This window comes from Zea mays, chromosome 8 (assembly GCF_902167145.1).
Source record: "Zea mays cultivar B73 chromosome 8, Zm-B73-REFERENCE-NAM-5.0, whole genome shotgun sequence".
Classification (NCBI taxonomy): domain Eukaryota; kingdom Viridiplantae; phylum Streptophyta; class Magnoliopsida; order Poales; family Poaceae; genus Zea; species Zea mays.
Window position 1 is genome coordinate 62,512,148 of NC_050103.1, and position 60,948 is coordinate 62,573,095.

General features: G+C 43.8%; 1 protein-coding gene across 1 annotated transcript; it reads right to left on the minus strand.

Annotated features, from left to right (window-relative positions):
* Window positions 1-23,906: 23,906 nt before the first annotated feature.
* On the minus strand, window positions 23,907-57,060 carry LOC103636963 (uncharacterized). The gene is made up of 3 exons (XM_035961969.1): window positions 56,952-57,060; window positions 27,672-27,948; window positions 23,907-24,206 (listed from the first exon to the last, which is right to left on the minus strand). Exons 1-3 carry the CDS (start codon window positions 57,058-57,060, stop codon window positions 24,101-24,103), a joined length of 492 nt encoding a protein of 163 aa, XP_035817862.1. The 3' UTR covers window positions 23,907-24,100.
* Between the last annotated feature and the right edge of the window lie 3,888 nt (window positions 57,061-60,948).

Sequence of the window (60,948 nt, forward strand, 5' to 3'; positions counted from 1 at the left end):
AACTCAAGAGTAAAAAAATCTTTGTCTCTCCGTTACAGATTTTCTGCTCTAACTTTAACACACTGTTTGACAATTATAGCGACCTCAAACGTAAAAACTCACAGCACAAAAGTTGTAGATCTCGTTTTTCTTTCTTTTTGACATATGGATCGCCTGTTTTGGATAAAGGAAGTGGCGGATAATGACTGGAAAATAGACTGGTCTGAAATTACAAGATCTCAAAAAGATTTACTTCCAAAGCAAATAACGCTTTTATAATGACGTTTTATAGAAACCTCGTAAATACAAGAGTTGTAGATAATTTTCTAAGCTTTCCATAAAGTACAAGAACATAAAAGTCTGAGTTCATATGCGAGATTTATGCTCAAAATGCCGAACTGGACAGAAACTAATTTGACAAGGACGTGATGATGAGATAAAATAGGATTGGTTTTGTATATGGAATCTATTTTGAAGATATATTTTGTAGGATGGAAGCGGATGGACAGGATCAAACTGAACCAAAACAAATCTAAACCAGCAACAAGACCTTGACCTAGGACACAAACTCAATACGGCGGAATCTGAAACCAAATTGTGCAAAGGCTAAGGCGAAGGTTGTAGGTCAACACCGATATTTTTTTGGCTTTTTTGTGGGTTATGGGACGAACAAAATGAATCTGAAGGTAAGATTATATCTCATGGTCAACCTAAATCTTGATACCACTTGATAGAATGGCAAGGCACGATCTTCCGTGAGGTACGATAAGTTGATAGGGTGGAAATATCAACGTTGATGATCTAAGGCTCCAAACAAACGGATCCTCGCAATCAGTACACCACTGCTCCATTTGTTATCACTCGTTACACACGAGTGACCTTGCCACAAAGGCTTATCCCTGCAAGCGCAATCAAGAACACAAGCAAGAACATGTAGAACGCAACCAAAACTGTGTTGATTACGAGTTGGGTCACTCAAAATTGTTGCTTGTGTTCTTGATTGCGCTTACAGAGATAAGCCTTCGTGGTGAGGTCACTCGTGTGTCATGGGTGATAACAAATGGAGCAGTGTTGTAGTGATTGCAAGGAGCTGTTCGATTGGAGCCTTAGACCTTCAACGTCGAGATCTTCACCCAATCAAGTTATCCTACCTCACGGAAAATCACGCCTTTCCCTATATCAAGTGGTATCAAGATTTAGGTTGTCCGTGAGGTATAATCCTATCTCTAGATTCGTTTTTTCGTCCCACAACCCCAAAAAAGGCAACAATAAAAACCATTAGTGTATCTTGACCTACAACCATCATCTTAGACTTTGCATAATTTAGTTTAAGAGTCTATAGTTCTGAGTTCATGTCCTAGGTTGAGTTTGGTTGCTGGTTTAGATTTGTTTTGGTTTAGTTTGATCCTTTCTTATAACACCTCAGGTGTTAGCTAAAGGGATTATCGTCGAACTTGCGGATGTTGGTTGTGCTCTGCTCGTTGAGTCGAAGGAAGTGTGCGGTTTATTTAGTTCTGTGTACCATATGAATTAACTTGGGAAAATAATTTTAGAAACGTTAAATAACTCACTTTCGTCTATACGTAAGTTCTAGCGTCTGGTATTGACGAGTTGAGGTTGTGGTTCTCGAGTGTCATGTGGTAGCCACAAAAATATACATCTTCAACGTATGAAAAAGAATATTTGGTAGTCCTACTCACATTAACTCATTGGAGGCCATACTTACAATATGCTGAATTCACCATCATGACTGATCATTACAATTTATCTCACCTCATTGACCAACGGTTGCATACTCCTTGGCAACAAAAAGTATTTACTAAGCTTCTTGGGTTGTGTTTGGAACCAAAATGAGCGGCGGACGGTCCGGCCTTGAGGCCGGACGGTCCGCGCCTGTGGGCCGGACAGTCCGCGCAAGCGCAGAACAGATTAGGGTTCCGAGTTTCTTGCTATGTTTGTTGGCGAGAATCTCGGGATAAGCTCGAAAATTAGTTAGTAAAGGGTCCAGCCCCTCCTCTATAAATAGAGAGGTATACGACTGTTGGGGTATGCTTCGTCGCCGAAGATCCTGTAAGAAGAAACACCTTCGGCAGATCCTCTCAAAAACAGTGCCGAAGCTATCATCCATAAAGCTTCAGCATAGTGGCATGTCTCAAGACGAAGGACTACACCGACTTAAAGGTGAAATGACCGATTGATCCATGAGAGTCTGTGTCATAATTGTAATCTTTTGTAAAGGGCATGAATGTAATATCTCACAGGCTGTGCCCTGTGCCTATAAATAGATGAATAGTACCCCCATACTGTTCACGCTGGCTTGTATTCACTTGCACGTCATATTCAGATTCTCACCTTCTATCGAGCTGAATGTATAAATGTAATTCAATATTATCCATGTTTATTCATGATTATATAATAAAAATGTCTGAATGATATCATATGATTATTCATGTTTTTTATGTGTCATATGATCCTGCTTTCCATTGTATATTGAGATTATGAAGGTACGTCCTTCATGACCTTTGTCTGAAGATCATTATATCCTAAGGGAAATAATGCTTCGAAGGATGAAAGGTCTTTAATCATTAACTTTTGTGTTGCCTTGTTCTTAATTCATAGCATTTGAGAACAAGTCCCCAACATTGGCGCCCACCTCCGGTGAACTCACTTCCACTTTTGGAGCTGATGGCTTCGTTCAACAATCAAACCGAAGCTGCTTCGGCTACGAAGCTGGTGCTCTCGATAACAGGCGGTTCATGCTCAGAGCCGACCAACAAGAAGCAGAATAAGGAGGCACAGAGAAGGGTACAACATGTTGGGGTGCAGGGACCCTTCATCAAGTCAAAATGGTCCCACATCCCAATTACCTTCTCCCAAGAGGACCTTCAGCTCAAGGATTACCTTCACAATGATGCTATGGTCATATCTTGTGTCATCAAGGGATTTCTAGTCCACAATGTTCTGGTTGATACAGGCAGTGCAGCGGATATCATATTTGCTAAGGCCTTCAGACAAATGCAAGAGCCAGAGGATAAGATCCATGATGCCACACACCCTCTTTGTGGTTTCGGAGGAAGGCAGATTGTAGCACTTAGCAAGATCACGATGCCAGTGACATTCGGATTTGTCCACAATACAAGATCTGAACAAGTTGTGTTTGATATTGTTGACATGGAATACCCCTACAATGCAATCATTGGTCGTGGAACACTCAACGCATTCGAAGCAATTCTTCATCCAACATATCTATGCATGAAGATACCTTCGGATCAAGGGCCTATTTCTATTTATGGAAGTCAGGAAGCTGCCAGAAAGGCTGAAGGAAATTGGACAGACTCAAAAGCAATCCACAATATAGATGGAGTCGAAGCTTGTGAACAGTATAAGTACAGAAGAGAGCAGGCTGCTTCGGCTGATCAGCCGAAGCCCATGCTTCTATGTGAAGACATAGCAGAGAAGAAGGTATTGCTGGGGTCCCAATTATCTGAAGAGCAGGAGAAAACCTTGATAAGGTTTTTATTCAACAACAAAGATGTTTTTGCATGGTCAGCCAACGATCTCTGTGGTGTCAACAGGGACATCATTGAACATTCACTCAATGTCGATCCATCCTTCAGACCCAGGAAGCAAAAGCTTCGGAAAATGTCTGACGATAAAGCCGAAGGTGCTCGGAACAAAGTAAAAAGACTTCTCAGTGCTGGTGTCATTAGAGAAGTAAAATACCCAGAATGGCTAGCCAACACTGTTATGGTGAAGAAGGCCAATGGTAAATGGAGAATGTGCATTGATTTTACTGATCTGAACAAGGCTTGTCCAAAGGATGAGTTCCCATTACCAAGAATATATTTTCTAGTAGATGCAGCAGCTTCGTTAGAGCTCATGAGTCTACTAGATTGTTATTCAGGCTACCACCAAATCTGGATGAAGAAGGAAGATGAGCCAAAGACCAGCTTCATAACCCCCAATGGTACATATTGTTATCTTCGGATGCCTGAGGGGCTCAAGAATGCTGGAGGAAGCTTCAGCAGGATGACAACCAAGGTTCTTCATTCTCAGATAGGCAGAAATGTACTAACATATGTTGATGATATCATAGTGAAGAGCACGAAGCAAGAAAACCACATTACTGATTTGCAGGAAACATTTGCTAATTTTAGGCAAGCTGGCCTGAAATTAAATCCAGAAAAATGTGTCTTTGGAGTGAAGAAGGGCAAGTTCCTTGGCTGTCTAGTTTCAATGAAGGGGATCGAAGCCAACCCAAGCAAGATCGAAGCTATCCTTCGAATGGAGCCGCCAAGCACAAAGAAGGGGGCCCAACAGCTGACAGGAAGACTGGCATCTTTGAATCGATTTATATCTAGATCAACAGAAAGAAATTTACCATTCTTTGAAGTACTAAAGTCAGCTGAAGTTTTTCAATGGGGCCCAACTCAACAGAAAGCTTTCGAAGAGCTGAAGCAATACCTGATTGATTTAACAACATTAACTCCACCCGTGCTAGGGGCTCCATTGCTATTGTATGTGGCAGCTTCACACTCTACAGTGAGTGCGGCGCTTGTACAAGAAAATCTTGAAGGACAAGCTAAAAACCAAGTCCCAGTATACTTTGTCTCCGAAGTTTTGAGTTTATCAAATAAAAACTATACAGAATTGGAGAAGGTGTTGTATGCTATGTTAATGGCGTCCAGGAAGCTTCGACATTATTTTCAAGCATATCACATAATTGTTCCTTCATCACATCCTCTGAAGGATATCATGAGGAATAGAGAAGCTACTGGAAGAATTGGAAAGTGGGCCGCGAAGCTTAATGGATTCACTATTGACTACGTGCACAGGTCTTCAATTCAATCCCAAGCGCTAGCAGATTTCATCGCTGATTGGACACCAGGGGCTCACGAAGAGGGGACAAGCAAAGATGCCGAAGCTTGGACAGTGTTTTGCGATGGTTCTTGGGGAGCCTTCGGTGCAGGAGCGGCTGCGGTCCTAGTAGCACCTTCAAAAGTCAAAACATGTTATGCAGTCAAACTGGATTTCAGTTGCACAAATAATATTGCTGAGTACGAAGCACTTCTATTGGGGCTTCGGAAACTAAGGGCAATGGGAATAAGAAGGGCCATCCTAAAGACTGATTCTCAAGTTATTGTTGGCCATGTGGACAAAAGTAGCAAGGCACGAGATCCGAAGCTTGAAAGATATCTGGATACAGTTCGAAGGTTGGAAGCTTCCTTCGAAGGTTTTTCTGTCAAGAATATCCCAAGAGGTGAAAATGAGCATGCAGATTTGCTAGCCAAATCAGCGGCTCAGGGGCTCCCCTACGCTCGGAAGTATTTTTTGAAACAATAAAAGCACCTTCGGTTGAGCTCATGGAGAGAGCAGTGCTTACTATTTCTCCAGTACACAGTGAAGACTCGAGAACCGAAATAATATCTTTCCTCCAAGGCAATTGTCTTTCATGTGACGAAGCTTATAACAAGAGAATGGAGGCAAGAACAAGACCATATGTGATAATAGAAGAGGAATTGTATAAACATAGAGTTTGTTCACCACTCCTCAAGTGTTTATCAAGAACTGAAGGTATGGAATTAATGAAAGAGATACATGCAGGTCTGTGTGGATCTCACATTGGATCTAGGCCCTTGTTGGGAAAAGTTTTTCGGCAAGGATTTTACTGGCCGTAGGCAGCTTCGGATGCAGCAGAATTAGTCCAAAAATGTGAAGGCTGTCAAAAATGTGCAAGAGACCAGAAGCAACCTTCATCTCTCACTTAGTTAATACAACCCACTTGGCCGTTGCAAAGGTGGGGCCTCAATTTGCTAGGCCCACTTCCACCAGCACAAGGAAATCTAAAATATGTTGTGGTGGCGGTAGAGTATTTTTCCAAGTGGATTGAGGTGAAGCCTTTAGCCACAATAACTTCGGTTACCGTCCAGAAATTCTTCTGGCAAAACATTGTTTATCGCTTCGGAGTGCCGAAGGCTATTACTGTAGACAACAGAACACAGTTCGATGCTGAAGCTTTCAAGGAATTCTGTGAACAAATTGGCACGAAGATTCATTTTGCATCGGTCAGACATCCGGAGTCAAATGGACTTGTTGAAAGAGCTAATGGCATTATAATGACAGGAATAATGAAGTTGATTCAATCAGCCCAGAGGAAAGTGGCCAGATGAATTGATCAAAGTGGTGTGGAGCCACAACACAACAATATCAAGGTCAACAGGTTTTACACCGTTCAAACTATTGTTTGGTGACGAAGCAATAACCCTAGAAGAATCTAAGGCAGGATCAATAAGAACAGTGGCTTCGGCAGAGGACGAAGCTGATTATTCTGTGGCAAAAGATGCTATAGAAGGGATCAGGCTTCAGGCCGTGGAGAATATCAATAAATACCAAGCCAAAACAATAAAATGGCGTGACAGAAAAGTTCGGCTAAAGAACATTAAGCGAGGGCATTTGGTACTTCGGAGAGTGGCCAACCCAGATACAGTAGGCAAGCTACAGCTGAAGTGGGAATGACCTTTCTGGTAGTATCTTCGTCAAGACCCGGTTCTTACAGATTGAAGGATATGGACGGTAACGACATTCCTAGATCTTGGAATGCGGATGAGCTTCAGCGATATTATGTCTAGTTTGATGTAATCTTTTTATTTTTCCTATGGCACCCTTTTCCTTTCCAAAGGGGGACAAAGGTTTTTAATGGGGCCATAGCATGTAATTTCTCTTTTTCTTATTCAGCTCTACGAGAGCAAAATCCTTCAAATATGTAAATGTAAAAATTGAGCATGCACCATCGAGTGCAGGGAAAAAGGAAAAAACAGGGAGAAGCTCGAAAGACGTCCCTAAGGGGATGCAGAGCACGATGAAGCTACAAAAAGCCGTTCCTAAGGGAGCGCAGCCTAAGTTTTCTGCTCAAAAGTTGTTCCCAAGGGAATGCAGAGCTTACAGCGAAAAGTCAACGCTGATACCGCCGAAATATAAGGCGAAGCGCGAAAAGTCAACGTGAATACCGCCGAAATAGAAGGCGAAGAAGTTCAAAAGACGTTCCTTAGGGAATGCAGAACTTACACCGAAAAATAAACGGTGCAGCCGAAAAATAAACGGCAAAGAGATTTCAGTCATTCCTTAGGGAATGAAGGTTGTGGATGAAGCTTCGGATCTGTGTGTGTTTGGGCATTCATTCGCACAACACATTGCATCATACATTTGCATTCATAAACATTCATTTAGACATACATAAGATCATCATCATCATAACATACAGACACAGGCATATGCTTCGGCTATAAAGATAAGGCTTCGGCAAAAAGAAAAAGAAGCAGTTTCATCCTTCGTTGTGTACGAAAAGAAGGGAAGGTGTTTTTCGCCTTCGGCTCAAAAAATACTAGTTTCGTCCACATCAAAGCAGTTTATACATGGACGAAAAGGTAAAAATATATTACAAGGTATGTACAAATTTCCAGAATTAGTATTTGATTCTTAAATTACAAATATTTTTACAACGATATTACAAGATTTTCTCTAGAACTTTTTCAGCAAGGTCTTCAGCTTTGGCATCATTGAGCTTCAGATCATCTAAGCTTCAGATCACCTGTCAAGCTTCGGCTCATTGTTCCTCAGCATCGTCATCCTGTACATATTAAAATGGTATGAGAGAAGTGCAGAGTTCAAGAAGAAGGTAAAGTAACAGGCACAAATTTTTACCGGCTTAAGGTGGCTTCGAGCTTCGTTGCCAGCCATTTTTCACCCGCCTTTTACCCATATTTGAGTTATGAATCTATTTCCTATACTCTGAGCTAGGCTAGGGATATCAATTAAATCTGCCGGTGATAAGATAAAATTTGGTCTGTTGACAATGGTTCCATGTGTACATCCAGATTTCATGAAGGCAGCAGCTGTGCCCCGAGAAGCTAGCAGAGCGCAGAAATCGGCGTGTCCAGCTATAACTTCGTCGAGTGCATCAACTTCGCCCTCAATGTGTTCGAAGGTTTCCGGCAGGTTTTCAACCGAAGGACTAAATTTCTCAGCGCTGGCTCCAATCGAGTTGAAAACCTGCTTTAGCTGCTGCAGGCACTGGTTGCCGAAGTCTACACATTTTTTTTGAAGTTATTTCAGCGATTTTCGCAAATTTGAATTTTTCTCAGCTTCAGCTTCGAGTTTGGCTTCAAAATTTTTCTTCTCCATGAAGAGTTCACTATTCAATCTAGCAATTTCAGCCTAGGCCTCCGCCAGTGAACCTTCCATGGTTTGAAGTACGAAGTCTTTTTTCTCCAGGGTACCCTCATGGTCTTTAATCTTCTTCTCCAGGCCCTCAATTATATTTTTGTTCTTTTTGTCCTCGAGGTCTTGTTGCATCCTCAGGACTTTTCTCAGCAGTAAGCTCTGATAAAATAAGCTTCATCAGAAAACAATCTTCATATCAAAGCAATAAAAAGTTAAGAATTTTACCTTAAAGTTAGCATAAAATAGGCTACCGGCGATATGCTGTCGCCGGTACCTGTTGAGGTCTGCCTCAACCTTCGGGAAGCCAACACTCTTCGATAAAGTGCCGACAACCTTCGCCCCAGTGTGATCCTGAAGGCATCCTAGCTTTCTTCGTTGACTCCCCCGAAGAGTAACGCACCTGGTCTATACCCGCAAGATATAGCATACTCTTTCAGTTCTTCTTTTTCAGCCTTTGACAATTCTTGCCCAAGTATATCTTGGAAATTGAAGTCCTCTTCTTCCGAAGTATCCTCGGCTTTCTCCTTTCCTTTTCCAGCCACTGTGCTCGGGATCTCTTCAGCGGCTGCAGCAACTTCTTCCACGGCCGCATCCAGAAGCATGGTATCAATTGTAGAGAGTGTGGCCTCTAGATTTACATCTTCAGTGGTTTCACCTTCAACACTTTCGGCTTCGGTGGGTGCAGCTTCGGCAGCAGCAGTGCTCTCAATAGCTGGAGATTTTGACACCGATGCCAGTGGCGGTGTCTGCTCGATAACTTCAACTACATGAATAATTCTTCGTTTTTTCGGCTCATCTGGCTTCTTCGCCATCGAAGGCTCCTTTTCCTTCTGAAAAAGCTTCATCAGATGTGGCCCTAGTGGACTTAGCTTGACATGCAAAGATTTAGTCATTACCTTTAAAATTTCTTCCACATCGACAGCAGGAGGTGTTGAAGGAGCATCATCCTCAGTATCAGTCGTTTTTCGCTTCAAAGCCGCAGCTTTCTTTTTCTTCGAAGCAGCTATCTTCGGCTCAGGGCTTAATTTTCTTTTCTTCAAAGTTTCTTCATCCTTTTTCACCAATTTAGCAGCTTCTTTATCCAGGATGCTAGCAACTCTTTTTCTCTTTTGTCCTTCAGCACCTCTATCCAATCGCTCATAGTCAGGATACTCAAAATTCAGGGCATCCATCACCCGGTTCAACCTTCGCTTCGGTCATGTGCCGAAGGCTGCAGCCATTAATTGATCTTATTTTTTAGAATAGTTGCCAAGGATCTCGTTGCACATAACTTCAATCGTGTCTAACCATTCTTGGCAAGGTTCTTTGAAGTGTTTCTTGAATTTATAGTAATAGGGCAACCGAACAAGTTCCTTCTATTTCTTTTCCCCTTTGAGCTTCGGCATGTCCCATTCTTTCAAAGTTGGGAATACTCTAAAAGCTAAGAATTCTTGCACCAGATCCCTAGTACCAATGTGCTCCACAATAACTCGAAATTCGCCCAGTGCAACTTGGCATGGACTCTTCGGTTTCATGTCGCACCGGGGCCTAGTCTCTCCGAAGATTAATTCTAAGGGCTTTGAACCAATTTCTCCTTTTTCTCATCAACTTTGACATAAAACCATTCAGTCTTCTAGCCAGCTGGCCATTTGGTACGATAGCTGATAACTGGAGACTTAGCATCTTTGCGATAAGCAAAATTGTAGCAGCCGAAGTTCTCATGCAGCCCATCTTCTCTAGCTTTTGTCTGATAATGAAGCTCATGTGCCCGGCAGAAGCCTTCAGCAAGCGGTTCTGCCCCTGGCTTCGGAGAGCCTAGATGTAGACGCTAAGCCTAACGATGGCGTTAGGAGTTAGCTGATGAAGATAAATCCCAAATTTCTCCAAAACATCCGCAATCATCTCATTCAAAGGAAATCATAATCCTTCTTTAAAGAAGCTTTTAAAGACTACCAGCTCATCCTTTTCTGGCTTCGGAGTAATTTCATCTCCGCCAAAGTGAATCAGCTTCTTTTTGGCTTCACTGAAATAGCCTAACTTCATCAACTTAGGCATATCATCTTCGGTAACAGTGGACCTCCCAATCTCCAGGTGGCTGGGTTTAGATGGCAGGGCACTGTAATCATCTTCAGATTCACCTTCCTCAGCATCAACCTGCTCAGCTTCCGTGGCAGGTGCACCTTCGTCAGAAACATCCTCCGACACTACTAGCCCCAACCGTTTCATCACTTCAGAAATCAGAGCGATTTCAGCAGCTTCGGCTTCTTCTCCGGCACGTGTAACCCTGGCAGTGGAACGTACCCTTGCCATTTGATGATGAATTCCTCACAATTTTTGATGAAGTTGTTAACTTTTTTAATTTTCCCGAAGCTCTTCCTCTTGTGACGAAGCAAAACCAACAACGGTGCTTCTGTTGAGTGCGATGAACAAGCTTCGGCTATGGTCAAAATTTTGGCAGCAAAGCAGTGCAATAGCAATGAATGCTGTGGTAACTTCACACCTACCCGTCTGTTTATATAGTGATGCAGGTGGGAAGGTGAATTGTCAAGTCTTCCGCACTGGACGAACAGTCGCCCGCAACCACTGAATGGTGGGCCACAGAACCCGAGAAGGTGAATCGCCAGGACGCGTGTACCCGCCGCATGGTGGGGCCACCTCGCGCTCGGAATATTTTAATCGTTTCTCGGCAACGAGCTCAGGGAAGGTGTTTTTCGGACCGTCGGCATTCCAAAGCCTAGGAGATTTTTTCACGGATCAAGCTCGTTACAAAAAACGATCTAGCACCGCAAAGGGGCTACTGTTGGGGGTATGCTTCGTCGCCGAAGATCCTGTAAGAAGAAACACCTTCGGCAGATCCTCTCAAAAATAGTGCCGAAGCTATCATCCATAAAGCTTCGACATAGTGGCATGTCTCAAGACGAAGGACTGCACCGACTTAAAGATGAAATGACCGATTGATCCATGAGAGTCTGTGTCATAATTGTAATCTTTTTTAAAGGGCATGAATGTAATATCTCACAGGCTGTGCCCTGTGCCTATAAATAGATGAACAGTACCCCCATACTGTTCACGCTGGCTTGTATTCACTTGCACGTCATATTCATATTCTCACCTTCTGTCGAGCCGAAGGTATAAATGTAATTCAATATTATCCATGTTTATTCATGATTATATAATAAAAATGTTTGAATGATATCATATGATTATTCATGTTTTTTATGTGTCATATGATCATGCTTTCCATTGTATATTGAGATGATGAAGGTACGTCCTTCATGACCTTCGTCTGAAGATCATTATATCCTAAGGAAAATAATGCTTCGAAGGACGAAAGGTCTTTAATCATTAACTTTTGTGTTGCCTTGTTCTTAATTCATAGCATTTGAGAACAAGTCCCCAACAACGGCCGATTTGTAATCATCAATCGAATAAAAAACACTTCTATTTCGCATTTATTTCCTAGGAGTAGTTCTAGTCTAGTTCTAGTTTAGCCTTCCGATCCCCAAATTATTCGCTTCTCTTTGAATCTACGTCGATTAGAGGAGTCTAGGTCGGCCTGCTCAAGCCTAGGCAACTCCTAGGATCTCTCCTCCCTGACGGGGTCCCTCCCGGGAGCGGGATCCAGGCGCCGCCGGCGATCTTCCGCCGCCCCTGCGCACGCGCGGACCGTCCGACCCCAAGGCGCGGACCGTTCGGCCCCAAGACGCGGACCGTCCGGCCGTCATGCAGGAACCCTAGCCTCGCACCAGGCCGCGGACCATCCGGCCCCTGCGCGCGGACCGTCCGCCCCTGTGCAGAGAGCACCGCCGCCGGTTCATGTTGAGTGTTTGGCGCCCTAAAAAGGTGTCAATACACTTTTTGGCGACTCCGCTGGGGAAGATTTCATATAGACCTATCGAGATCGACCCTCAATGGCTGGTTCAAAAGATAGCTCTGAAGTTTCCACAAGCAATATCATCACATAGACATGGGAAACATTGTCGGCTGAAGAACAACTCCTATTCGAGGAGCGTCAGGAGCAGCTGATCTGAGAAGTAAAGGCGAAATTTCTGGCCGACTTCAAGGTGGACAAGAACAACAAAGTCGTTCGGCAACGGGCGACAGATCTGGCTTCGCTCCGACCTACTACGATTACCCCCAATGTAAGTAGCACCAATGAACTCCAATCTCTTAAAGCTTACATAGACGAACAGCGAGAGCAGATGCAATGTATCGTAGGGGATATACAAAAAGATCATAAAAGGCTAGTGCGTGCGTTTAATAAGTCTACTATTGCAAATCTTCCTTTGCACGAGGTTGAACTAAGGGAATACACACGTAATTCATCGGCTACAGGTTGTCACGACCAGTCACAACCCATTTATGGGATGCCGCATGTACCTTGGGCAACAACAGCCTCCCACGCACATCAGCGATAAATTTGCCGATCTACGCATGTCCGGACCGTCCGCACGTGAGCGCGGACCGTCCGGGCCAGCGACTGTTGGGGACTTGTTCTCAAATGCTTCGGTTAAGAACAAGGCAACATAAAAAAGTGTTAAATATTAAAGTCCTTCGTCCTTCAAGACATTATGTCCCTTCGGATATAATGAATTCCGGACGAAGGTAGTGAAGGAAAAAACCTTCGTAAGCATAATAAATGATAAGGAAGAATTCATATACGAAATACGAAAAATAATATAAACATTATCATCAACTTATTTTTATTTACATTACCATATCCAGAATAACAAATTATAAATGTACCTTTGGTTTGACGGAAAGTAAAGGTATATGCGTGATGCAAAAAGCGAATGCCAAGTCAGCGTGAACAGTACGAGAATACTGTTCATCTATTTATAGGAAAGGGACACAGGCCATGTACAATTACATCCATGCCCTTTACATTTGCTAATAACTCTATAGTAATTCTTCGAGGTCTAATTTGCCTTTTCATCTTTAAGTCGGTTCCCCTTTTCTGCTATCATGCCGAAGCTTTCCTGCGCACAACTTCGTGATCATCTAGACCTTCGTCATAATCATCTTTCATCTCGTTCAGGCTTCGTCCTGACTGAGCTCTTGTATACTCATGATCCGATTCCGAAGATACCTGCTCACATATTTCACTTGGAAAACATTGTCAAATCATGTTTTTGAGGACCTTCGGAAGCCGAAGGCCCCCAACAGTAGCCCCTTGCAATATTAATTTGCTAGAATGATAAATTCATATTGCGACATGGATGAAGGCCTTAAGCTGAAGGTCCGAAAAACACCTTCCCTTTGCTAGAATAGCAACAGTCATTGACAAGCGGGACCCTCCAGTTTTCAACTCACTAGGTGCATAAATAAGAGCTCACCACGAGTTTATTTGGCACGCTTTCTTGCCATCTGCTCTTGCTCACTCGACTTTTAGCCCTTGCGCAACAACACTTGCTTGGCTTTTTAAATTTTTAAGCTTCGGTTTCGAGAGCACTTTCTCAGCATTTTCGAAGATGTCTGAAGATAAGAAAGTTGTTGCTGAATCGAAGCTGAGCCTGTCTGAGGAGATGCATCTCAGCTTTCTTCAATCAATAGCAAAGACAAATACAGAGAAGATTACTAGGGAGATTTTAGAGGGTTTATCTGAAGACACTGGTGACAGTGACAGTTATGATGTGGATAGTGGTGGTGAAGATTCCGAGATTGACCTTGGCGTCCAAGCCATGCAGTTTTTGGGAAATCAAGTATTAAGCAAAGCCATCTTGTCAATATGAGGGGTAGATATTTTCGGGACTTGTCTATTGTGAGGGCTGACGAAGGAGAAAAAACTTGTCCGACTCCCGAGGAGAATGAAGTCGTGAAATTCCGAAGCTTCTTAAAGGCTGGACTGCGGTTTCCCTTGAGCAGTTTTGTCATGGAAGTACTGAAGATATTTGAAATCTGCCTTCATCAAATTACTCCCGAAGCAATCATAAGGATGAGCATCTTCGTCTGGGCCGTGAGGAGCCAAGGTTTAGAACCAAATGCAAAAAGTTTCTGCAACATACATGAGCTATTGTATGAGACAAAACCCTTGGGTAAAGAGCAGTATCACAACAATTTTGGCTGCTACAGCTTTGGTGCCCGATCTGGGTCAAGCTGTCCCGTGCCAACCTTTCGAAAGAGATGTCCCGGCGACTAGATGACGGAATGGTTTTATGTGAAGAATGATTTGAAAACACAGGAAGATATTAAAGATATTATTATGCGCCCTATCTGGCAACGCTTTGGCCTCCAGAGGCCGAAGGTGGAAATGGATGAAGCAGCCGAAGAATGCCAGAGAGCCTTCGGTGTGGTTTGTTCTTTTATTGGGACAAGGGATTTGATCCAAGAACACATTGCGTTCAGAGTATGGCCACTTGCAGAAAAGTGGGAAATGCCGAAGGAAACCGTCAGGGAACCTGACGAAGGTGGACTAGTTAGGCTAAAATACACATTCAAATACGAAGATAAGTTTGTCGAGCCAGATGATGACTGGCTGAAGAGTATTGAGGCCATAATTGATGAACTGCTTGGATCATACTCGAAGGCCGAAGACACCGCTCTATCAGCGGCCTTCGGAGGCCAAAAGAAGAAGAGACTCAACCGAGTATTTTATGCAATTGGGTTTGTCTACCCCGACTACCGTTATCCAACACGTGGTCAAAAAAGAAAGAATACATCTTCTGCGAAGGAAATTGCTTCAGCCGCTCCTAGCGAGCCGGCGCCGAAGAGGAAAAAGATGAAGGTTCTCACACACCGGCCACGCTATATTGAACCGGCCATAGTGCCTGAGTTTGTCGGTAAGACCTCTTTGGCCATCGAAGCCGAGGAGCCGACTCCCCTTCCGAATGTTGAAAAGTCAGCCAAAGTGCCAGCAACGGAAAAAATAGAAGAACTGAGGGCTGAAGAAACAAAGTCATCGGAAATTCTAAGTCCTTCAGCTAGAATGGAGGTGCCAATGCCAATGCCGATGACGACCCCCAAGAGGAGAAGAATGGTTAACGTACTGGATGTGTTGGAGACAATAAAGTCTTCAAGCACAACTCCGAAGAAAATTGTTGAAACTTCCGAAGTGCAAATCGAAGCCTCTGGTGCCGAAGCTTCAAAACACCAATCTGAGACTGAAGCTGGGCCTTTAGAGCCCACCAGGGTAAAATCCTTGGAAGCCGAAGAAACAGAAACATCAGAACAAATTTTGGCTGAAGAAACTGACACTGCCGCCCCCGAAGCATTTTCCGAAGCTTTCGATTATATTTTACGACATGCTTCGGGGAAAAAGTTGACTGAAAAAGAAAAGCAAGAGGCCTAGTTTTACACGCAAAAGCTGAAATATCCAAAGGGGGCGTTGATATTCAACGACAGCGGAGAAGAAGACTTCTTGTATTGTCTCCCTGACAGCAAGGAGATTTCTGTCTGTCGGGAGATGAGCAAGAGCTTCGGATTCCCAACATTAGAAGACGGGCTCTCGGTGTTATCAAAAGATGAGCTGGCCGACAGCTTGGCGTACAATAGCTTAAAGGTGCGAAACTGGGGTCTTTGTATTATTTCTTGAAATCAAAAATTTTCATTTGCTTAAACTTATTGACACACACATGATTTTTTGCAGGGCCTTATACTTAGCAACGCCCTTAGGGCTCAAAAAGATGCTGAAGACGAAGGGTGTGTTATGGCCCTGAGCAACCTTCGTTCCGAAGTAATTGAACTAAGGAATGAAGGTCTCGAAAAAGATAAAATATTACATTCATTGATAAATAGAATAAAAGAAGACGAAGCTACTTTTAAAGCTCAAGCTGAGGCTCAGAAGCGTGAAATTGAAGATCTTCGAAAACAACTAGCCAGAGTTAAAGAGGAACGCACACTTGAAGAAACAAAACGAGAAATCAGTGAACAATGGGCAAATCATTTGGAAAAAAACGTTGAAGAGCTTCGTGCATCTAAGAAAAGATGCTATGAAAAATCTATAGAATGTGTTAAGAAAGTAAGAACCAGCTTCGCCAGCGTTGGCGCTTTCTCAAGTGAAGAGAAATTCATAAGGGGTGACCCCGAAGGCCCAATTGAATAGATCAGCCACGAAGCTGAATCCTTTGAAGAAATTTTGAATAGTCGTGGAGACATATGTGACTTTTCGAGTGCCAGGGGGATTGCTACCATTTTGGAGAGGAAAGGCTGTGACCATGTGAAATTCTTGGCACAATCCGAAGCCGCCTTATCCTCTGAAGATATAAAAGACCCCTCGGCCGAAGCGATCCTGGTCGGTGGAAAATATTTCACTGACATTTGGGGCAATGGTGGCCGGGAAATGGCCCAAGAAATTATACGAAAAAGCGAAAAAGGCATTCATGACGCTAGAAAAGTAGCAGAGGCCGCTGAGAAAAGTGTGGAGCTCGAAGGGCAAATAGGTATTGACTAGTGGTCTTTGGCTCTTTGTTGTAATTTTTTGATTTTGAACTTGTTTACGGTTTGTAATAGTAATATAGTCGTATCTTCTCCTCCCTCAGAACCTGCCGAGCCATCTGTGGACCCCCACGCGAAGGGGGACGACGAAATTAGGAAAATGGCCGAAGCCATCATGGATAAAGTTGTTGATCAGCTACTAAACGAAGCTGCAAAAGTAGTTCTAAGGGAAGATTAAATGCTGTTGTAAAAACATTTAGAATGTAATGCTTGTTGAGAAACATGTGTAATATTTTGTAACTTTGAATGTAATATATTAGCTATTTATGGTTCTATTCTTTACGATGCATGAAACTTCATATACATACCGTTTTTGAGCCTTCGGCGAAAAAACACCTTCCCTTCTTTTCATGCTTCGTAAATAATATCCGTGTTCTCATAAAATCAGTAACCAATCCTCGTAAAATCAATAATCAATAGATCTTTTCATTTCAGAGTTTGACGAAGGTTTAATTCCTCAATAGCTATTTTTGTGCCCTGTCACTATTTCTTCGAAACAATCTTCGAATATCAATACTGACCCCCTTTTTGCATTGTTGATGCAATATGATGTATGATGTTATGCTATGCAAATGATGTAATGATGTGATGTTATGCAAAATGATATTTGCCGAAGATTGACGTTTTTTCACTGCAAGCCTCGCTTAGGAGCTTCTTCGCCTTTTACTTCAGCGGAATCAGCGTTTATTTTTCGCTGTAAGCCTCCCTTAGGAGCTTCTTCGCCTTTTACTTTCAGCGGAATCAACGTTTATTTTTCGCTGTAAGCGTCCCTTAGGAGCTTCTTCGCCTTTTACTTTCAGTGGAATCAGCGTTTATTTTTCGCTGTAAGCCTCCCTTAGGAGCTTCTTCGCCTTTTACTTTCAGCGGAATCAGCGTTTATTTTTCGCTGTAAGCTCTGCATTCCCTTCGGAACGACTTTTGAGCATAAAACTTACGCTGTGCTCCCTTAGGAACGACTTTTTGTTATTTCGAAGATTCACCCCATAACCATAGGTTCTTATGCTTCGACAACATTTTTGGACTCCGTTATACTGTGGAGAAGGTATACTTGTACTATAGCAAAGTCGAAGCTATTACAAGAAATTGAAAACGACAACGAAAACATTTAAACTTTCAAAAATTGTTCCTTATTAAAAAGAATGATATTGAATGCAAAAACTGTTGTGGAGGTAGGATATTTGTCAATAAATGTGCTTCGATTCTGGCACAGTACTATTGACTGTGCGAGCTTCGGACTCCTCTCTGAAGTCTCGTTGGTGTTGAGTATGCTGACTCCCTTCTGGCTGCTGGCCTCGTTGCATTGGTGGTGGAGGTGGAAGCTGTTGCCAAGATGCCTGAGATTGACTTGCCGAAGCAACAGAAGCTGCAGGGTGGTTACCCACATACTCTGGAATATAGGGCGAGTGGTACGAAGCAGTATGCATGACTTGCTTCGGCTGAGTCTGTTGGGCTGCAGCTTCTGCTATTTCTTTTTGTTTCTGGATGGTGACATGGCACATCCTGGTGGTGTGGCCCTTGTCTTCACCACAGAATAAGCAATAGATTTTCCTTGGCTAATCCCCAAATCTTCCTCCGAAGCCCCTGGCACCTCTGCCCCTTGGAGCTGGAGGCCGAGGATAACTCTACTGCTGCCCCGAAGCCTGGGAAGCCTAGGAGGAATATTGCGGCCTCTGCTACTGGCTTCCCCTGTCATCATTCTGGGTGGAATGAATCGATCTGACATGTCTAGGATGAAACCTCCCTCCGAAGCCCCTGACTATTTCGGAGAATCTGTAGGCTTCCTCCCTTCTCTGTCGAAAGTCATTGTCGGCGCGGATGTATTCATCCATCTTCTGAAGCAACTTCTCCAGAGTCTGAGGGGGTTTCCTGGCAAAGTACTGGGCTGAAGGTCCCGGCCAAAGCCCCATGATCATGGCCTCAATGACAATTTCATTGGGCACAGTTGGCGCTTGTGCCCTCAGGCGTAAGAATCTTCGAACATACGCCTGAAGATATTCCTCATGATCCTGGGTGCACTGGAATAAGGCTTGAGCAGTGACCGACTTCGTTTGAAATCCTTGAAAACTGGTGATCAGCATATCCTTCAGCTTCTGCCATGATGTGATTGTTCCTGGCCGAAGGGAGGAGTACCAGGTTTGTGCAACACTCCTGACTGCCATGACGAAAGATTTCGCCATGACTGCAGTATTGCCACCATATGAAGATATTGTTGCTTCGTAACTCATCAGAACTGCTTCGGATCTGAGTGGCCGTCGTACATGGGTAGTTGAGGTGGCTTGTAGGACGGAGGCCAGGGTGTAGCCTGCAGTTCAGCTGACAGAGGAGAAGCATCATCAAAAGCAAAATTTCCATGATGGAAATTCTCATACCAGTCATCTTCGTTGAAGAAGCCCTCCTGATGAAGCTCTCTGTGCGGAGGCCTTCGGTTCTGCTCATCTTGAGTAAGATGGAGAACTTTTTCAGAGGCTTCGTCTATCTGCCTTTGCAGGTCAGCTAGCCTAGCCATCTTTTCCTTCTTCCTTTGCACCTGTTGATGGAGCATTTCCATATCTCTGATTTCTTGATCTAATTCGTCCTCCTGAGGCGTTGGACTGGTGTCCTTCCTCTTCTGGCTTCGGGCCTCCCGAAGAGAGAGGGTCTCCTGGTTGGGGTCCAGCGCTTGCAGAGCTACAGCCCCTATTGCTGAAGCTTTCTTCGGCGGCATGACGAAGGTCTATGCTTGCTGAAGGTGTTCGAAACTCAAAAAGTGGAAGTGAGTTCACCGGAGGTGGGCGCCAATGTTGGGGACTTGTTCTCAAATGCTTCGGTTAAGAACAAGGCAATATAAAAAAGTGTTAAATATTAAAGTCCTTTGTCCTTCAAGACATTATGTCCCTTCGGATATAATGAATTCCGGACGAAGGTAGTGAAGGAAAAAACCTTCGTAAGCATAATAAATGATAAGGAAGAATTCATATACGAAATACGAAAAATAATATAAACATTATCATCAACTTATTTTTATTTGCATTACCATATCCAGAATAACAAATTATAAATGTACCTTCGGTTTGACGGAAAGTAAAGGTACAGGCGTGATGCAAAAAGCGAATGCCAAGTCAGCGTGAACAGTACGAGAATACTGTTCATCTATTTATAGGCAAGGGACACAGCCCATGTACAATTACATCCATGCCCTTTACATTTGCTAATAACTCTATAGTAATTCTTCGAGGTCTAATTTGCCTTTTCATCTTTAAGTCGGTTCCCCTTTTCTGCTATCATGCCGAAGCTTTCCTGCGCACAGCTTCGTGATCATCTAGACCTTCGTCATAATCATCTTTTGTCTCGTTCAGGCTTCGTCCTGACTGAGCTCTTGTATACTCATGATCCGATTCCGAAGATACCTGCTCACATATTTCACTTGGAAAACATTGTCAAATCATGTTTTTGAGGACCTTCGGAAGCCGAAGGCCCCCAACAACGGCGGTCGATCCCATTTTTAGAAGCGAATTACCGAGGTCTGCACCCAAGCCACCACATACCGTGCAAACCCTAGATAACCCATTCGGACCGTCCGCGTATGACGCAAGACAGTCTGAATATAATGTCGGACGGTCCGGCCACATAGCCGGACAGTCCGTGCACGGAGCCGGACGGTCCGCGTATTTAACCGGACGGTCCGGCACAAAGTTTTTTGAAGAGGATGGATATCCAACTCCGTATCCGTCCCAGCTAGACTCCCCATGTCACCATATGACACACCAGCACCATAATATAATCTACCAAACCCGTGAGAGTGAGTACTTTTCGACCCCTAGAAGGTCAGAAAAGAATGGCCAGTCCTATGATCCTCATAGGGCATGTATTAACGCGCCGCAAAACCCAAACCAATGGGGAGGAAAACAACACACCAACATCCAAACAAACTCACCCATATTGGACCAAAGAGTCGATGGTCTCCCACCGGCTGCCATCAATATAGTGAGAGGGGAAATAGCTGGGGCGTTCCGAGATAAGCTCGGAGTTAGTATAGTCCCCGGGGTGCAGTCATATCGGAGACCTTATGATAGCCAGTTTGACCGTCTCCCATACCCACAGGGGACCAAAATACCCGAATTCGCAAAGTTTTCGGGTGACCAAGGAAAGAGCACGCGTGAGCACATAGACCAGTTCTTAGCACAGTTAGGAGAATTGGCCGACACCGAAGCATTCCGTGTACGTTTATTTTCATTATCTTTAACAGGGACTGCATTCACATGGTATGCCACGCTCCCTCCTATTTCCATTTTGTCGTGGGGAGATTTAGAACAAAAATTTCATGAACATTTCTTCTCTGGCGATTATGAGCTAGATTTAGTAGACTTAGTAGCCCTACGACAAGAAAAGGATGAATCGGTTAGTTATTACATCCAGAGATTCCGAGATACGAGAAACCGATGCTTTCAAATTCATTTAACAGATAAACATCTAGCGGGAATAGCCTTTGATGGATTGCACTATTATTTAAAAGAGAAATTAGAAGGCATCCAGTTCTTTACGCTAGCATAATTACATCAGAAAGCTTCAGCTTGTGAAAGCCGAAGCAAAGAACTAGTCAAAACGGTTCATCATAATGTCCATATAGTAGAACACAATCAAAGTAGTTCGGACGGTGAACCAAAGGAAATTTACACTGCCGAAATAGTTTGGCCTGAGCAGGCCAAATCTTCGGCTTGCTCCTCCTTGCAGCCAGTTCAAAAGAAACGGCAGGAGGAGATTAAGTTTACATTTAATGTTGGCAAATGTGATAAGATATTCGATGAATTACTAAAAAATGGTAACATTAAAATTGATTATATCGTTCCACCTGCCGACGAACTAAAGCGTTGCGCATACTGCAAGTGGCACAACTCATTTTCCCATGCCACTAATGATTGTAATATGTTCCGACGACAAATCCAATCGGCCATTAACGAGGGACGATTGAAATTTCAGGAAGACACGGAGCCCTTTCCAATGAATATGATCGACTTCAAGGGCAAAAGGGTCCTAATTCGGCCTAGCACAGCCGATAAGGGCAAAGACAAAGAAGTCATCATCAGCAACTCACGGGAGGCCGATGGAAACAACAAAATCTCTTGCAGGAAAGTGGTGGCCAAGAAGACTCCTGATGGAGAAGAGACACTGAAAGTGACCATCAAAAACTCCGGCACTGGGGGGCAAGCGCAGACAAGGGGATATGCGCAAGAACCCATACTACGCATCGCGGACGGTCCGGTGCCCAAGCGAGGACGGTTCGTAACATCAGCGGACGGTCCGGAGCGTTCCAGCGGACGGTCCGGCAACGCCGAAGAGCCGCGGCGACCACATACCTTCAAACCACGACGTCTAGAAATAGGTACGTGGAAAACTAACACGTTCAAGGCAACTGGTCAGTTGGTAAAATATAGCCCGACTTTTGATCAATTATTGTCTAAATATGTGAAAAAGAAGGCTGGCTCCAGCGACCGGCCACCAAAGCGACCTCGCTTACCCACCCAGGTGCGACAGCAGGTTAGGCCGATTGGACCACCACACCAATCGGAAAGGACGGGAGGTCATAATGTTCAACTAAGACCTAACGTACCTACATGGACACCTCCACCACCATATCCACCTATGCCATATCCATACACATACATACCTCCACCATATGTCCCAAATCAAATGTGGAGCATGCCACCATATCCATTTGGGATGCCACAGTACCCCGCTTGGGGGGCACCTCAAACATCTGTATTCAATAGGTTGACATCTCCAGTACAAGATCGATTGGGAGCCCCTCAATCTGGTCCACGAGCACATGCCCAACAAGATTGTCGAACAACTCGGCCCCAAAGGCTGACTAATCCGGCAGGGGGGCATACAGCTACAACCTCCAACAGTACGAAAAAAGGAGACAGCATTAAAATAGGAACGACAGATGTCGTCGTACAACAAAATAACGAAGGGCCGATGATTTTTGGTGAATCGGCCAACACAAACAAAAAAGAAGGTACGACTGTCAACAAAACAGTAGATCCAAAATACTCCATGCCCTGATGGTGCCCATCGGGATTGACACAATCGCAAAAGTGAAAATTACAGCGCCTTAGAGGAAAGAAGAATCAGGAGAAGGAGGCGGAAAAAATATTCAATGACACATCCGCAGTATCCACCGCCACAAAAGAGATAGAGACCAAAGGTCGTTGTGGAAAATCAAACGGCCACAAAGACAGAAAATAAAACAACAACTGTGCAGCTCTTTGCAGGTATGGCAGACAGTCCGGCTATAAAGACCGGACCAACCGTACAGGGCGTGGACTGTCCGACCCCTGAGGCTGACTCATCCTCAATACACCATGACACCTGCAACGACGTACCAACACCCATGGAGGAAGACGACCTGCAAGGAGAAGATCTGGTCGACTACGAAGCTACGCCAGAACACTTAGAAAATTAGGAAAGCAAGGTGACAAATTGGTCAGGACCAGTATGGGGCTCGACGGTATTGGGACTAGCAGTTCGATCAAAGCTAAAGGGGTCATGTCCGTTGAGTCAACCATCGGGACTAAGGCCACTGCGTATCTTCTTAGTAAGTGTGAAGATGCCTAAGAAAACTGATGTGATCACATCGAGTTAGTTGCTTTTGGTTCGCTCAGCTCCACCAAAAGGCAGGGGGCATATGTTTGGAACCAAAATGAGCGGCGGACGGTCCGGCCCTGAGGCCGGACGGTCCGCGGTCCGGATGGTCCGCGCCTGTGGGCCGGACGGTCCGCACAAGCGTAGAATAGATTAGGGTTCCGAGTTTCTTGCTATGTTTGTTGGCGAGAATCTCGGGATAAGCTCGGAAATTAGTTTGTAAAGGGTTCAACCCCCCTCCTCTATAAATAGAGAGGTATACGTCCGACACTACACCATGACACATTATTGCCCACGGACTGTCTGATGGTAAAACACCTGAATAACGTCGCACAGTCCGTCGGTAAAGAGTTTTAACGACAGATAATGTGTGTCGGCGAAAGTCCTGTCGGCAATACGCTTTACCGGCAGACATAGATGTACCGACATACTATCTGTCGGCAATGTTTATGTTTTTGCCGACAGACATATCTTTGCCGTCAGACAGACTTTTGCCGACATATTCTTGTGTCGACGGCTTGTGTGTCGCTAAAAGTCTATATGCCGACAGATTGTCTGATGTTATTCCCTATGTGCAGTTTAAAAAAAAAAGAATCCATGCATACAAATATATGCTAATGAAACAAATAATAAACCGATTATGATGCACATTGCATGACAACTTGAATAATATGTAACTCAGAATATATGAAATTTGATTAGTAAAAGAAAGAGATCAATCTTTGACTTTGAATTCCAACATATATTTGTTTAGAACACGATTCCAGTGATGAACATATAAAAATAGTAGCATACACGAATTTCCTAAATTTTTGAAGTGATCTTTCATTTCTATTACATGCAGAAGTATAAATATACATCTAGCAAACTAAAATCTCTCCATCGGCTGGATGTTACGCCAACAGCTAGCATGCATGCGAGTAATCATTTTTTCACACTTCAAGCAATCTGATCCTTGCTTCCACCTCCTCTTCCTACAACATAATTTGATAATATGTCAATTATTGTATCAGTAGGTCTATAAACTCCCAACAGAAAATATAAACTGAAAGTGCAATAAAGGTCTATTAATACATGTATTTATGTAATGAATGCACATGATTACAAAGAAGGGAAATATCCAATGCAAATGATGGAGAGGTGCACATATATAGTGCACATATACAATCTCAGTCATTGATCTCTGATCCAACAAATGATCTCGCTTGCATCGTCGTAGAAGATGTGATGGTTCAAGCCGGGTGCCTTCAAGCTGGTGGCCTTCAAGAAATTATTTCATAGTGTTTTTTCAGAGATTGTATAGAGTAGTTCCTAAAGCTTTTTCAACATGGAAGTGACTGTACATATTGTATAGAGTAGTTCCTGAAGCTATTTCAACATGTGTGAATGAATGATTTATGTGTACAGATTTCAGATTCCTGGTATCAACCGAGTTCCTGAAGCTATTACAGATTTTAGATTTCATATTTCAGATTCATGTCTACTACCTGATTGCTGAAGTGATGCATCAGTGAAATGGCTTGTAACAAGAAAATGTATCAACCGTGTGGCTGAACAGAACTGAGCAGAACTGAACTGATCAAACAGAATTGAGCAGAAATGATGTACTGATGAACAGAACTGAGCAGAAATGATGTACTGAACAGAAATGAACTGAACAGAACTGAGCTGAAGTGATGTACTGAAGAACTGGAGCAGGAGAAGGATTGTGAAAAACAGAAACATGACTCGGCTACAATGGCATCATTGGCAACCTCACAATATATGGAAGCACATGTTTCATAATTCATAGAATACAGATGATCCATTGCAGACACAATTACATATTAGAGACAAGAATTGTCTACAAAATCAGAGAATGATTCAGATGCACAGTTATGCAATAGTACCATTCACTCTGTTTTTAATCCATCTCTACACTTATACACAACTATATATGAAGAAAATATTTACCTGCTGCTGCTGTAGAACCTTGGTTCAATGTTGATTTTTTGTTACAACTCATCTAAAAATACAGAACATTAGAAGCTTGTTCTATTAATTACATAAATAAAATACAAGGTTGTATTATTATCTTGTTCGTTGGCCATGCAACGGGCATAAAAAGAGCATCCCCCATACTCTCTACACCTAAGTATGGCCGTGGTAGAGTACTTTCTCTTTTTAGCACACGAGTCACAAAAACCTATGTAAACTCCCTTCCAAGAGGAACATCTCCAACCTTAGTGGTTGGGTCGGTTGAGATAATATTTGCTATTGCAACAGGAACTTCTGTCATGTCCATGTGCAATTGTCCACTTCCATCTCTAATTCCTAATGCACTTCATATGCTCTCTTTCCACAGGAATCCTTGGACAACCTTAATCTCTTCTCTATCATTATAGTGATGTCATTTTTCCTTTTGGCCCCTGTTACCTTCTTTACAGAAGGTGTCAAAATTACTCCTACATTTTTGCAATCTGCTGTAAGTGTAACAATGTTCAAATTTAAATCCATTACTTACGAAAGTAAGAAATCAAGACAGGAAACTACACCTTGCAGAACTTCAGGGTTAATTTTGATTGTGGTTGAGCATGGAACACAACCTGGGGGCTCCTAGCACCTAGAACCTCTAAATGCTAGTGCAGTTCATGATGTTTCAGGAGTTGCTGCAGTTAATCAATCAGGGCCACTTGTTGGGGCATGTTCAGAGACTAAGAAGGTAATGCAATAAGAAACCATGGATCCCAAATCAAAGCAGTCAGATACACTAGAGGTTGAGATAGTAGATCCAAACAAGCTAGAGTTTGATCAATATGTTGCTTCTCAAGGAGGGCACTTAAACACGGATGATCTGAATAAAGGCAAGTGTTATCTATTTGATTTTTTATGTTTCAGTTTTATGTAGAGCTCAGAGTCATGCGGATTGCAAATTCATTTTTTATTCCTCTTATGTGGCTTGCAACAGCTGTAAATTCATTTGATTTATTCTTTATTTTCCCATTTTGCTACAAAATTCTCAGTCCAAAACCACAAGAATTTGCTGCACCAAGACTCTAAACTGATCACTAAAACTAAAATTCAGTCTCTGCCAGATACTATTTCGAGTCTGAAAATTCAGACTACACTAAATGCGCTGAACTTCTTCAGTTCGACTGCAGAGCCAGATTCATCCTTCTTTTGCTCCCATTTTTTTATAGGGTCAGAGCTACCTCCCTACATTAAACTTGCACACTAATATATGTTCTTTAACTCTTCTTATAAAGATATGGCTTAATACTCCAAGGATCAAGCACTAGAGAGCTCCAAAGTTGAGCCAAACACACAATGTCTGTGTGCTGAAACAAGACTAAGTCTGAATTCAGATTTAGCACATTGAATCTTTGAACTACTGTTACTGTCAGTTCCAACTGGTTTTAGTGGCATTACCCTTAATCCAACTTGCACACCAAAGTATGGGCTTCCACTTTGGTACAGCACTCATAGCCCAGAACTACATTGATCAGCCCTTAAGGAGTATCCCAAATCTGCTTCAGACTGAAAAATCAGCAGGACTGAATTTTTATCTTAAGTCTGATTTTCCAAACTGAACACTGCATCTTTAGGCTCCTTTTTATACCAATTCCATATAGATTTAGAGCTTCAACACTTAATAAAAGTTGTTCTCCTATAGTTACTCTACAAGTTTACTATAGTTACTCTACAAGTTTCCGATCCAAGCATTTTGTTTTCATTGTATTCATTTGAGTAAACCTACCAAATCTCTTGTTAAGGGATGTTTTTTGGTAATGCAATTGGTTACATTTCTTTTGAGGTAAAAGGTTTTATTTGCCACATAAACATGCTGAATTTAAAGGAAATTGTTTCTCTGTTACTAGGCATCAAGTCTGTGTTAGAATATTTGGTAATGCTATCGGGTTCTGCATCTTTGAGAGTTAGTGACAGTTTTGAATTCATGGAATTTCCCCAGAATCCTTCATATGTAAAATTCTAGGTAGACCAAACTGGGGTTATAAAATTTGATTTCAGCCTCAAAGCAAGTGTCATTGCACAAATTTATTTTAAATTCATGGGCATGAGAGAAGGAACATGATTTTATACAGGGATGCTCCTTCATTACGGAAGACCATGCAGAACCTGTTAATCCCATTGCCACATCAATTGATATTACTACTTCTATGGATATACGTCTAATGATGAATAAGATCAAGGTGATACGCCTAGGGACATGGGCAGCAATAGGCCAATAGCCATACTACAACATGAAGCAAATAATCACTAGAAGGTTTAAGGCTTTCAGCATCTAAGTAAAACTGAAAACCAACAAACATGGACATGGGCAGTAACAGGCCAACAGCCATACGCACATACCTACAAGCTATAGTACAACAGAGCACACCAGAGAAAACAGGGACAAGCTCTGAATCTGGATTATGGAGACCGAAGACTGGAGACCATACCTGCACGCCGGCTGCTGGCGCCGCCGCGCCGGAGATGGAGGAGGGGCCGAGCGGGACGATGTCGCCGCACCGGAGATGGAGGAGGCGCCAGAGATGGAGGAGGGTAGCGCGCCGCCGTCTCCTATTCCGCTAGCTAGGGCTCCGATTCTCCCTCGGCAGTTGGTTGCCTGCTGGTTCGTATCGCGCGTGTGCCTCTGGGCGTTGCGCTGTTTGCTGTTGGTTGTGCAGCTTCTACTCACGTGGTGGGAATTGGGAAAAAGGAAGCTGGGCTGGGCCACTGGGCAAAGTGAAGTGGGCCACTAGGCCGAAATTTCAATCCAGCCAGCCTGATCGTTCCGGGTGTAATTAAAATCCAGCCAGCCTGATCCACTAGGGACTAGCTGCAACGGTAAGCTAGCGACAAATTAAACAAGTTCATGCAAATCTCTCCGGGTGTAATTAAAATTAAAGATGATATATCACTGTTGATATAGCATTTTCATCTGATCGGATTGCACATTTTTTCAATCCAGCGACAAATTAAACGAGTTCACATTTTTTCAATCCACATCCAGCGAGCTCACGTCGTTACATTGCATGTGAGTTGTAGCCCTTCAATAAGTAATGTGTACAATTTTATAATGAATAATACCGAGAATAGAGTGAACAATCCTCACTAGTTATTAGATATGTGTCTTCTCTTTTTGCAAAGGGTCACGAGTTCGATTCCTACTCACGCTCGTTAATTATTTTTTCGCTATAGGATCATGACATCCATTTACCGACAAACGATCTGATGCTACTTTTTCCCGACAGACTTTGCGCCACACATAATCAGTTTTACCGACAGATGGACTGCCACAATAGCTCGACATTATTGCCGACAGATTTGTTGACTCCAATCCAATAACTACCGACAGATAGTGTGATGGTAATATTTTGTGACAGACTGTCTGTCGTAAAACGTCTATTTTTACCATCAGTTGTTTGACGCTAAAATTGTGTCATGGTGTAGTGCGATTTGTAATCATCAATCAAATAAAAAACACTTATATTTCACATTTATTTCCTAGGAGTAGTTCTAGTCTAGTTCTAGTTTAGCCTTCCGATCCCCAAATTCTTCGCTTCTCTTCGACTCTACGTCGATTAGAGAAGTCTAGGTCGGCCTGCCCGAGCCTAGGCAACTCCTAGGATCTCTCCTCCCCGACGGGGTCCGTCCCGGGAGCGAGATCCAGGTGTCGTCGGCGATCTTCCGCCGCCCCTGTGCACGCGCGGACCGTCCGGCCCCAGGGCACAGACCGTCCGGCCGCCAGGCAGGAACCCTAGCCTCGCACCAGGCCGTGGACCATCCGGCCCCTGCGCGCGGACCGTCCGCCCCTGTGTAGAGAGCACCGCCGCTGGTTCGTGTTGAGTGTTTGGCGCCCTAAAAAGGTGTCAACAGGTTGCACTATCACATTGTCTACAAAAAGGGTGTTGAAAATACATCAGCTAATGCTTTCTCTAGACGACCATCTACTGATGATGCTTCCTTATTTGCCTTGTCAGTGGCTACCCCCGCATGGTTAGAGGAAGTAGTGGATGGATATCAGGCTGATCCAGAGGAACTCTTGACTGCTTTGGCTCTTTCTGAACACCCTCATACCTTGTTGGATGGGATAATTCGGTACAAGAACAGAGTTTGGTTGGGTGCTAATGCTACGACGTAGTCCAAGGTAATGTGGGCTCTACATTCCAGTGCCTTGGTGGACCGTTTCTGGTTTCCTTTAACCTACAACAGAATTAAACAACTGTTCTTTTGGCCTAATATGAAACATATTGTGAAGCACTTTATGGCCACATGTGTCGTGTACCATTAGGCCAAACCAGACCGTTCAAGGCACCCGGGCCTTCTCCAGCCATTATCGATGCCAACTCAAGCATGGCAGACCATCTCTCTTGACTTTGTTGAAGGATTACCTCCATCAGGCAGTTACAACTGTATCCTAGTTGTGATGGATCGTCTGTCTAAGTATGGCACTTCATTGCTTTTGTCATCCCTTTACTGACCTCATAGTTGCTCAGGTCTTAATGTCTGACATCTATCATCTGCATGTCATGCCCCAATTTATTGTATCAGATTATGACCGCATTTTCACGAGCACCTTATGGAGAGAATTTTTAGATTCTCAGGTACACGGCTTCTCATGAGCTCCTCATACCACCCACAAACGGATGGTCAAACCGAGAGGGTCAACAGTGCTTAGAGACACTCTTACGCATCTTTGTTCAAGCATATCCTTCCAAGTAGTCCATGTGGTTGTCTATGGCAGAGTACTCGTACAACTATTGTTTTCACTCTTCTTTGGGTCGCTCACCATTTGAAGTGCTATATGGCAGGTCTCCACGCCATTTTGGCCTCTCAGTTGATAATTCTATTTCACATACTGACTTTAGTGCTTGGTTGATTCAGAGGGATCCCATGATTCGATTGGTTCGGCATCATCTGTTGCGGGCTTAACAGCGTATGAAACATCATGCAGACAAGCGTCGCTTGGAATGTGTGTTTGCATTAGGGGACATGGTGTACTTGAAGCTCCAACCCTACGTGCAAACTTCAGTGGCTTCCCGTGCAAATCTGTCACACCCGAATTTTAGGGGTCCAAAACCCGGGCGCGAAATAATCACCAAGTGTGCAATGATCAAGTCTTACACATATGATGGCTCATGGTACAGAAACGAATGTCACAATATTAATATATAACGGAGTTCTGTACAAAATAGTTAAATAATTGCATCATACGAAGACAACGATCCAGCAACCAAAGTTGACTGGGAGACGACGTCCTAGACCTCTCCCGAACTCACCACAACATCCATCATGCGCCTCATCCGGGGTACCTGTTCTTGACCTAGGGGGTGTGAGTACAGTAAGGGTGAGCTCACATACGTTCATTGGTCAACAAGTTGTGGGGAATATTGTGCATGAAGTCACCAAAGGTGGGAGCTTATGTGAAGTGTAAGGCTTACCAAAGAGGATGGTTAAAGCTGGACATTGCTTTTAAAGTTGGTCAAAATTTTATTAGCAGTTACTAAGTATAAGTAGATACCAACCCAATTAAATAAGAGATCACAATTGATAATATCACCCGCGATAAAATGCATATGACATATTAAGTTTAGTTCTATAAATTAATCATGCGAGAGTCCTGAGTCGCTCTTGACCGAGAGCATGGCTGATATACCAGTTTTTCACTCTGCAGAGGTTGCGCATCTTTACCCATAAGTCGTGTTACCCATTTGCCACTAGGTTGTATGGACCCCATACACCTCTACCAAGGAAGCGAGACAGTGTAGCACTACGAGGCCTTTCCAAAGTTCCACTAGTTCGAGAAAACCCGCTACAGATTCAGGAAGAAGGAAGCATAGGAATCCCTCGTTCGAAAAGCTTTATAGAAAGTTCAACCCGAGGACCTCCCTATACTCTAGAAGCGACGCCTCCCCTTTGGACCCTAACATGGTAAGGTAATCTTTCCCTAGCTTTCCTAATTACTTGGCCAAGGACGTCCCATTCCACCCTTGTGGTAGAACTGTTTACTCAAGTTAAGCTCTGAAAGTCGCCTAGAGGGGGGGGGGGGGTGAATAGGCAAATCTGAAATTTATAAACTTTAAGCACCACTACAAGCCGGGGTTAGCGTTAGAAATAAAAGCGAGTCCGAAAGAGAGGGTGAAAAACAAATCACAAGCAAATGAAGAGTGTGACACGATGATTTGTTTTACCGAGGTTCGGTTCTTGCAAACCTACTCCCCGTTGAGGTGGTCACAAAGACCGGGTCTCTTTCAACCCTTTCCCTCTCTCAAACGGTCACCTAGACCGAGTGAGCTTTTCTCCTCAATCAATTGGGACACTTAGTCCCCACAAGGACCACCACACAATTGGTGTCTCTTGCTTTGATTACAAATGTCTTGGGAACAAGAAATGGGGAAGAAGAAAAGCGATCCAAGCAACAAGAACTCAAATGAACACAAATGTCTCTCTCACAAGCCACTAAGTCTTTGGAATGAGATTGGGTCTTGGAGAGGATTTGATCTTTTGTTTTGTGTCATGGAGTGAAGTATAGAGGTCTTGTATTGAATGCAATGGCAGAAAACTTGGATTCCTTGAAGTGTTGTGGTTGGGGGGTATTTATAGCCCCAACCACCAAAATGGCCGTTGGTGAAGGCTGCTGTCGATGGGCGCACCGGACAGTCCGGTGCGCCACCGGACACTGTTCGGTGCGCCAGCCACGTCACCCAACCGTTAGGGTTCGACCGTTGGAGCTCTGACATGTGGGGCCACTGGACAGTCCGATGGTGCACCGGACAGTTCCTGTTCACTGTCCGATGCGCCTTCTGGCGCCTGCTCTGACTATGCACGCTCTGTCCGCGCACTTTTCATGCATTGTTCACTTTTGCAGATGACCGTTGGCGCTGTTAGCCGTTGCTCCGCATGGCACACCGGACAGTCCGGTGCTACACCGGACAGTCCGGTGAATTATAGCGGAGTGGCATTTCTAGAAACCCGAAGGTGGCAAGTTTGGAGTTGATCTCCCTGGTGCACCGGACACTGTCCGGTGCACCAGACCAGGGCAGCCTTCGGTTGTCTTTTGCTCCTTTCTTTTGAACCCTTTCTTGGACTTTTTATTGGTTTGTGTTGAACCTTTGGCACCTGTAGAACTTATATTCTAGAGCACACTAGTTAGTCCAATTGTTTTGTGTTGGGCAATTCAACCACCAAAATCATTTAGGAAAAGGTTTGACCCTATTTCCCTTTCAATCTCCCCTTTTTGGTGATTGATGCCAACACAAACTAAAGCAAATATATAAGTGCAAAATTGAACTAGTTTGCATAAGGTAAGTGCAAAGGTTGCTTGGAATTAAACCAATTTATATTTTCATAAGATATGCATGGATTGCTTTCTTCATTTTAACATTTTGGACCATACTTGCACCACATGTTTTGTTTTTGCAAATGTTTTTGGAAATGCTTTTCAAAGTCTTTTTGCAAATAGCCAAAGGTATATGAATATGATTTCGAGAAGCATTTTCAAGATTTGAAATTTTCTCCCCCTGTTTCAAATGCTTTTCCTTTGACTAAACAAAACTCCCCCTCAATGAAATTCTCCTCTTAGTGTTCAAGAGGGTTTTAGATACCAATTTTTGAAATATATCTCAAATACAATACCAATTGAAAACAACATTTAAAACTTAGACTTGTTTCGAAATTTTTTGAAATTGGCGTGTGAAAGGGAAATGTGCCCTTGGGCCATTTCTAAGTATTTTGGTGATTTAGTGTCCAACACAAGTGCCTAAGTATTAAATGGTGGACAAAGTACAAATCAAGTATAAAGGTATGTTTCTCAGATTTAGTACATTGTTTTAGAGACTAATGTATTGTGTCTAAGTACTGGAAACAGGAAAAATCAAGTTGAAATTAAAGAGGGCTTTGTTCAGCCAAAGTCAGCTCTGTCTGGGTGCACCGGACAGTGTCCGGTGGTGCACCGGACAGTGTCCCGTGCGCCAGGCTGGCTCAGGCAAACTTGCTGCTCTCGGGAAGTGATTAACGGCGTACGGCTATAATTCACCGGACTGTCCGGTGGGCACCGGACTGTCCGGTGAGCCAACGGTCGGCCGGGCCAACGGTCGGCCGCGCGATCCGCGCGAGACACGTGGCCGAGCCAACGGTCAGAAAGGGGGCACCAGACTGTCCAGTGCGCCAACGGCTCCAAAGCGCCAACGGTCGGCTTTGCCAAATAAGGAAGGAGATCCGCACCGGACAGTGTCCGGTGGTGCACCAGACTGTCCAGTGCGCTAGGCGACAGAAGGCAAGAATTGCCTTCCTGGAATGCTCTCAACGGCTCCTAGCTGCCTTGGGGCTATAAAAGGGACCCCTAGGCGCATGGAGGAGTACACCAAGCATTCTCTAAGCATTCATAAGCACCAAGACTTCGATTCCGCGCATTTGATTCTTTGTGATAGCAATTAGAGCTCCAATTGAGTTGTGAACTCGCTGAGTTGTGTTGTGAGCTCTTATTGCGACTTGTGTGCGTGTTGGTACTCTGATTTTGTGTCTTGTGTGCGTTGCTCATCCCTCCCTTACTCCGTGCTTCTTTGTGAACATCAAAGTACGTGTAAGGGCGAGAGGCTCCAAGTTGTGGAGATTCCTCGCAAGCAGGATATAGAAAAGCAAAGCAAAACACCGTGGTATTCAAGTGGGTCTTTGGACCGCTTGAGAGGGGTTGATTGCAACCCTCGTCCGTTGGGACGCCACAACGTGGAGTAGGCAAGCATTGGTCTTGGCCGAACCACGGGATAAACTACTGTGCCATCTCTGTGTTGATCTCTTTGTGGTTTTCGTGTTGTGCAAGCTCTCCTCTCTAGCCACTTGGCTTAACTGTGCTAACTCTAATCAAGTTTTGTGGATTAAGTTTTAAGTTTTCACAGGATCACCTATTCACCCCCCCTCTAGGTGCTCTCAATTGGTATCGGAGTCGTTCTCTTCAAGAAAGGGACTAATCGCCCGAAGAGATGGATCCTAAGGGCAAGGGGATTGTGATCAATGATAAGGAGAAGGAGTCCTTTGTCAACGAGCCTAAAGATGACAAGCCCACTGACTCGGGCTCGAGCCACAAACGAAGAGATGGGAAGAAGAAGAAGACGAGGCGCATCAAGGAGATCGTCTACTACGACGACAGCGACGAGTCCTCCTCTTCCCAAAAGGATGATGACAACGACTACGAGAAAAAGAAGACGGTTAACTCAAACTTCTCTTTCGATTATTCTCGTATTCCGCATAGCTCAAATGCACATTTGCTTTCCATTCCTCTTGGCAAACCTCCTCACTTTGATGGAGAGGACTACGGTTTTTGGAGTCACAAAATGCGTAGTCACTTGTTCTCTCTCCATCCAAGCATATGGGAGATAGTCGAGAATGGAATGAAATTTGATAGTACTGATAGTCCCATGTTCATTAATGAGCAAATTCACAAAAATGCACAAGCTACTAATGTTCTTCTAGCTTCTTTGTGCAGGGACGAATACCATAAAGTGAGCGGCTTGGATAACGCCAAGCAGATCTGGGATACCCTCAAGATCTCACATGAGGGGAACGACGTCACCATACTCACCAAGATGGAGTTGGTGGAAGGAGAACTTGGGAGATTCGCGATGATAAGGGGGGAGGAGCCAACCCAAACATACAACAGGCTCAAAACCCTTGTCAACAAGATAAGGAGCTATGGAAGCACGCGATGGACAGACCACGACGTTGTCCGATTAATGCTAAGGTCCTTTACTGTACTTGATCCACATCTGGTAAACAATATTCATGAAAATCCTAGGTACACGAAGATGACGCCCGAGGAGATCCTTGGAAAGTTCGTAAGCGGGCGGATGATGATCAAGGAGGCTAGATACGTCGACGATGCATTAAATGGTCCAATCCAAGAGACTCAAACTATTTCTCTCAAGGCAACAAGGAGCAAGGAGGCACTACCTAGCAAGGTGGCGCAAGTTGAGGTGGCCGGGCTTAATGATAAAGAGATGGCCCTCATCATCAAGCGGTTCAAGACGGCGCTAAAGGGTCGCAAGGAGCACCCTAACAAGAACAAGACGAAGGGGAAGCGCTCCTGCTTCAAATGTTGTAAGATTGGTCATTTTATCGCAAATTGTCCCGATAATGATAGTGACCAGGAAAAGAAGAGTGGAAAGTGGGAAAGAAGAAGAACTACAAGAAGGCGAAGGGCGAGGCACATCTTGTAAAGGAGTGGGATTCAGATTGCTCCTCGTCCGACTCCGACAACGAAGGACTCGCCGCCACCGCCTTCAACAAGTCATCCCTCTTCCCCAACGAGCATCACACTTGCCTCATGGCAAGGGAAAAGAAGGTAAGCACTCGTAATACTAGTACTTATGCTTCTTCAAGTGAGGATGAGTCTAGTGATGATGATGAAATAGATTATTCATGCTTATTCAAGGGATTAGATAGATCTAAAATTGATAAGATTAATGAATTGATTGATGCTTTGAATGACAAGAATAGATTACTAGAAAAACAAGAGGATCTTTTATATGAGGAGCATGATAAATTTGTTAGTGCACAAAATTCTCTTGCTCTAGAAATTAAAAGGAATGAAATGCTCTCTTGTGAACTATCTACTTGTCATGAAACCATCTCTACTTTAAAAAGTGTTAATGATGATTTAAATGCTAAACTAGAAGTAGCAAATAAATCTAACTCTTGTGTTGAACATGTTATGATTTGCAATAGGTGCAAAGATTTTAATATTGATGCATGTAGTGAACACCTAGCTTGCATTTCTAAATTAAATGATGAAATGACTAGTCTTAATGCCCAACTTAAGACTAGCAAGAGTGAATTTGACAAACTAAAATTTGCAAGGGATGCCTACACGATTGGTAGACACCCCTCAATTAAGGATGGTCTTGGCTTCAAGAGGGAAGTTAAGAACTTAACAAGCCATAAGGCTTCCATCTCCGCCAAGGAGAAAGGGAAGGCCCCTATGGCAAATAATGTGCAAAAGAACCATGCTTTCTTATACTATGATAGGAGATATTCTAGGAATATTCATCATAGGAGTTGCAATGATGTTGATTCACATGCTTATGATTCAAATGCAATGTTTGCTTCTAGTTCTTCTATGCATCATAGAAATTTGTCTAGGAAAAATGCTATGTCTAGAAGAAATATTGTTCATGTTCCTAGGAAAGTAATAAATGAACCTTCTACAATTTATCATGTTTCAAATGCTTCCTTTGCTATTTGTAGAAAGGATAAGAAGGTAGTTGCTAGAAAATTAGGGGCAAAACGCAAGGGAGATAAAACTTGCATTTGGGTCCCTAAAGCTATTTGTACTAACCTTGTAGGACCCAACATGAGTTGGGTACCTAAGACCCAAGCCTAAATTGCCTTGCAGGTTTATGCATCCGGGGGCTCAAGCTGGATTGTCGACAGCGGACGCACAAACCACATGACGGGGGAGAAGAGGATGTTCTCTATCTACGTCAAGAACAAGGATCCCCAAGATTCAATCATATTCGGTGATGGGAACCAAGGCAAGGTGAAAGGGTTAGGAAAAATTGCTATTTCTTCCGAGCACTCTATTTCTAATGTGTTTTTAGTTGAGTCGCTTGGATATAACTTGTTGTCTGTTAGTCAACTTTGCAATATGGGATATAACTGTTTATTCACAAATCTAGATGTGTCTGTCTTTAGAAGAAGAGATGGTTCATTAGTTTTTAAGGGTGTATTAGACGGCAAACTCTATTTAGTTGATTTTGCAAAAGAGGAGGCCGGTCTAGATGCATGCTTAATTGCTAAGACTAGCATGGGCTGGCTGTGGCAACGCCGCTTAGCACATGTGGGGATGAAGAACCTTCACAAGCTTCTAAAGGGAGAACACGTGATAGGTCTAACTAATGTTACTTTCGAAAAAGATAGACCTTGTGCAGCTTGTCAAGCAGGGAAACAGGTGGGAAGCTCTCATCATGCCAAAAATGTGATGACAACATCAAGACCTCTGGAGTTACTTCATATGGACCTCTTCGGACCCTTCGCCTATCTAAGCATAGGAGGAAGTAAGTATGGTCTTGTTATAGTTGATGATTTTTCCCGCTTCACTTGGGTATTCCTTTTGCAGGATAAATCCGAAACCCAAGGGACCCTCAAGCGCTTCCTAAGGAGAGCTCAAAACGAGTTTGAGCTCAAGGTGAAGAAGATCAGAAGCGACAATGGGTCCGATTTCAAGAACCTTCAAGTGGAGGAGTATCTTGAGGAGGAAGGAATCAAGCACGAGTTCTCCGCTCCCTACACACCACAGCAAAATGGTGTGGTAGAAAGCAAGAACAGGACGCTTATAGACATGGCGAGGACGATGCTTGGAGAGTTCAAGACCCCCGAGCGCTTTTGGTCGGAAGCCGTAAATACGGCTTGCCACGCCATCAACCAGGTCTACCTTCATCGCCTCCTCAAGAAGAGTTCGTATGAGCTGCTAACCGGTAACAAACCCAATGTTTCGTATTTTCGAGTTTTTGGGAGTAAATGCTACATTCTAGTGAAGAAGGGTAGGAATTCCAAATTTGCTCCCAAAGCCGTAGAAGGGTTTTTGTTAGGTTATGACTCAAATACAAAGGCGTATAGGGTCTTCAACAAATCATCGGGTTTAGTTGAAGTCTCTAGTGACGTTGTATTTGATGAGACTAATGGCTCTCCAAGAGAGCAAGTTGTTGATCTTGATGATGTAGATGAAGAAGACGTTCCAACGGCCGCAATGCACACCATGGCGATTGGAGATGTGAGGCCAATGGAACAAAAGGAGCAAGATCAACCTTCTTCCTCAACAATGGTGCATCCTCCAACTCAAGACGACGAACAGGTTCATCAAGAAGAGGCGTGTGATCAAGGGGGAGCACAAGATGTTCATGCGATAGAGGAAGAAGCACAACAGGAACCTCCAACTCAAGTCCGAGCGATGATTCAAAGGGATCATTGATGAATACATGGATGTCAACTATATAGTCAAGGCCCAATCAATCATAGAGTCCCAAGCTCTAGGGGAGTTGAAGTCCAGTTTATTCGCGAATCCGGTTAGGACTGCAGGAGTGGTCCTCACGAAAACGGACGCCCAGACCACATACGGACTCCGTTTTCGACGTTCTAGATATCGTTGGAAAGCTAAGAAGATAAGCTTTCCAACCCATCTGGTTTCACGTCAAAATATACACGGAGCTGATGGGAATCGTCATAACAAGATGATGTCCAGAATCTGCCAGAAATTAACGACGCCTGTTTTTGGGCCTAAAGGACTTGTACATCCTAAGGAGATAAGCTCGGCAGCTCGGCCACCCCCTTGGCCACCGCCTGAGTCGAGAACGACTCCAATTCAAGTGGGGGAGGATGATGAGGACATCTCTCCCATACAAATAATGCATGGACCGACAACACGAGCACGTGCACGACAGCTAAATCTCCAGGTTCGTTCTAACCTAATCAATTGTGTTTTAGAGCTTACGCTTGGTGCCATGGATGTTTTGATGATTAGGAACCTTGGAGAGGACCAACAAGGACTTGGGAGAGGCCAACATGTCAAGGAGGAGAAGCTAGGACATTCACAACAAGAGAAAGCCAAGTCCGACTCAACTACGTCTCCACCTCGAAGTCCAGGACCAGTCTGCACTAAAATGAACGCCCAGGATGCATCCAAACTCCGATTAGGTTGGGCTTTATATGGATGGAAAGCTAAGGAGATAAGCTTTCCAACCCAACTGGAACCACCTTAAACTTCATCCGGAGTCAACGGGAATCGTCGAAACAAGTCAGCGTTCAGATTCTGTTTTGGTGCTGCGACACCGTTTGTTGGGCTGTTGGGCCGTTTATCGTGTTGGAGCCCATTAGGGGTGCGACCAGGGGTTGTGCACGCCCCTAACCTCTATTTTACCAGCAGCCACCACCACATTAGGGTTCGGGTTTTGCTTAGATCATATCTGTCATCGAACAGTATCGCCGTTCATCGGTTTGTGAGACCCCACCTCGTGATCAATGCAGTTTTGATTGCGTTCTTCCTGTTCTTGCTTGTGTTCTTGATTGCGCTTGCAGGGATAAGCCTTCGTGACGAGGTCACTCGTGTGTCACGGGTGATAACCAACGGAGCAGTGGTGTAGTGATTGCGAGGAGCCGTTCGCTCGGAGCCTTGGATCATCAGCGTCGAGATCTCCACCCAATCAAGTTATCGTACCTCACGGAAGATCGGGCCTCGTCCTCTATCAAGTGGTATCAAGATTCCAGGTTGCCTGTGAGGTACAATCCTACCATTAGATTTATTTTGTTCGTCCTATAACCCACAAAAAAAGCCAAAAAATTACGATCTGTTTATCCTGACATAAAACCATCGCCTTAGCCTTTGCACAATTCAGTTTTGGAGTCCGCAGTTCTGAGTTTGTGTCCTAGGTTGAGTTTGGTTGCTGGTTTAGATTTGTTTTGGTTCAGTTTAATCCTTTCCATCCTACAAAATCGACCTCCAAAACAGATCCCATCTACAAAACCGATCCTAACCGATTCTATTTTATCTCATCATCACGTCCTTATAGTTCGGTATTTTGATCATAACTCTCGCATACGAACTCGGAATTTAGTGTTCTTATACTTTCTGGAAAGCTTAGAAAATTATCTACAACTTTTATATTTACGAGATTTCCAGAAAATATCATTATCGAGGAGTTATCTATCTTAGAAGTAAATCTATTTGTGATCCTGAAATTTCGGACCAGTCTGTATTTCGGGGTCAATATCTCCCACTTATTTTATCCAAAATAGGCGATGCATATATCCAAAAGAAAGAGAAAAGGAAGACCTACAACTTTTGTGTTTTGAGTTTTTGAGTTTCGGGTCTCTAAATTTGTCAAACAGTCTGTTGAAGTTAGAGCAGAAAATATGTGATAGACAGACGAGAATTTTTTTGATAGTCTTGTGTTATATCTTGTTTTTGCGGCACTCTTGTAAAAAAAGGGAATATAAAAAGGCAAGTGCAAAACAAAAAAGCCGCACAAAACAAAGAAAAAAAAGAAGAAGAAAAAAAATCAGAGAAAAAAAGAGAAAAAGAGTGCGCATAAGCAGGAACACCATTGATCTGTGCACCTCTGTGATTGTTTTTCATTCCAACTTGTTACCTTGCTGTTCCTAGATCCTTGTCACCTCCTTGTGTCTTCCTCCAACTGTGCTAATACATTCTCTAGGCCAGCAACTAGGACGAGTACTTTTGACACTTATTCAGCATTGCTATCTGTTACTGACTTGTGTGCCACATATATATATTTAGTCAGCCTTCCCAAAGCTCCACCTTTCTCTCGAGCAGAACAGGTACTCCTTTGCAATCACACCCACGCTCGTTGGACAGTCACACCGGTCACCGTTTGCCACCTGCAGTGCTAGTAAGAACCTTCTAAGAGCGGGGTAAGACACTTTATAACTTGTGTTCCACCACCACCACCACCCTGAGAGATAGTTGTAGGGTTCACTTTGTTTGTTGCCTTTTTGTCTCTGTTTTGTGCTAACAATGACAGGACCAAAGAACCAAACGGACAAGGAGAAGGAACCTAAGCTTAACGACGATGAGTGTGTCTCTCATCTGGAATTGAAGGAGATGATGCGCGCATTGACTAAAGCTTTTCAGAGCCACACCATTGATGATGATTCGTCTCCCTCAGGTTCTATATATCCATCTTTCTCTTCTTTTGATGCAAATATTGCAAATGAATATACTGAATGGGAAATATCAATGGATAAGATTTTTGCACGACGTCGTATATGTGATAGGCGAAAAATTAAAATTGTGGCTAGTACTTTAACGAATGATGCGTTAGTTTGGTGGAATAATTTGCATGACTATGAGAAACCACAAACTTGGACTGATGTAAAAGCACTAATGAGACAACAATTTGTTTCTATGGATGATACTAAAAATAATTTAAGTAATTCTACCGATATCATGCCTTCAGATAAATCTGAGTTGCCTTTGTTACAAGAAGATTGTCTTGTTGTTCCTTATGATAAAGAAGAGTTGTGTGATGATAATACTATTATTTCTATGCCACAACTAAAGAACAAACTTGATGTTGTTGCTTCTGATCCTATTAATTGTGCCAAAATTAGAACATTCAATCATATAACTAGTGTGCATGATGAGCTAAAATTGTTATCTTCTTTAAATACTTTGGGCTATATTGAATTTGATGTTCTATGTAATCTAAATAATTTAGAGGAGAAACTTTCTTTTAGTGCTAATTTACTATGGTTATCTAAACATACATATCATTTTATTGGAAGATATAATTGGAAAGGAGAATATATGGTACATCGAGTATATATTTGTTCAAATATGAATTCTCCTTTTGTCATAAAACAAAATGATCAACTAGAAGGCTGTGTTAAAGCTAACCATATCACGTCCAGTTCCACTTGTCCTTCTTTTTATGTTTTACAACAACAGGGTCAACTTCAAGAAGGGAAGCAAGGTTGGACGACATCAAGCACTACATCAACACCTTTTGCAGGCACCAACGACTTTGAGTCGAGGACGACTCAAAACCAAGAAGGGGAGAATGATGAATACATGGATGTCAACTATATAGTCAAGGCCCAATCAATCATAGAGTTCCAAGCTCAAGGGGAGTTGAAGTCCAGTTTATTCGCGAATCCGGTTAGGACTGCAGGAGTGGTCCTCACGAAAACGGACGCCCAGACCACATACGGACTCCGTTTTCGACGTTCTAGATATCGTTGGAAAGCTAAGAAGATAAGCTTTCCAACCCATCTGGTTTCACGTCAAAATATACACGGAGCTGATGGGAATCGTCATAACAAGATGACGTCCAGAATCTGCCAGAAATTAACGACGCCTGTTTTTGGGCCTAAAGGACTTGTACATCCTAAGGAGATAAGCTCGGCAGCTCGGCCACCCCCTTGGCCACCGCCTGAGTCGAGAACGACTCCAATTCAAGTGGGGGAGGATGATGAGGACATCTCTCCCATACAAATAATGCATGGACCGACAACACGAGCACGTGCACGACAGCTAAATCTCCAGGTTCGTTCTAACCTAATCAATTGTGTTTTAGAGCTTACGCTTGGTGCCATGGATGTTTTGATGATTAGGAACCTTGGAGAGGACCAACAAGGACTTGGGAGAGGCCAACATGTCAAGGAGGAGAACCTAGGACATTCACAACAAGAGAAAGCCAAGTCCGACTCAACTACGTCTCCACCTCGAAGTCCAGGACCAGTCTGCACTAAAATGAACGCCCAGGATGCATCCGAACTCCGATTAGGTTGGGCTTTATATGGATGGAAAGCTAAGGAGATAAGCTTTCCAACCCAACTGGAACCACCTTAAAATTCATCCGGAGTCAACGGGAATCGTCGAAACAAGTCAGCGTTCAGATTCTGTTTTGGTGCTGCGACACCGTTTGTTGGGCTGTTGGGCCGTGTATCGTGTTGGAGCCCATTAGGGGTGCGACCAGGGGTTGTGCACGCCCCTAACCTCTATTTTACCAGCAGCCACCACCACATTAGGGTTCGGGTTTTGCTTAGATCATATCTGTCATCGAACAGTATCGCCGTTCATCGGTTTGTGAGACCCCACCTCGTGATCAATGCAGTTTTGATTGCGTTCTTCCTGTTCTTGCTTGTGTTCTTGATTGCGCTTGCAGGGATAAGCCTTCGTGGCGAGGTCACTCGTGTGTCACGGGTGATAACCAACGGAGCAGTGGTGTAGTGATTGCGAGGAGCCGTTCGCTCGGAGCCTTGGATCATCAACGTCAAGATCTCCACCCAATCAAGTTATCGTACCTCACGGAAGATCGGGCCTCGTCCTCTATCAATCATCCCATCGACCAGATTTTGGGTGACATTAGCAAGGGAGTAACTACTCGGTCTCGATTAGTTAATTTTTGTGAGCATTACTCCTTTGTCTCTTCTATTGAGCCTTTCAGGGTAGAGGAGGCCTTGCTAGATCCGGACTGGGTGTTGGCCATGCAAGAGGAGCTCAACAACTTCAAAAGAAATGAAGTTTGGACACTGGTGCCTCATCCCAAGCAAAATGTTGTGGGAACCAAGTGGGTGTTCCGCAACAAACAAGACGAGCACGGGGTGGTGACAAGGAACAAGGCACGACTTGTGGCAAAAGGTTATGCCCAAGTCGCAGGTTTGGACTTTGAGGAGACTTTCGCTCCTGTGGCTAGGCTAGAGTCCATTCGCATTTTGCTGGCATATGCCGCTCACCATTCTTTCAGGTTGTTCCAAATGGATGTGAAGAGCGCATTCCTCAACGGGCCAATCAAGGAGGAGTTGTATGTGGAGCAACCCCCTGGCTTCGAGGATGAATGGTACCCCAACCACGTGTCTAAGCTCTCTAAGGCGCTCTATGGACTTAAGCAAGCCCCAAGAGCATGGTATGAATGCCTTAGAGACTTTTTAATTGCTAATGCTTTCAAGGTTGGGAAAGCTGATCCAACTCTTTTTACTAAGACATGTGATGGTGATCTTTTTGTGTGCCAAATTTATGTCGATGACATAATATTTGGTTCTACTAACCAAAAGTCTTGTGAAGAGTTTAGCAGGGTGATGACTCAAAAGTTTGAGATGTCGATGATGGGTGAGTTAAGCTATTTCCTTGGGTTCCAAGTGAAGCAACTCAAGGATGGAACCTTCATCTCCCAAACGAAGTACACGCAAGACTTGATCAAGCGGTTTGGGATGAAGGATGCCAAGGCCGCAAAGACTTCAATGGGAACCGATGGACACACCGACCTCAACAAAGGAGGTAAGTCCATTGATCAAAAAGCATACCGGTCTATGATAGGGTCTTTACTTTATTTATGTGCTAGTAGACTGGATATTATGCTTAGCGTATGCATGTGTGCTAGATTTCAATATGATCCAAGGGAGTGTCACTTAGTGGCCGTGAAGCGAATTCTTAGATATCTAGTCGCTACGCCTTGCTTAGGGATCTGGTATCCAAAGGGGTCTACCTTTGACTTGATTGGATATTCAGACTTCGACTATGCTAGATGTAAGGTCGATAGAAAGAGTACATCGGGGACGTGCCAATTCTTAGGAAGGTCCCTGGTGTCATGGAGTTCCAAGAAACAAACTTCCGTTGCCCTATCCACCGCTGAGGCCGAGTACGTTGCCGCAGGACAGTGTTGCGCGCAACTACTTTGGATGAGGCAAACCCTCAGGGACTTTGGCTACAATCTGAGCTAAGTCCCACTCCTATGTGATAATGAGAGTGCTATCCGCATGGCGGATAATCCTGTTGAACACAGCCGCACAAAGCACATTGACATCCGGCATCACTTTTTGAGAGACCACCAGCAAAAGGGAGATATCGAAGTGTTTCATGTTAGCACCGAGAACCAGCTAGCCGATATCTTTACCAAGCCTTTAGATGAGCAGACCTTTTGCAAGTTGCGTAGTGAGCTAAATGTCTTAGATTCACGGAACTTGGATTGATTTATATCATACATGTGTTTCATGCTTTGATCATGTTCCTTTAAGCATTTTGTTGTTTATTTATGGTGCTCAAGTTGTACAAACACTCCCCGGACCTTACAAGTCCATTTGCAAGTGATGCACAAATTTAGGGGGAGATGTGCTACAACTTGAACGTTTGAGGCTAACTGTGTGCTTGAGTTTGCTTAATTTAGTCTCAAAGGAGGTTTGAAAGGGAAAAGGTGGACTTGGACCATGCAAGACTTCCACTGCACTCCGATGAAAGAGTAACTTTTTCCAAGTTCATCTTTGTACTCTTATTGCCTTTTTACTCTTAGTTGAAGATTTTGGTGAGGCAATGAGGTTAAAGGGCCAAAATTGATCCCGTTTTGGTGATTGATGCCAAAGGGGGAGAAAATAAGGTCAAAGCAATAAATGGATCAGCTACCACTTGTGAATTTTAAAAATAGTAGAGTTAGAGTTTTTGTTTGTCAAAATACTCTTATTTGCCTCTTATTGTCAAAAGTTGGTCTCTTGTGGGGAGAAGGCTTAATTATGGGAAAAAGGGGGAGTTTTTGAATCCTCGATCAATTTCTCGTGAAATATCCCTCTTTATGTTTCAACATGTGTGTTTGACTTAGAGATAGGAAATTGAGTTTGATTTGCAAAAACAAACCAAGTGGTGGCAAAGAATGATCCATATATGCCAAATTTGAATCAAAACAATTTTGAGTTCTCATTTGAATTGATTTTGCACTTGTTCTACTTGCTTTATGTTGTGTTGGCATAAATCACCAAAAAGGGGGAGATTGAAAGGGAAATGTGCCCTTGGGCCATTTCTAAGTATTTTGGTGATTTAGTGTCCAACACAAGTGCCTAAGTATTAAATGGTGGACAAAGTACAAATCAAGTATAAAGGTATGTTTCTCAGACTTAGTACATTGTTTTAGAGACTAATGTATTGTGTCTAAGTGCTGGAAACAGGAAAAATCAAGTTGAAATTAAAGAGGGCTTTGTTCAGCCAAAGTCAGCTCTGTCTGGGTGCACCGGACAGTGTCCGGTGCGCCAGGCTGGCTCAGGCGAACTTGCTACTCTCGGGAAGTGATTAACGGCGTACGACTATAATTCACCGGACTGTCCGGTGTGCATCGGACTGTCTGGTGAGCCAACGGTCGGCCGGCCCAACGGTCGGCCGCGCGATCTGCGCGAGACACGTGGCCGAGCCAACGGTCGGAAAGGGGGCACCAGACTGTCCGGTGTGCACCGGACAGTGTCCGGTGCGCCAACGGCTCCAAAGCGCCAACGGTCGGCTTCGCCAAATAAGGAAGGAGATCCGCACCGGACAGTGTCCGGTGCGCCAGGCGACAGAAGGCAAGAATTGCCTTCCTGGAATGCTCTCAATGGCTCCTAGCTTCCTTGGGGCTATAAAAGGGACCCCTAGGTGCATGGAGGAGTACACCAAGCATTCTCTAAGCATTCATAAGCACCAAGACTTCGATTCCTCGCATTTGATTCTTTGTGATAGCAATTAGAGCTCCAATTGAGTTGTGAACTCGCTGAGTTGTGTTGTGAGCTCTTGTTGCGACTTGTGTGCGTGTTGGTACTCTGATTTTGTGTCTTGTGTGCGTTGCTCATCCCTCCCTTACTCTGTGCTTCTTTGTGAACATCAAAGTGTAAGGGCGAGAGGCTCCAAGTTGTGGAGATTCCTCGCAAGCAGGATATAGAAAAGCAAAGCAAAACACCATGGTATTCAAGTGGGTCTTTGGACCGCTTGAGAGGGGTTGATTGCAACCCTCGTCCGTTGGGACGCCACAACGTGGAGTAGGCAAGCATTGGTCTTGGCCGAACCACGGGATAAACCACTGTGCCATCTCTGTGTTGATCTCTTTGTGGTTTTCGTGTTGTGCAAGCTCTCCTCTCTAGCCACTTGGCTTAACTGTGCTAACTCTAATCAAGTTTTGTGGATTAAGTTTTAAGTTTTCACAGGATCACCTATTCACCCCCCCTCTAGGTGCTCTCAGCGTGGTGGTGCGGTCCATGGTGGTGCAGTCCTTTTGCTTTGGGCTAATATTCTCTCCCCCTTTGGCATTAATCGCCAAAAACGGAGTCTTTAGAGCCTTTTTCAAACTCTCTCCCCCTTTGGCAAATAATACATGAGTGAAGGATTATACCAAAGTTGGAGAGCGATGCGGAGTGACGGCGAAGGAGAAATAATACGATGGAGTGGAGTGGAAGCCTTGTCTTCACCGAAGACTCAATTTCTCTTTTGTAAGGAAAATGGACCCCAGGTCTTTTGGCTAATTGAGTTTTGGTGTTTGATGATTAACACAACCTGTGGACTAATATGTTTGTCAGTGTTTATTATTATAGTTCACAGGATGCGAAGAGAATTGGACCAAGGCAAAGAGGATGCAACACCTCAAAAGAAGACATAAAAAGACACGTAGGAGTCCAATACTCAAGAACAAAAGAAGCCCGAAGAAATCAGCAAAGGAATCCAAGAAACGGGCTGTCAGCCAGCGCCTGGTGGCGCACCGAACATTGATGTCCGGTGTGCACCGGACTGTCCGGTGATGGCACCGGACAGTCTGCGCAGAGAGGCCACAGACAGGCGCTCTCTGGCTGTAGCACCGGACTGTCCGGTGTGCACCGGACTGTCTGGTGTGCCAACGGGCAGACGGCAACGGTCGGATCCAACGGTCGACTGCTACAGGCGCCAACGGTCGGCTGATGTGGCGTGCACCGGACACTGCACAGTTGATGTCCGGTGGTGCACCGGACTGTCCGGTGCACCCGACGACAGAAAGCTGCCGCTTTCTGTCCAACGGCTAGTTTGGGGTGTGGAGGCTATAAATACCACCCCAACCGGCCATTCTCATGTGTGGGAGCCCAAGCAACATACCAAGACACATAGTGCATATTTCCAAGAGCTCAAACACCCAAGTGCTTAATAGAATCACTCGGTGATTAGCGTAGGTGCTTTGCGAAGTGCTTAGGTTAGTTAGACCGCTTTAGCGCTTGCTCTAGGTGAATCCTAGTTAGTTGAGTGAGTTTTGTAAAACCACACAACCCCTCGGCTCTTGCGTGAGTCGTTGTAATTGTACCGAGTGGGGCGAGAGTCTTGCGAGACCGTGACAACCGCGTTTGTGTCACGGCCGCCACCGTGTATCGGAGGGAACGAGACCCGCGGCGTTTCGGCCGGAAGCTCGATAGTGGAGATGGCGGGGAGCGTCCGAGAGGAGCCGGAAGCGGAGCACCACTTGCGCGTGGAGAAGGCCCGTGGCTCTCTACGGAGTTACTCGACCGTGGTGCTTGGCCCTCGCGTGGGCTTCCCTTTGCGTAGGGGCACCAACGAGGATTAGTCGGGACCTTGCGTGGTTCCGGATACCTCGGTAAAAATACCGGCGTCATCCACGAGAGTTTGCTTCTCTACTTAGCTCTTTACATTCCGCATTTATATTAAGCATTTAAGTTTCAATCTTGTAGTCATACTTATTTAGTGTAGATTGAAACTTAGCCTTTGCGGTAGAGATAGCAACACTTAGACAAAACCTAGCTTGCACATTCTAGTTTGATTATTTGCATAGGTTTTGCTCTAGGGATTTAATTGTGGCCTAGTTTAGTAAAAGTTTTAGAAGTCCTAATTCACCCCCCCCTTAGGCGTCACCCGTTTCCTACAATTGGTATCAGAACCGGTTTGGCTCATTTGAAACGCTTTAGCTTCACCGCTAAAAAGAGCCGACGCTTTTTAGAGGAAGGGATGGATACCCATAGGCCACCACACTTCGACGGCACTAACTTCCCATATTATAGTGCTAGAATGGCTTGTTACCTAGAGGCCGTTGATCTAGGTGTTTGGAGAGTCACTCGTGACGGGATGAAACCCCTCAAAAATCCCGAGAAACCCACCACGAGTGAGGAAAAAGAAATTCACTTAAATGCTAGAGCCAAAAATTGCTTGTATGAATCTCTTAGCATGGATATTTTTAATCAAGTATTTACCTTGAAAACTGCTAATGAGATTTGGCTAAAATTGCATGAGCTCCATGACGGCACATCCAATGTCCGTGAGCAAAAACATTGCCTAGTCTTAAATGAGTATAATTCTTTTGCTATGAAAGATGATGAGCTTGTTAGAGACATGTATTCTCGTTTGAATCTAATTATCAATGAGCTCAATTCGATTGGCATTAATAAGCTAGGTGATGCGGACATTGTGAGGAAGATTATCTCCCTGCTACCACAACAAAGATATGGGAGCATCATCACCATCCTTCACAACATGGAGGACTTGAGCAACATGACCCCGACCATTGTGATTGGGAAAATCGCGGCTTTTGAGATGTCGCGAAAAATGAGTCGGGGAGAGGAGCCAACTTCCTCAAGACCATATGCTTTTGCATGTGATGAAAGGAAGGGCAAAAAGAAGGCTCCCACTCCAAGTTCCTCAAGTGAAGAAGAGGAAGAAGAAGAAAGTGATGATGATGAAGATAATCAACCATGCACATCATCCTCCGAGGACGAAGAAACAATCCGACGCGTCAGAAAGGTAATGAGGATGATTCGCAAGATTAATCTAATGGGTGTGCCCCTGCAGGTCGAGGATCTTCTCTTTAACATTGACAGGAAAAAGCAAAGGAAGAGAGGATGCTTCGCATGTGGGGAGAAGGGCCACTTCAGGGACAACTGTCCAAATATGGCCAAGCCCAAAAAGGAGAGGAGCAAAGGCAAGGCGCTAACAAGTGTTAGAACTTGGGATGATTCTTCAAGTGAAGATGAACCTCCAAGGACGCGCAACCACCGGTCCTCGTCACGATCATCACGGTCATCACACAAATGCCTTATGGCAAGAGGTAACAAAAGCATTCCATCCTCTAGTGATGAAAGTAGTAGTGATGATGAAGGTGAGGGAAAGCCCTCTCTAGATGAGCTTGCAGAAGCCGTAGAATTTTTCCAGGATGTTTGCACTAAGCAAAAAGCTCAACTTAAAACTTTGAAAAATAAGTTGGTTAGCTCTCAAAATGATTACAAAGGTTTGCTAGAAAAATTTGAAACTTTTGCAAACTTAAATAGTGAGCTATCAACTAAAATTGAGCTATTAGAATCTAGTGCTCCATCCACTGCTACCGATGATAGCCTTATTAAAAAGAATGAAAAACTTAAGGCTAAGTTAGCTAGCTCCCAAGAAGCTATTGAAAATTTGCTAGAGAAAATGGAAATTCTTAGCATACACAACAATGAGCTAACTACTAAGCTAGAAAACATTGGTAGCACCCCAGCAGCATCTTTAGTTGAAATACCTGAAATAATTAAGAAAGATGCTTCTACTTCCTGCTTTGATTTAATTGATGATTCTAACCCCTGCAACCAAGTCGTTGTTGAGAATATTGTTGTAGAGACATGTACGGATGAGGTTGCAAAGGAAAATGAACAATTAAAGCAAGAAGTGGCTCGCCTTGGCAAGGCTTTGTATGACAAGAAAGGCAAAGCCAAACAAATCCAACCTCCATAGGATAACACCACTGCGGGAGTGAACAAGCCTATTGAGGGAGAAACTGTGATTTGTAGGCTATGCCACAAGGAAGGCCACAAGTCTTTCCAATGCAAGGCGATGACCGGGGATAAACAAAGACAAAAGCTCAAGCAAAAGCCATCAAGCAAAATCTCAAACACCTACATCAAAAAGGTGAACAAAAAGGATGCTACACCATATTTGATCAAGAAGAAAAAGAACGGAAAGGTGATAGCAATCAAGGCCAACAAGCAAGCCAACAAAGGAAAGGGGGCCAAACGCATCTGGGTGCCAAAGGAGATAATTTCAACCATGAAAAGCACCAAGAAGGTTTGGATCCCGAAAGGCAAGTGAGTGGACCGAAGGTCCTCGGGAAATTTGGAGACTTGGCTAAATTGGGATGTATATCATGGGATACATCATATTGGATCAAGTTTATTGCCAAGTGGGTTAGTGAAAATTTTGGACCCAAATTTCCCACCCATGACTAAGGTAACTAGTTTTATTGTATTTCTCGTTTTTAGATATGCGTATCTATTTATCTTTTATCTAGTTTACCTTTCTTGCCTAGTATTACATTTGTTATGTACTTTTGTTCAAAATCATGCATACTAGGTAAATCATATGGTAGGATTGCTAGTTTTTAAATTCATATACTTAAGCAAACCTACATGGCTTAAAATGTTTAGTTAAAGCACGACACATAGCTTTTATATCACTCCATAGTAAATGATGCATCAATTGAAAATTTTGATTTCTACAAAGTGTATCATTTAACTTATATGTGCCAAAGTTTGGATTATGGATAATTTGCCCCTCTTGATATCAAATCAAAGTGCATGTCTCCTACAAGTATTCAAAACTTGTATGCACACCTTTAGGGGGAGGTTACTCTATAATCTAACACTTTGAGACTAACACCTTTTCAAGTCTATTTCATGTGATAGTCTCATTGTAAGGAAAATGAAGTCCCCGGAGAAAGACAACAATCTTCCACTGCGAAATCTCCAAGAACTCTCATGTCTCTCAAGCTCGCCATTGATCTTCAATTGGTATCTTTTGAGACTACATTCAGTATCATTTACATGTCTTCTCCAATATTTGATTAGACTATATTTCAAATCATATGCTTCCATGTTGCTAAAAATGCATAAGTAGTTAACTCATATTCTGTTACCTATGCATAAGGGAAGTTAGTCTTTTCAAACCATGTCTTTTACCTCTAATTTTTCACATGCTTTTTCCTAAGTAGAGGATCTCTGTCAGGGGGAGTATTTCTTCATCTCTAAAAAAGGGGGAGAAACTTCTTTCTAAAGAGAACACTCATTTAGGGGGAGTAATCCTTTCAATTGGTATCATTCATGTGGTTTAATTTAATATACTTCTAGTGGTATCATTTGATAAAATTCTTGATGAGGGCAAGCTTTTATTTACTTCCTACATGCTTTTAATGTCTTCCTTTTCGGTGGTTGATGCCAAAGGGGGAGAAGTTTAGGGACCAAAGCAATGAAAACTATATCAAACACCAAACACCACCAATTTAAAATTTTATATCTACAAATGGTTTTTCAAGTGGTTTTGGTTATTTGGTCCAAAAATAGGAAGTAAGTGAATTATGGAGTTAGGGGGAGGCTTAAGTCCATAATATCACATTGTTGGGATAAACATGCATCTTAGCAAGTAGATTGCATATTTTAATTCAAATACTTGTATTATTTGCTTGCTTTGGTTGTGTTGTCATCAATCACCAAAAAGGGGGAGATTGTAAGGAAAATGGACCCCAGGTCTTTTGGCTAATTGAGTTTTGGTGTTTGATGATTAACACAACCTGTGGACTAATATGTTTGTCAGTGTTTATTATTATAGTTCACAGGATGCAAAGAGAATTGGACCAAGGCAAAGAGGATGCAACACCTCAAAAGAAGACATAAAAAGACGCGTAGGAGTCCAATACTCAAGAACAAAAGAAGCCCGAAGAAATCAGCAAAGGAATCCAAGAAACGGGCTGTCAGCCAGCGCCTGGTGGCGCACCGGACATTGATGTCCGGTGATGGCACCGGACAGTCTGCGCAGAGAGGCCACAGACAGGCGCTCTCTGGCAGTAGCACCGGACTGTCCGGTGTGCACCGGACTGTCCGGTGTGCCAACGGGCAGACGGCAACGGTCGGATCCAACGGTCGACTGCTACAGGCGCCAACGGTCGGCTGATGTGGCGTGCACCGGACACTGCACAGTTGATGTCCGGTGGTGCACCGGACTGTCCGGTGCACCCGACGACAGAAAGCTGCTGCTTTCTGTCCAACGGCTAGTTTGGGGTGTGGAGGCTATAAATACCACCCCAACCGGCCATTCTCATGTGTGGGAGCCCAAGCAACATACCAAGACACATAGTGCATATTTCCAAGAGCTCAAACACCCAAGTGCTTAATAGAATCACTCGGTGATCAGCGTAGGTGCTTTGCGAAGTGCTTAGGTTAGTTAGACCGCTTTAGCGCTTGCTCTAGGTGAATCCTAGTTAGTTGAGTGAGTTTTGTAAAACCACACAACCCCTCGGCTCTTGCGTGAGTCGTTGTAATTGTACCGAGTGGGGCGAGAGTCTTGCGAGACCGTGACAACCGCGTTTATGTCACGACCGCCACCGTGTACCGGAGGGAACGAGACCCGCGGCGTTTCGGCCGGAAGCTCGATAGTGGAGACGGCGGGGAGCGTCCGAGAGGAGCCGGAAGCGGAGCACCACTTGCGCGTGGAGAAGGCCCGTGGCTCTCTACGGAGTTACTCGAGTGTGGTGCTTGGCCCTCGCGTGGGCTTCCCTTTGCGTAGGGGCACCAACGAGGATTAGTCGGGACCTTGCGTGGTTCCGGATACCTCGGTAAAAATACCGGCGTCATCCACGAGAGTTTGCTTCTCTACTTAGCTCTTTACATTCCGCATTTATATTAAGCATTTAAGTTTCAGTCTTGTAGTCATACTTATTTAGTGTAGATTGAAACTTAGCCTTTGCGGTAGAGATAGCAACACTTAGACAAAACCTAGCTTGCACATTCTAGTTTGATTATTTGCATAGGTTTTGCTCTAGGGATTTAATTGTGGCCTAGTTTAGTAAAAGTTTTAGAAGTCCTAATTCACCCCCCCCCCCTCTTAGGCGTCACCCGTTTCCTACACCTTTCAATCTATGACTTATCATGAGATACACTTGAAAATCACATTAGTCATAGCAAATGAAAGAGAGATGATCAAAGGTACATAAATGAGCTATGTGGGCAAAATATTAATCAAAATTCCTAGAATCAAGAATGTTTAGCTCATGCCTAAGTTTGGTAAAGGTTTTCTCATCTAATGGCTTGGTGAAGATATCGGCTAATTGTTCTTTGGTGCTCACATAGGCTATCTCGATATCCCCCCTTTGTTGGTGGTCCCTCAATAAGTGATATCGAATGGCTATGTGCTTAGTGCGGCTGTGCTCAACGGGATTATCCGCCATGCGGATTGCACTCTCATTATCACATAGGAGTGGAACTTTGGTTAATTTGTAACCATAGTCCCTAAGGGTTTGCCTCATCCAAAGCACTTGCGCGCAACAATGGCCTGCGACAATGTACTCGGCTTTGGCGGTAGAAAGAGCTACTGAATTTTATTTCTTTGAAGCCCAAGACACCAGAGATCTTCCCAAGAACTGACAAGTCCCTGATGTGCTCTTTCTATCAATTTTACACCCTGCCCAATCAGCATCTGAATAACCTATTAAATCAAATGTGGATCCCTTGGGGTACCAAAGACCAAACTTAGGTGTATGAACTAAATATCTCAAGATTCGTTTCACAGCCCTAAGGTGAACTTCCTTAGGATCGGCTTGGAATCTTGCACACATGCATACGGAAAGCATAATATCCGGTCGAGATGCACATAAATAGAGTAAAGATCCTATCATCGACCGGTATACCTTTTGATCTACGGATTTACCTCCCGTGTCGAGGTCGAGATGCCCATTGGTTCCCATGGGTGTCTTGATGGGCTTGGCATCCTTCATTCCAAACTTGGTGAGTATGTCTTAAGTGTACTTCGTTTTACTAATGAAGGTGCCCTCTTGGAGTTGCTTCACTTGAAATCCTAAGAAATACTTCAACTCCCCGATCATAGACATCTCGAATTTTTGGATCATTATCCTACTAAACTCTTCACAAGTAGCTTTGTTAGTAGACCCAAATATGATATCATCAACATAAATTTGGCATACAAACAAATCATCTACAATGGTTTTAGTAAGGAGAGTAGGATCGTCTTTGCCGACTTTGAAGCCATTAGCGATAAGGAAATCTCTTAGGCATTCATACCATGCTCTTGGGGCGTGCTTGAGCCCATAAAGCGCCTTAGAGAGTTTGTAAACATGATTAGGGTACTCACTATCTTCAAAGCCGGGAGGTTGCTCAACATAGACCTCTTCCTTGATTGGTCCATTGAGGAAGGCACTTTTCACGTCCATTTGATACAGCTTAAAACCATGGTAAGTAGCATAGGCAAGTAATATACGAATTGACTCAAGCCTAGCTACGAGTGCATAGGTTTCACTGAAATCCAAACCTTCGACTTGTGAATATCCCTTGGCCACAAGTCGGGCTTTGTTCCTTGTCACCACACCATGCTCATCTTGCTTGTTGCGGAAGACCCACTTGGTTCCTACAACATTTTGATTAGGACGTGGAACAAGATGCCATACCTCATTCCTCGTGAAGTTGTTGAGTTCCTCTTGCATAGCCAACACCTAATCCGAATCTCTTAATGCGTCTTCCACCCTGTATGGCTCAATAGAAGACACAAAAGAGTAATGTTCACAAAAATGAGTGACACGAGATCGAGTGGTTACCCCCTTATGAATGTCACCGAGAATGGAGTTCACTGGGTGATCTCGTTGTATCGCTTGGTGGACTCTTGGGTGAGGCGGTCTTGGACCATCATCATCTTTCTTGTCTTGATCATTGGCATCTCCCCCTTGATCATTGTCCTCCTCTTGAGGTGGCTCTTCTTGATGTTCATTTTCATGATCTTGAGCTTGATCCTCATCTTGAGTTGGTGGATATGCTTGATTTGAAGATGATGGTTGATCTTGTGCATGTGGAGGTTCTTCGAATTCCTTAGGACACACATCCCCAATGGACATGTTTCTTAGCGCGACGCACGAAGCCTCTTCATCATCTAGTTCATCTAGATCAACTTGCTCTACTTGAGAGCCATTAGTCTCATCGAACACAATGTCACAAGAAAACTAGTCCAGTGGACTTGTTAAAGACTCTATATGCCCTTGTGTTTAAATCATAACCAAGTAAAAAGCCTGCTACAGCCTTAGGAGCAAATTTAGATTTTCTACCTCTTTTAACAAGAATAAAACATTTGCTACCAAAGACTCTAAAATATGAAACATGGGGCTTTTTACCGGTGAGGAGTTCATAGGATGTCTTCTTCAGGATTCGGTGAAGGTAGAGACGGTTGATGGCGTAGCAAGCGGTGTTGATTGCTTCCGCCCAAAACCGGTCCGAAGTCTTGTACTCATCAAGCATGGTCCTCGCCATGTCAAGTAGAGTTCTATTCTTCCTCTCCACTACACCATTTTGTTGTGGTGTGTAGGTGTGACACCTCAGGTGTCAGTTTCGTGTTACGCCGGGAGATTTATCCTAATCTCGGATGCTCAGTAAAAATTTCTATTTCTCGCTCGTGTATGTGTCTGATTATCCAAATGTCTCATTCACATCTCACCAAATTCGAAGTTAATCAGTCTCACAGAAGGCCAAATTTGGAGCCTGTTAAAACTTTTGTTTCTCGGCACGAATGCGAACTCGGTAATCATTCTCAATTTATAAATCTTGTCTAAAGATCATTTAATCAAAACACTCGACTATTGTTAGTGGAGCTGTGCCCGAGTCTAAATCCTCAACCTTCGATCTATGTCCAAAAATTAATCCGACTCCGTACTCTCACACGGAATACTCAGTACGTCGTCCTCTAATTATTTCTTACCCGACTTAGCCTAGTATCTTTGTGTCTAAACCGAATTCAAAACCCACTCCGACAGCGATTTTTAAATGTCGCGGTTTGTCTCCTTCAATCAAAAATCCGAAAGTCGGCCGTATCTCAAGGCGATTTATTTTCCAATCACGCGTAGGGAATTATTTCCGAGCAAATTCAAATCAAACTCTCGGCCGAATTAATCGCTCGACCGTCCGTTCGTCCGAACTCTAGTTCACGCTGTTTTGCTTACAAACAAATTCCGCGGGAGCATTTTTATTCTGGAAAATAAATTAGCGCGGCCCGAGTACGTGTTTTGGGCCAGGCCCAACCCAGCCCATTTGGCTCACTAAGAAACCCTAACCCTAGGGCTGCTTCTATAAATAGGGGTGCTCACTTGGCAAATTTTCACTCCCACCCCTGCATTTTCCCTAGCCGCCACTCTCTCTTCTCCCTGTCTTCTTCTCCCACGCACACAGCCAGCGCGCAGGGAGCTCGGCTCCCTTCCTCCCATGGCGCCCAGGCCTCCTCCTCCTCTCGGCCAGCCAGGGCGCGATGGCCCCTGCCCCTGCCCCTTCTTCCTCGCGCACGCTGCATCTCCCAGCTCGGCCTCGCCATCGCGCAACAGCTCCCTGGATCCATGGCGCCGGTGAAGCTCGAGCAGTCAAGCTCCCAGCCATGGCGTCCAGAAAATCCCGCAGCCGAGCTCCCCCAACCGGCTGTCTTTTCTCCCAGCGCCTCCCTCCACTCGCTCCCCCTCGACGCAGCAAACCAGCGAGGTGCTCGACGCCGGCCTTTTTCCTCCCTGTGTGCCTTGCCGCAGGAGCAGGAGCTCTTCTCTCCCACAGCCGAGCCCCCAAGCAGCGCCCTCCCTGCTCCATGGCTCAAGCCCGAGCTCACCCCCTGGCGCTTGGATCCCTGGAACGCAGTAGCTCTGCCCTCTCTCCCATGGTTGTCCAGCCCCCTACTCCAAGGGCGCAAGCGCGCAGGGATCTGCTCGACGCCGTAGCGCCCAACCATGGTGGCTGTAGGCCGAGCCCCTCTCCCACGGACAGCCCCAACCTCCTCCTCTCTTCCCCACAAAACAACAGACCCTATGTCGATCTTGTTTCGTCTCGCTGCCACCGCTGCGCGCGTGCCAAGTGTTCGGCAAAATGTCGAGGGAGACGTGTGGTTGCAGCACCGTCGACGCTCACCGGTTGGTCGCTGTTTTGCGCAGCCCCCAATCGCGCCGTCGAAACTCGTGGTGAGAAACCCCCCGCTGTCCTCGCTATTTTTTTAGCGTTTGTAATGTTCGATGGTCTGTCGCCAACAAACATGTGTGTTTTCACAGCTAACGGTCGACGTCGCGCTTCGCGCCCTGCCCATTCGACGAAACGCCGAGCCGTGTGGACAGTCCATGCGGCTAAATTCCGACTTGTTCAGGTTGAATCCATGTGACTGATTTACTTGCACATTTGTCATTGTCATGTATATATATATGTATGTGAATATGTTGTATGTGAATTAAAATTCATGGAGGAGAAAGTGGTATGCGTAGATGTGTTTGCGATTGGGATGCCAACAAGTGTTTGTGTGCCGCAATAGTTCTTTTGTGCATCGTAGAGGTTGGTCACGGATGTATTAATTGTTTGCTAAAGCACTTCGTCGTAAAGTAGTGTGTTAATTGTGGTAAATTAAATAAAGCGTAAAACATGCTTAATGATTTCCATAGTCGGCTAATGGGTTAGTCTATGTTAAATATATTTTATGTATTTATGGTTGATGTAGGTTAAAGTGGGTTAAAAATATAAATTATGCCACTTGTGATTGGTGTTTGACGACGAGATGTGTGAATAATCAGTTGGTGTTTCACTCGTCTAGTCGATAATTGTTAACATAAATAATTATGCTAAAATTTGTCATGAGAATGCAGTGGGCACGTGGTGTGTTTGGATGCGACAAGTAAATTGGAAGTGTGGGGTTTGTCGAAGCAATGTGATGTCGAATGTGTATATCAAAGTGCATGTAGTGGTAATTGCGTTAAGTTAATCGGTAGTGTCTCGAGTGCACGCCACAATATGGTTGTATGCGAGACATAGTAAAATAAGGTGTGCTCGATAGGGATGTTCAGTCGTTGTAGGTGGAAATTGTCTTTGCTTAAATAGAGAGGTGGTGACATGACGAAGTAGTCATCGCCTCCTCTATGTTTATATGTCGAGTCAAAATGCGGGGTACTAGTAGTACGCTAGGCAGGCGGTGTTCCAAATAGATAAATCGGGTGATGTGGTAGTTGTCAAGCGTGATAGAGGTTGAGTCACTTAGGTTATAAATTGATGCTCGACATGTGAGGTCTCCTAAAATATGGTGTTTTAAGTGACTTGTGAGTTGTCCAGTTTAAGTTGAGAAAGTGGTTAAGAAAAACTAATTAACCTGCTCCCACCTATGTTTTTGAGTTGCGAAGTCTAAAATACTTTGCTAAGTGTTATACTGGTTAACCAACTTGTTAGATGACTTTAGTTAAGCTCGTAGTCACGATGAATTGTGTATTGTAGTCTATATGCGTATGGTTATGGTCACGGATGAAAAGTAGTAGTGCTCAGGCGATGTCTAAATTAAAATGCAAACTATTGGTGAAAAGTGCTTCGATATTGATTGTTATAGAGAATGCATCGTTAATTGAGTATGGTGCTTTTAGTGCGCGAAATAACTTGTATAAAAATTAGTAAGTCTACATGTTAGTTCTCACTTAGTTATGTTAACTCTAACAATTGTCAAAGCGTTAGAATAACTCAAGTCTTTAGAACATGGCAATTCTTGAATTATATAGGAGCTGAAATTTGTTGATTGCTGTTTTGGACTGCGCGCGCTGTTTTAGTTGTGATGTATGTTTGATGAACTAAATTGTGTTTTCTGTGGATATGTGCTATAGAAAAGTGGTAGATAACTTTATTATCTTGCTGGTGTTAAAATTTGACAGCCATAGGTCTGACAGTTTAGGAGTTATGCTGTTCACAAATTCAGTAACTGAATCTGTCCAAATTCTGTACAGATTTCAGAAACTGTATTGTTTGTTCAATTTAATGTTACAATCTGTTCATGGTCATTATAAGAAAGTTGTAGGTGCTTTTCTTATCTTGCTTGTGTTAAAATTTCATGACTATAGTCCTGACGGTTTAAGAGTTATGAATTTTAGAGACTGGTTGTTGTGTTCTGTCCACCGTCAGAACAGATTTCGAAAACTGTAATATTTGATGTAGTTAAACCTGGAATCACTTCTTGGTGATTATAAAAGTTGTGTAGTACTTTTGCTAAGCTTTTCAAAAAGTCTTAGATCACTCTTTTTGGTGGTCTGAAGATTAAGTTACATGTGTTTGAAGTGCGAAGACTGAATCTGTCCAGTTTTGGACAGCACAGCCTTCATAGTATATTTTACCCTTGATACATGCTAAACCAGCCAGGGATGTTTATAAATAATTTGTAGAACATTTAATTAGCTTTCCAGAAAGTCTAAGATCACTTTGTTTAGATGTCTGAATCTTCAGTTATGAATTTTTAAAGTCACAAGTCTGAATCTGTCCAAATCTGGACAGATCTGTTGTGTTAGCACTTTTAACCTTGCTAAGTGTTGAATCTTGTTGAGGTGAAAATACCAAAGTTGTAGAGCACTTTTTAAGCTTTCCAGAAAGTCCTAGTTTGATATTTTTGGACTAACCATTGAAGAGTTATGATTAAAACAAGCAACTGCTGTATTGCTGTCCAAAAATTCTGCTAGTGCTCATTTGATTGTTAGTTCACCCGTTTGACTAAAAATGTTGGTTAGCACTTAAATAAATGTAGACTTGCCATGACTAAGCTTAATAATGCACGTGTGTCATGTTTTGTTTGTTTCTTGCTCTAGTTGATTATGATATAGGAGTTCCGTAGTTAGTGATGCCTATGTCGTATTCAAGCTTACGTTGTCTTGGTTGGACTTGTGTGGTCGGTGATGCTTTTGCGCGATTAATAGGAGAACTAATAAAAAGCCGTATCCAAAGAAATAAAATGTGCGTGTACTTGTCATATCGTATTGTGTTACGTAAATAAATAAAATGTGGTCGTCTTGTTAATGGTGTTAATGATGAACGCCGATAACATACGAATAGCTAGCGCTTGCGTATAGTCGTTGCAGTGTCTTACAATTAAATGTTAGTTTGCTGCCATGTATTTATATAGCTTGTGATATTTTTCATTGTATTCATACATATGCATCCTGCATCTCATTTAGGACCGAGAGGTGACGACCGTGCAAGTGATGTGGTGCCAACCACAAGATGCAGTTGGTGGACGTACTGAAGGATGGTGGACTTAACCAGTGGACGCTCGCCAAGCGAGTACCTCCCCCAGCAAACACTACCTAAGTGTTAAAAAGGCAAGCCCCGGTTTTATGCATAACCTGTTATTTATACTATTTTACTACACTTAATGATTGTAGGATTTTTTGTGCACTTAAGTGTAGGAGTTGTTTGAAACCATAGTTGCATGATCTCAGGAACACCATTGTGATGAATACTAGTATGCTAAGTCGAGTAGCTGCTTTATTAAGTAGGATCTCGGTAGAAGTCGAGTGATTTTTCTAGCACTCGCGCGAGATCAGGAAATTGGTTGTATCCATTTTTATATCATAATGGTGTTGGTCTGTGGACAACAATCCATGGGGATTGGTTGTCTACGAGGTGGGAACTGGAATAAGGATTAAGGTGTGGTACCGTGAGTCAAGCGTTTGAACGTACTAAGCACATGCCGAGAAA

Coding starts and splice junctions, on each gene's coding strand:
- LOC103636963 (XM_035961969.1), bottom strand. CDS start 57,060: ATGGAGCAGGGAGGGCGCTGCTTGGGGGCTCGGCTGTGGGAGAGAAGA. Junction 27,949..56,951: donor CGGCGTCGAGCACCTCGCTG/GTTTGCTGCGTC, acceptor CACTTTGCCCAG/TGGCCCAGCCCAGCTTCCTT. Junction 24,207..27,671: donor CGCCAGCAGCCGGCGTGCAG/GTATGGTCTCCA, acceptor ATTATGTTGTAG/GAAGAGGAGGTGGAAGCAAG.